At 43.1% G+C, this 72,089-nt stretch overlaps 1 protein-coding gene, 1 pseudogene and 3 gene segments (V, D, J or C); 3 read left to right on the plus strand and 2 right to left on the minus strand.

Annotated features, from left to right (window-relative positions):
• Nucleotides 1-585: 585 nt before the first annotated feature.
• LOC121587420 lies at nt 586-1,225 on the minus strand. The segment is given in 2 exon segments: nt 586-984; nt 1,147-1,225. Coding segments are annotated over 2 exon segments (384 nt in total).
• Nucleotides 1,226-2,282: 1,057 nt separating this feature from the next.
• Nucleotides 2,283-3,198, plus strand: LOC121587164. The segment is given in 2 exon segments: nt 2,283-2,296; nt 2,629-3,198. Coding segments are annotated over 2 exon segments (309 nt in total).
• Nucleotides 3,199-12,280: 9,082 nt separating this feature from the next.
• Nucleotides 12,281-12,909, minus strand: LOC123485813. The segment is given in 2 exon segments: nt 12,281-12,636; nt 12,801-12,909. Coding segments are annotated over 2 exon segments (387 nt in total).
• An 18,834-nt stretch (nt 12,910-31,743) lies between these two features.
• LOC123485809 lies at nt 31,744-41,587 on the plus strand (annotated as a pseudogene).
• A 28,124-nt stretch (nt 41,588-69,711) lies between these two features.
• The window catches only part of LOC123485811 (pollen-specific leucine-rich repeat extensin-like protein 1), a 12,347-nt gene continuing 9,969 nt past the window's right edge, over nt 69,712-72,089 (plus strand). Inside the window, exons 1-2 of the mRNA XM_045216938.1 lie at nt 69,712-69,757; nt 70,117-70,157. Of these exons, the coding sequence (XP_045072873.1) occupies nt 69,712-69,757; nt 70,117-70,157 (87 nt within the window). The remainder of the gene's footprint in view (nt 69,758-70,116; nt 70,158-72,089) is intronic.

Below are 72,089 nucleotides of genomic sequence, written 5' to 3' on the forward strand. Positions count from 1 at the left end.
CTGCCTCTGACCTTTTGACCTTTGAGCTCAACCAGTCTGGCTGACTTCCGGTGCCCAACCCTTTCCACACCACACCACAATACTAGTGAACTGACTGACATCTGACCTCTGACTTTGATCTTTTACCCTCTGCCAGTCTGTCTGATGTCCACTGGCCAACCTCCTCTGGTCTAGTTCTGGTGTTGTGTTCAGGATGGGGGAACATCTGGGGAGTGTACTGCTCTATTCTGGGAGAGGGGCCACGCAAATCTAAGTTTCTGTTTCACAGTGCTCTCTCTCTGTCGCATGCACACACACACACACACACAAACAACACACACAAACAACACACACACACACACACACACACACACACACATACACAAACACACACACTGTACTGCTTCCCTGAAGCTACACACATTATTTTATGTTGACATGATATGGATTATTCATCCTCAATAGGACTATTTCACCTGTATCTTTCTGATAAGGAGGATATTTGTAGCCATGGGAGGTAAGGAGGGTTATGATACTAGTTTGTAACCATTATTTCTGTGAGTTAGTAAAGTGGTTAAACTTGCTGATGTCATATAACAAGACCCTTAGTTCTGTGTTCAGTGGACCAGTGATGTGTGTCATTTCATGCAGGAGGTTTTTGTACGGCTCTAAATCACTGTGTGAACAAATTTTTACTATTGAGATAGTGGAAACTCTGACAGTAGTAAACTGCTGCATCTTCAGCCTGGACTCCACTGATGGTCAGAGTGAAGTCACTCTCAGACCCACTGCCACTGAATCTAGCAGGAATCCCATCTAGCAGTTTCTTTGCATATTTTATCAGGAGTTTGGGAGCTTCTCCAGGTCTCTGTTGATACCAGAACGCAGAATCTCCATCACTGTCTCTGTACACTTTAGGGTTGGTTTTACAGGTCAGAGTGACGGGGTCTCCTGGAGAAAATGTCACTACAGGAGGCTGAGTCACAGTCACCTGACCTCTGGATCCTGAAGAGGAAAAATATTGATCAACGAGTACAAATAAGAGATCATTTATATTTCATCATATTTTATGCAGGGACATTTAGTAATTGATAGCCATTTGAATGATTATACAAGGTACTCAACAATATGTCCTTTTTCCATTGTAAGAGTTAGAAAACAACAGACCTTTGAGGCAGCAGCAGACCAGTGTCCAGATGAAAATGGTGATCAGAGTCATGGTTGTCGTGGTTTCTGTTGTGTTGAAGGAGCGCTCTCAGTCCTGCAGTTTGAAACTCCCAGGGCTATAAACACTCCCAGAGCACTGAAGCATGAGCTGCCAATGCAAAGCACCTTCTCTATGGAAATACCCCACCTCAGGACAGATGATGAATCTGCAAATAATAATCATGTGAATTGCTTTATATTTCTGTTGTTGACAGTAAAATGGCACAATTGCCAATATTGATATTTGCCGTAAATGACAATGTCTCACTCTGCCCATATGCAATATGATAACATATGACATCATTGGATAAAAAAACATTTTGCAGTGAATTTGGGTGAAGAGACATTGAAGAGGCTCAAATCAGTGACTTCATTATTCGGGGTTTGATATAGGTACATAAAGTGCTTAATTATTGTGGTTGTCCCACCTAGCTATCTTAAGATGAATGCACTAAGATGCTCTGGATAAGAGTGTCTGCTAAATGACTCAAATGTAATGTAAATGTAAATGATAAAACATTCTAATTACTTGCTATAATATTTCCTATATTAAGATATTAAAATACTGATACTGTAATTTTGTGTAAAGATGTGTAATGCTTTATGAGTGTAGCAGAAAAAGTTCTGGTCCCTAGCAAACCTTGTTTTCTTGTCTGATATTATGGTAAAGTGGACCGACTTTAAAAGGGCAATCTGCGATTCCTATATCCATTTTGTGACTTTTAAACTAATGATATATATACCCATTGATTCTTGAAAAACAGAAACATTGTTTTATACGCTTCACAAACTTAGTTGAACTACCATACTCTTATCAGAACCCAAAATAGCATCATGCTTTACTCAATCGTTTGTGAACAATATAATTTTAAACAAACACTATTTAGCCTCACAACATGGTTGAAATGATAATTTGTGTCTTATGGATGGTCAGTCCTTGCATCCATAGCTCTGTCTATGAATTTGAGAGAGGTTACATTTCTCAAGCTCCATCCCTCAGCTGTTTACCAAAACAAAAACACTGGTGGGGTTGGCTGCTTTGTTGTTGTTTGAACAGCAGATTGCCTCTTTAAACGGCACAAACGCGTTAGCGGAGTATGGAACACGGAAGGTGCACCACAACGCACAGCAGAGTATAAAGTTACTTCATATCTGCATTTAGCAGTGATATTGGGCAATAAGATTGTTTAATCAATGGGTCCTTGTCCTTTTTACAGCAAAGATATTTCATAGGCTGAGCAAATGCATGGCTAAATAACAAATGAGCAATGGTGATGTACTTTATTGTGCATTTATGTAATTGTTGTTGAGTTGGGTGGTGTTGTGTTCTCTGTGAACCTTAATAAGTTATGTATTTTATAGAGCACTCTATTTCTCTCTCCTCTGGAATGTAACATTAAAACGTTCTCTCCTCTCCAGCTGGTCCTACTGTTAGTCCCACAGTGTCTCTCCTCCCCCCTCCTCTGAGCAGCTCTCTGGGGGCTCTGTCACACTGGCCTGCCTGCTGACTGGCTACTCCCCTCAGGGGGCGCTGGTGAGCTGGGAGGTGGACGGGCTGGAGGTGAGCAAGGGGGTCGTGACCAGTCCAGAAGAAGAGAAGGAAGGCCTTTACAGACGCAGCAGCACCATGACACTGAGCAAGGCAGGCTGGGAGCAGGGAGAGGTCTACACCTGCAGGGTCTCCCACTTCCAACACACCCAGGCCTCCCCCCTTCGCAGGAGCCAGTGTCTGGGCTAGGACCTACTGGAGGAGGCCCACAACAGGAGCTCTGTCTGGGGAAGCAGGAGTAGACGAGGCTCTGGTCTGGGCTGGGGCCTGGTTGGAGCAGTAGTAGTGTGTTGGAGTGGTAGAGTAGTGTCCTGAGTAAACTCTAGTACTGCTGGGGAGACCACAGTCTGGGTAGTAATGTGTATTGTATAGAGTAGAGGAGACTTCTATGTGATCTCTACTCAGACTGTTACTGTGATGTTGCTATCTGCCTCAGTTCTAATAAAGTTTGATTTGGAATATAACATCATGGGTTAGTTGACTCATTTATTTACCGTGACAACAAACGGACATGTAGATACAGCTAGGTCATAGTTTTTGTCATAATTATATTATTCCTCCAAGTGAGAGGAAGCTACAGTATGTCATCTGTCTTGTAGTGACTTTTGTTGTATGTGTGTTCTGCTGCTTCATGCTGTCTCTCTCTCTCTCTCTCTCTCTCTCTCTCTCTCTCTCTCTCTCTCTCTCTCTCTCTCTCTCTCTCTCTCTCTGACCACCTGGGGACAGAGCTGCTCTATTCTAGGAGAAGCAAATTCCATCCCACCCTGACCATGCAAATCAGGGCTGCATTCAGTGAGGTGAAACGTTTAGAACGCTAAAGATAGAAATCCAATGAATAGATCTAACACTCCATGTTTTATTTGAAAGATAATAATGTCTGTTCAACACAAATAATTTATATCTGAACATTCCAGATGTGAAGGTCAATGGTGTGGTAGTAAAGTGGTGGTTTCTATATGGAGGAGAAGTAATGGTTATGGTTGTGTAGAGGAGGTGGTTGGGTGAACTATGCTCCTGTCTTCATGTAACCAGAGTATTGTTGTCCTGGTGTGGGACTGTCTAACGCTGTGTGTTTCATGTCATATCTGTTGCTCCTCAACACCTGCATTAGGTCCCAGCTGCAGAAGTACAGTCTCTGTGCATTGTTACTGAGGGAGGTTTTTGTACGACTCTAAATCACTGTGTGTTCCCATCAGCATTCGCACCCATGCAGTAGAAATTTCCTTCATCCTCAGCCTGGACTACACTGATGGTCAGAGTAAAATCTGGTTCAGACCGCTGCTACTGAAATTACCAGGAGTTTCAGACTGACGTTGACTAATTTTATAGAAGAGGAGTTGAGGGGACTGTCCAGGTTTCTGCAGGTACCAGCTCAGGTCATCATCCACCCCATTGCTGGCTGTGCAGCTCAGATACACAGTCTCTCCCAGATTAACAGACTTGACAGTAGGAGACTGAGTCACAACTCCAGCCCCAGATGATTCTGGAAATGAGAGGTGGAGAATAAATAATAAGAATCCAAATAAAATTACTGCAAACTCTCCCCATGTACAAAGAGTTGCATAGAGGCTTCTCAAACTACTGTTCTCAAAACTTGCTGTCTGAAGACGACAGTTCAGAAAGGTCGGAGAGCAGAATTTCTCACCCTGAGTCAGGAACCCCAGAGTGGTCAGCAGGGGAATCAGTGATATCATCTTCATCATCTGTGGCTCTGAGAAGACTGAACCCAATGCTGATAACACTGCAGTCTTAAAGTGTCAAGACAGATCTCAGTCCTGCAGTCTGAAACTCCCAGGGCTATAAACACTCCCAGAGCACTGAAGCATGAGCTGACAATGCAAAGCACCTTCTCTATGGAAATACCCTACCTCAGGACAGATGATGAAACTGTTAATGCAATGACATAAACACATTAATCTTAAACGTGGAATACAATAGCTTAATACATCTGTGGAAGGCCTGTAATTTCCATAGTATTTAGTTACATGTAAGTGTATTCATTCAATACTAGTGTATTGCTATCCAAATAAAATATAATACAATTGGTCACATGTGCCGAATACAAAGTGAAATGCTTACTTACAAGCATTAACCAACAATAAAGTTATAAGAAAATAGAGTTAAGAAAATATTTGCTAAATTTACTAAAGTAAATAAAATATAAAGTAACACAACAAAATAACAATAGCGAGGCTATATACAGTGGGTACCGGTACCGAATCAATGTACGGGGGTACAGGTTAGTCGAAGTAATTTGTACATGTAGGTAGGAGTAAAGTGACTATGCATAGATAATAAACAGGAAGTAGCTGCAGTGTAAAAACAAGGGGGGCAGGGTGGCCATTTTATTAATTGTTCAGCAGTCTAGCAGTCTTATGGCTTGGGGGTAGAAGCTATTAAGAGCCTTTTGGACATAGACTTGGCGCTCCGGTACCGCTTGCCGTGCGATAGCAGAGAGAACGGTCTATGACTTGGGTGACTGGAGTCTTTGACAATTCTATATTAAACTAAAATATAAACACAGCATGCAACAATTTCAACGATTTTACTGAGTTACAGTTCATATAAGAAAATCAGTCAATTGAAATAAATAAATTAGGCCCTAATCTACAGATTTCACATGACTGGGAAGTGGTGCAGCATGGGTGGGCCTTGTGCTAAAATGGCATCATGCTGAAGTTCAGTTCAGACGATAAAGAATGATTGAGGCCTCAGCTGGATATAACCGTTTTTGCATGGACATTGCCATTGAGGGATTCCACCATTTTGAAGTAGTCAACTGGGTGGAACTTCCTGTGGATTAAGGAAGGATCACATAAATCCATCCGGGTCATCAGGAGGGATCAGCCAATTAATTATACTAATGAGGAAAGATATCATTACTGCAGGTGGCAGTAAATCGCCAGCCTTGGCTTCATACTTGTTCAAACAACACATTCTAGGTGGCAGTATGTACCCATTTAGTTTGTTTACCAGTAGAAGTAGTAGAGGAAGAAAATGGATGACTTCACAATGGAGATGGCCTCAATGGTACTGCCTGTGCTCTCTCAGACGCCATAATGGGACAGATACAATAATGATGTTGTCTATCTAAGTCTATGGTTCAGACAGAAAATAAAGAGTTATTAGTCAAACAGTTTCAGGGTCAGCTGTTGGTTGGATTACAGACTGGGCCAGCAAGCTCTTTTATTGCTTTTGACCTTCATATCTAGACAGGCGTGCAATGACAGAATCAATCAATCAATCAATTTTATTTTATATAGCCCTTCTTACATCAGCTAATATCTCGAAGTGCTGTACAGAAACCCAGCCTAAAACCCCAAACAGCTAGTAATGCAGGTGTAGAAGCACGGTGGCTAGGAAAAACTCCCTAGAAAGGCGAAAACCTAGGAAGAAACCTAGAGAGGAACCAGGCTATGAGGGGTGGCCAGTCCTCTTCTGGCTGTGCCGGGTGAAGATTATAACAGAACCATGCCAAGATGTTCAAAAATGTTCATAAGTGACAAGCATGGTCAAATAATAATCAGGAATAAATCTCAGTTGGCTTTTCATAGCCGATCATTAAGAGTTGAAAACAGCAGGTCTGGGACAGGTAGGGGTTCCATAACCGCAGGCAGAACAGTTGAAACTGGAATAGCAGCAAGGCCAGGCGGACTGGGGACAGCAAGGAGTCACCACGGCCGGTAGTCCCGACGTATGGTCCTAGGTGCTCAGGTCTCTCAGTTGGCTTTTCATAGCCGATCATTAAGAGTTGAAAACAGCAGGTCTGGGACAGGTAGGGGTTTCGGAACCGCAGGCAGAACAGTTGAAACTGGAATAGCAGCAAGGCCAGGCGGACTGGGGACAGCAAGGTGTCATCATGCCCGGTAGTCCTGACGTATGGTCCTAGGGCTCAGGTTCTCAGAGAGAAAGAGAGAACGAGAGAATTAGAGAGAGCATACTTAAATTCACACAGGACACTGGATAAGACAGGAGAAGTACTCCAGGTATAACCAACTAACCCCAGCCCCCGACACATAAACTACTGCAGCATAAATACTGGAGGCTGAGACAGGAGCGGTCCGGAGACACTGTGGCCCCATCCGAAGAAACCCCCGGACAGGGCCAAACAGGAAGGATATAACCCCACCCACTCTGCCAAAGCACAGCCCCCCGCACCACTAGAGGGATATCCTCAACCACCAACTTACAATCCTGAGACAAGGCCGAGTATAGCCCACAGAGGTCTCCACCACAGCACAAACCAAGGGGGGCGCCAACCCAGACAGGAAGATCACGTCAGTAACTCAACCCACTCAAGTGACGCACCCTCCCAGGGACGGCATGAAAGAGCACCAGCAAGCCAGTGACTCAGCCCCTGCAACAGGGTTAGAGGCAGAGAACCCCAGTGGAGAGGGGAACCGGCCCGGCAGAGACAGCAAGGGCTGTTCGTTGCTCCAGAGCCTTCCGTTCACCTTCACACTCCTGGGCCAGACTACACTCAATCATATGACCTACTGAAGAGATAAGTCTTCAGTAAAGACTTAAAGGTTGAGACCGAGTCTGCGTCTCTCACATGGGTAGGCAGACTGTTCCATAAAAATGGAGATCTATAGGAGAAAGCCCTGCCTCCCGCTGTTTGCTTAGAAATTCTAGGGACAATTAGGAGGCCTGCGTCTTGTGACCGTAGCGTACGTATTGGTATGTACGGCAGGACCAACTCGGAAAGATAGGTAGGAGCAAGCCCATGTAACGCTTTATAGGTTAACAGTAAAACCTTGAAATCAGCCCTTGCCTTAACAGGAAGCCAGTGTAGGGAAGCTAGCACTGGAGTAATATGATCAAATTTCTTGGTTCTAGTCAGGATTCTAGCAGCCGTATTTAGCACTAACTGAAGTTTATTTAGTGCTTTATCCGGGTAGCCGGAAAATAGAGCATTGCAGTAGTCTAACCTAGAAGTAACAAATGCATGGATTAATTTTTCTGCATCATTTTTGGACAGAAAATTTCTGATTTTTGCAATGTTACGTAGATGGAAAAAAGCTGTCCTTGAAACAGTCTTGATATGTTCGTCAAAAAGAGAGATCAGGGTCAAGAGTAACGCCGAGGTCCTTCACAGTTTTATTTGAGACGACTTTACAACCATCAAGATGAATTGTCAGATTTAACAGAAGATCTCTTTGTTTCTTGGGACCTAGAACAAGCATCTCTGTTTTGTCCGAGTTTAAAAGTAAAAGTTTTCAGCCATCCACTTCCTTATGTCTGAAACACAGGCTTCTAGCGAGGGCAATTTTGGGGCTTCACCATGTTTCATTGAAATGTACAGCTGTGTGTCATCCGCATAGCAGTGAAAGTTAACATTATGTTTTCGAATAACATCCCCAAGAGGTAAAATATATAGTGAAAACAATAGTGGTCCTAAAACGGAACCTTGAGGAACACCGAAATGTACAGTTGATTTGTCGGAGGACAGACCATTCACAGAGACAAACTGATATCTTTCCGACAGGTAAGATCTAAACCAGGCCAGAACTTGTCCGTGTAGACCAATTTGGGTTTCCAGTCTCTCCAAAAGAATGTGGTGATCGATGGTGTCAAAGGCAGCACTAAGGTCTAGTAGCACGAGGACAGATGCAGAGCCTCGGTCTGACGCCATTAAAAGGTCATTTACCACCTTCACAAGTGCAGTCTCAGTGCTATGATGGGGTCTAAAACCAGACTGAAGCATTTCGTACACATTGTTTGTCTTCAGAAAGGCAGTGAGTTGCTGCGCAACAGCTTTTTCTAAAATTTTTGAGAGGAATGGAAGATTCGATATAGGCCGATAGTTTTTTATATTTTCCGGGTCAAGGTTTGGCTTTTTCAAGAGAGGCTTTATCACTGCCACTTTTAGTGAGTTTGGTACACATCCGGTGGATAGAGAGCTGTTTATTATGTTCAACATAGGAGGGCCAAGCACAGGAAGCAGCTCCTTCAGCAGTTTAGTAGGAATAGGATCCAGTATGCAGCTTGAAGGTTTAGAGGCCATGATTATTTTCATCATTGTGTCAAGAGATATAGTACTAAAACACTTAAGTGTCTCTCCCGATCCCAGGCCCTCGCAGAGCTGTGCAGATCCAGGACAGCTAAGCCCTGGAGGAATACGCAGATTCAAAGAGGAGTCCGTAATTTGCTTTCTAATGGTCATGATCTTTTCCTCAAAGAAGTTCATGAATTTATTACTGCTGAAGTGAAAGCCATCCTCTCTTGGGGAATGCTGCTTTTAGTTAGCTTTGCAACAGTATCAAAAAGAAATTTTGGATTATTCTTATTTTCCTCGATTAAGTTGGAAAAGTAGGATGATCGAGCAGCAGTGAGGGCTCTTCGGTACTGCACGGTACTGTCTTTCCAAGCTAGTCGGAAGACTTCCAGTTTGGTGTGGCGCCATTTCCGTTCCAATTTCCTGGAAGCTTGCTTCAAAGCTCGGGTATTTTCTGTATACCAGGGAGCTAGTTTCTTATGACAAATGTTTTTCGTTTTTAGGGGTGCAACTGCATCTAGGGTATTGCGCAAGGTTAAATTGAGTTCCTCAGTTAAGTGGTTAACTGATTTTTGTCCTCTGACGTCCTTGGGTAGGCAGAAGGAGTCTGGAAGGGCATCAAGGAATTTTTGTGTTGTCTGAGAATTTATAGCACGACTTTTGATGCTCCTTGGTTGGGGGTCTGAGCAGATTATTTGTTGCGATTGCAAACGTAATAAAATGGTGGTCCGATAGTCCAGGATTTTGTGGAAAAACATTAAGATCTACAACATTTATTCCATGGGACAAAACTAGGTCCAGAGTATGACTGTGGCAGTGAGTAGGTCCAGAGACATGTTGGACAAAACCCACTGAGTCGATGATGGCTCCGAAATACTTTTTGGAGTGGGTCTGTGGACTTCTCCATGTGAATATTAAAATCACCAAAAATTAGAATATGATCTGCTATGACTACAAGGTCTGATAGGAATTCAGGAAACTCAGAGAGGAACGCTGTATATGGCCCAGGAGGCCTGTAAACAGTAGCTATAAAAAGTGATTGAGTAGGCTGCATAGATTTCATGACTAGAAGCTCAAAAGATGAAAACGACATTTTTTTTTTGTAAATAGAAATTTGCTATCGTAAATGTTAGCAACACCTCCGCCTTTGCGGGGATGCACGGGGAATATGGTCACTAGTGTAACCAGGAGGTGAGGCCTCATTTAACACAGCAAATTCATCAGGCTTAAGCCATGTTTCAGTCAGGCCAATCACATCAAGATTATGATCAGTGATTAGTTCATTGACTATGACTGCCTTTGAAGTGAGGGATCTAACATTAAGTAACCCTATTTTGAGATGTGAGGTATCACGATCTCTTTCAATAATGGCAGGAATGGAGGAGGTCTTTATCCTAATAAGATTGCTAGGGTGAACACCGCCATGTTTAGTTTTGCCCAACCTAGGTCGAGGCACAGACACAGTCTCAATGGGTATGGCTGAGCTGACTACACTGACTATGCTATTGGCAGACTCCACTAAGCTGGCAGGTTGGCTAACAGCCTGCTGCCTGGCCTGCACCCCTATTTCACTGTGGGGCTAGAGGAGTTAGAGCCCTATCTATGTTGGTAGATAAGAGGAGAGCACCCTCCAGCTAGGATGGAGTCCGTCACTCCTCAGCAGGTCAGGCTTGGTCCTGTTTGTGGGTGAGTCCCAGAAAGAGGGCCAATTATCCACAAATGTTATCTTTTGGGAGGGGCAGAAAACAGTTTTCAACCAGCGATTGAGTGCTGAGACTCTGCTGTAGAGCTCGTCACTTCCCCTAACTGAACAGTATCAAAGTCACCAGATATTAGTAGCATAATAGTTAACTGAATTTTACTGCTGGCAATAAAAAGTGAATGTCATCATCTGTTGCTTCAACTAGGTGGCAACAAAATAGTTTTCTGATTGGTTGTATCTTAATCAAACTCCTCCCACTCGCTCATTCGCTTCTCTTCGCCTGGAACCATATGCCCAGCAGCTTGTAGGCACATCGCGGAAAATACATCAAGCTTTAACCAAACAAAATATTTTTACGTTTTTATTGCTTGTTTACTTGACGATAACATTTTGTTTTGATTTGTGTTTGTGTAGGCTACACAGCCGGAAATTAACAAGTTCAACACGGCGCCACTATAACAATGTTTGCCCAACTTCATAACCATTATGAGGCATTTCTGAATGAAAATAACGTTGTGACAGATCTCCTAGTTGTGATGGAGGAGAAAGCTGGGATACAGAGAACATACACCGCTTCAGACTCCAGTGATGTAAGGAATGGTTATGTTCTGTAATGTCCTAAACGTACTGGCACAGAGGCAAGGTGCAACCTTTCATATCTGACCTATGACCTTGCTAGGTCAGACGTATCAGCTGGAGGTTCCTGTTATCCTCTGACTGATGTCCAGTCTAGTTTACTCAGGATTAGGTCTGGGAGATGCTGCAGTGCGGTACAGGACAGGTCCTGGTGGAGGCATTAGGAGGTTGTGTGTTTGTCTGAGCGTGTGACTTTGGAACTGTTGACCTCTGACCCTTGCTGACCTGTCAGTGACCCTGGAGGTATTCTAGACTGGGATGAAGGACTTCCATCTGTCTGTGTTGATTCCTGATGAATTCATGATGAATCTGTCTGTGCTGATTTTTGATGAATTCATTATGAATCTGTCTCAGTGCTGATTCCTGATGAATTGATGATGAATCTGTCTCAGTGTTGATTCCTGATGAATTCCTGATGAATCTGTCTCAGTGCTGATTCCTGATGAATTCCTGATGAATCTGGCTCAGTGCTGATTCCTGATGAATTCCTGATGAATCTGTCTCAGTGCTGCTTCCTGATGAATTCCTGATGAATCTGTCTCAGTGCTGATTCCTGATGAATTCATGATGAATCTGGCTCAGTGCTGATTCCTGATGAATTCCTGATGAATCTGTCTCAGTGCTGCTTCCTGATGAATTCCTGATTAATCTGGCTCAGGGATGATTCCTGATGAATTCATGATGAGTCTGGCGTATGACGTTGAACTTTTACCCTCTGCCAGTCTGTCGGATGTCCACTGGCCAACCTCCTCTGGTCTAGTTCTGGTGTGGTGTTAAGGATGGGGGAACATCTGGGGAGTGTACTGCTCTATTCTGGGAGAGGGGCCACGCAAATCTAAGTTTCTGTTTCACAGGGCTCTCTCTCTGTCACACACACACATGCACTTACACACACTATACTGCTCCACAGAAGTGTTGGTCAGCTGTGTGTCTGGTTGATCTACCAAGCATTGAGGCATACCAACCTTTTTGCTTCACACATGATTTTATGTGGACATGATATGGATTATTCATCCTCAATAGGACTATTTTACCTGTATCTTTCTGATAAGGAGGATATTTGTAGCCATGGGAGGTAGGGAGGGTTATGAAACTAGTCTGTAACCATTATTTCTGTGAGTTAGTAAAGTGGTTAAACTTGGTGATGTCATATCACAAGACCCTTAGTTCTGTCTTCAGTGGACCAGTGATGTGTGTAATTTCATGCAGGAGGTTTTTGTACGGCTCTAAATCACTGTGTGAACAAACGTTCACTATTGGGATAGTGGAAACTCTTACAGTAGTAAACTGCTGCATCTTCAGCCTGGACTCCACTGATGGTCAGAGTGAAGTCACTCTCAGACCCACTGCCACTGAATCTAGCAGGAATCCCATCTAGCAGGTTCTTTGCGTATTTTATCAGGAGTTTGGGAGCTTCTCCAGGTCTCTGTTGATACCAGAACGCACCCTCACCTCCACTATCCCATTTGAACACTTTAGGGTTGGTTGTACAGGTCAGAGTGACGGGGTCTCCTGGAGAGAATGTCACTACAGGAGGCTGAGTCACAGTCACCTGACCTCTGGATCCTGAAGAAGAAAAATATAAATTGATCAACGAGTATAAATAAGAGATCATTTATATTTCATTATATAATGCCGGGACATTTATTAATTGAGAGCCATTTCAATGATTATACAAGGTACTCAACAATATGTCATTTTTCCATTGTAAGAGTTAGAAAACAACAGACCTTTGAGGCAGCAGCAGACCAGTGTCCAGATGAAGATGGTGATCAGAGTCATGGTTGTCGTGGTTTCTGTTGTGTTGAAGGAGCGCTCTCAGTCCTGCAGTCTGAAACTCCCAGGGCTATAAACACTCCCAGAGCACTGAAGCATGAGCTGCCAATGCAAAGCACCTTCTCTATGGAAATACCCTGCCTCAGGACAGATGATGAATCTGCAAATAATAATCATGTGAATTGCTTTATATTTCTGTTGTTGACAGTAAAATGGCATAATTGTCAATATTGATATTTGCCGCAAATGACAATGTCTCACTCTGCCCATATGCAATATGATAACATATGACATAATTGGATAAAAAAACATTTTGCAGTGAATTTGGGTGAAGAGACATTGAAGAGGCTCAAATCAGTGACTGCATTAATCAGAGTATGCTATAGGTACATAAAGTGCTTAATTATTGTGGTTGTCCCACCTAGCTATCTTAAGATGAATGCATAAAAATTCTCTGGATAAGAGTGTCTGGTAAATGACTCAAATGTAATGTAAATGTAAATGATAAAACATGCTAATTACTTGCTATAATATTTCCTATATTAAGAGATTCAAATACTGATACTGTAATTGTGTGTAAAGATGTGTAATGCTTTATGAGTATAGCAAAGTTCTACAAAGCTGTGTGGAGCTATATGAGTGGTTCTGTTAGTGCAGGGTGTGCTCACTCTTGTGTGAAGCAGGTTTTTGTATGGCATCTTAACTAGACTGTCTCACAGTGGTACACGTTCGGTGGAGGGACCAAACTGCTGCTGAAAAGTAAGTGTTCTTTAATTAACTACTTCTTACAAAACACTACAGAATATAGACATACTGAAGACCAGACATTTTAAGACTCAAACTCTGTAAAGGAAACCCCACTATTAGTATTTATTTTAGAATGGAGGGTTTAGAAAACTAGTAGCTACAGTCAGTGGGAGACTTTCAGTTATGTAGCCACACAACCTGATATTGAACAAATTATACAAAAGAAACAGATTTTTTATTCAAAGTGCTTTAATTAGGTTAAGTTCCCTGCTATGACTAGTGAATTACACAGAGAATCTTATGAATATAACAGAACAAGTTCTGGTCCCTAGCAAACCTTGTTTTCTTGTCTGATATTATGGTAAAGTGGACCGACTTTAAAAGGGCAATCTGCGATTGCTACATCCATTTTGGAACTTGATAGATAATAATAGATATCGATTGATTCTTGAAGAATATAAATACATATGTTTTATATGCTTCATGAGCTTAGTTCAACTGCCATACTCTTATCAGAACCCAAAATAGAATCATGCTTTACTCAATTGTTTGTGAACAATGTAATTTTAAACAAACACTATATAGCCTCAAATCATGGTTGAAGTGATATGTTTTATCTTATGGATGGTCAGTCCTTGCATCCATAGCTCTGTCTATGAATTTGAGAGAGGTTACATTTCTCAAGCTCCATCCCTCAGCTCTTTACCAAAAACACCGGTGGGGTTGGCTGCTTTGTTGTTGTTTGAACAGCAGATTGCCCCTTTAAATGGCAAAAACGCATTAGCGAAGTATGGAACACGGAAGGTGCACCACAACGCACAGCAGAGTATTAAGTTAATTCATATCTGCATTTAGCAGTGATATTGGGCGATAAGATTGCTTAATGAATGGGGTCCATGTACCTTTTACAGCAAAGATATTTCATAGGCTGAGCAAATGCATGACCAAAAAAAAAAGAGCAACTGTGATGTACTTTATTGTGCATTTATGTAATTGTTGTTGAGTTGGTTGGTGTTGTGTTTCTGTGAACCTTAATAAGTTATGTATTTTATAGAGCACTCTATTTCTCTCTCCTATGGAATGTAACATTAAAACGTTCTCTCCTTTCCAGCTGGTCCTACTGTCAGTCCCACAGTGTCTCTGCTCCCCCTCCTCTGAGCAGCTCTCTGGGGCTCTGCCACACTGGCCTGCCTGCTGACTGGCTACTCCCTCAGGGGGCGCTGGTGAGCTGGGAGGTGGACGGGCTGGAGGTGAGCAAGGGGGGTCGTGACCAGTCCAGAAGAAGAGAAGGAAGGCCTTTACAGACGCAGCAGCACCTTGACCCTGAGCAAGGCAGGCTGGGAGCAGGAGAGCTCTACACCTGCAGGGTCTCCCACTTCCAACACACCCAGGCCTCCCCCTTCGCAGGAGCCAGTGTCTGGGCTAGGGTCTACCGGAGGCCCACAACAGGAGCTCTGTCTGGGGAAGCAGGAGTAGACGAGGCTCTGGTCTGTGCTGGGGCCTGGTTGGAGCAGTAGTAGTGTGTTGGAATGTTAGAGTAGTGTCCTGAGTAAACTCTAGTACTGCTGGGGAGACCACATTCTGGGTAGTAATGTGTATTGTATAGAGTAGAGGAGACTTCTATGTGATCTGTACTCAGACTGTTACTGTGATGTTGCTATCTGCCTCAGTTCTAATAAAGTTTGATTTGGAAAATAACACGATGGATTAGTTGACTCATTTATTTACTGTGACAACGAATGGAAATGTAGCTACAGCTAGGTTGTAGTTTCTGTCATAACTATATTTCTCTTCCAAGTGTGAGTAAGATATGTCATCTGTCCTATAGAGACTGTTTGTTGTAGGTGTTCTGCTGGTCATGCTCAGTCTCCCTCTCTCTCTCTCTCTCTCTCTCTCTCTCTCTCTCTCTCTCTCTCTCTCTCTCTCTCTCTCTCTCTCTCTCTCTCTCTCTCTCTCTCTCTCTCTCTCTCTCTCCTCACTCTCTCTCTCTCTCTCTCTCTCTGCTCTCTCTCTCTCTTTCACTCTCTCTCTCTCTCTCTCTCTCTCTCCTCTCTCTCTCTCTCTCTCTCTCTCTCTCTCTCTCTCTCTCTCTCTCTCTTTCTCTGACCCCCTGGGGACAGAGTTTCTCTATTCTAGGAGAAGCAAAACCATCCCACCATGATCATGCAAATCGGGGCTGCATTCAGTGAGGTGAAACGTTTCAAACGTTAATGATAGAAATACAATGAATAGAGCTTGTTCTATTTGACAGATAATGATGTCTGTTCTATACAATTAATATATATCTGAACATTCCAGAGATCATTGGTGTGGTAGTAAAGTGGTGGTTTCTATATGGAGGTGAAGTAATGGTTATGGTTGTGTAGAGGAGGTGGTTGGGTGAACTATGGTCCTGTCATGAGTAACCAGAGTAACTTTGTCCTGGTGTGGGACTGTCTAATGCTGTGTGTTTCATGTCTGAGTCTGTTGCTCCTCAACACCTGCAGTAGATCCCAGCTGCAGCAGTACAGTCACTGTTCAGTCTGACTGATGGAGGTTTTGTACGACTCTAAATCACTGTGTGAAACGCTCCATATACACCCATACCATAGTAATCTCCTGCATCTTCAGCTTGGACACCAGTGATGGTAAGAGTGTACTCAGTACCTGATCTACTGCCACTGAATCTAGATGGTGTTCCAGACTGAAGTGTATTTACTCTATAGATGAGGAGTTTAGGGAGCCTGTCCAGGTTTCAGCAGGTACCAGCTCATGTCATCATCAATACCAGTTGAACCTGCAACAGCACTGATAGACACATTCTCTCCCAGACGAACTGACATTGATTAATTATCTTGATTCAGGATACGTTGTGCAGATGACTCTGAAATGGAAACAGTGGGAAATTAGCTTTGAGTAGTCAAAATAATCAATATAAATGCATTTGAAACATGTTCATGTCCTAATATGTAGAAGCCCATTAAAACCTATTAAAACCAGTAGACCACAGTGAGAGACGCTGAGCGTTTCTCACTTTGAGTCAGAAGAAACCCCGCTGTGATCAGCAGTGGAATCAGTGATATCATCTTCGTCATCATCTTCATCATCTGTGGCTCTGAGAAGACTGAACAGACTGGACCCAACGATGATAACGCTGCAGTCTTAAAGTGTTAGGACCAGTAAGGCAAAACACCACTTTATTGGCAGACACACACCTGCTGTGTATAAGAAACAGAAAGCGGGAAAGAGAGATGAGACAGGGAGAAGTGAGAGAGAGAGAGAGAGAGAGAGAGAGAGAGAGAGAGAGAGAGAGAGAGAGAGAGAGAGAGAGAGAGACAAAGAGAGAGACAAAGAGAGAGAGAGAGAGACAGATAGAGAGAGAGAGGAAAAGAGAGAGAAAGAGCGAGAGAGAGATAGAAAGAGAGAAAGAGAGAGAGAGAGAGAGAGAGAGAGAGAGAGAGAGAGAGAGAGAGAGAGAGAGAGAAAGAGAGAGAGAGAAAGAGAGCGAAAGAGAGCGAGAGAAGAGAGAGAGAGAGAGAGAAAGAGAGAGAAACATAAGGAGAAAGAAAGAATCAGATAGAGAGATACTTATATTACTATTATTTTGCTATTGTGAGTCATTCCAATCTAGGGGTCAACTATAGGAGGACAAATAAATTGTGTATTAAAGGGTAGGTTCACTCCCAAATAAAAAAGTGTGTCAGACATTATATTACATCCAAAGGTGTGTTATGTCAAGCTGAGCCCAAATTTAATTTGATTTCAGGATGAACCTCCCCACTGGTATGCTGTTTCTCTAATGTTAATAGCCGGGATCCAAGACTAGACCAATGGATAAAGGGGATGCTTACTGGAGCATTACTTTCTACAGTAAATTAATGGCTCATATATTTTCAGGGTAATGGCGCCCTCTTGTGCTAAAATTGTGTAATGCTGATGATCAGTTCAGACAGAGAATATATAGTTATTTATTAAACAGTGTCAGGGTCAGGCTGTTGGTGGAATTACAGACTGGGCCTGCAAACTGTTTATTGCATTATTAATAGGTGTGCAATGACAGAAAAGTATCAACGTCACCAGCTATTGGTAGCATACTGGTTAACTGAATTTGACTGCTGGCAATAAAAAGTGAATTTCATCACTTGTTGCTTTAACTAGTGGGGTGTACACATGCTGTCAGAGTTATCAAAAGTTAGGAGTTCTGACTGGGAAGTTTCACTTGAACGGACATGAACCATACAGACAGATAGAGGACTCATCTTTATATTTGTGCCATTGTATCATCTGTGACAGCATGGGCAGTGCCATTCAGGCTACAACCCATAGGAATTGCCACCATGTTGACTACTTTGGCTACTTTAAAATGGCGGAGGGATGGTGGAAACCCTCCATGGCGCTGCCTATGCTAAAATGTTATTTTGGCCACTAGAGACCTCTATCATTCTCTATGACATGAACCTTCTTATGAAGGGATGAAGGTTCACCATTTTGGTCAGGGAGTTGGTCAACCATGGCTTGCCAGTGCTGTGAAAATATTTTGTGTAAAATAATGAATTTGTAGAATTTATCTGCACTGTATTTTTGTTAGCTAGCTAGCTAGCCAGACAGTTTTAAAGGAATGATTGCATTAATTGTTCAAATTAACTGCCAATATGCCCACAGTCCATTTAAACAATCCAGTTAATCCACAGCCATACACCGGCTGAAATCAGTTGATGATAGGACAGACAAGATGTAAATGCAACAAGTACTGATATTGTATTATATAATATCACTCACAGTTTTCCAAGAAAACAACAATTTAGACGTATATTGTATTGTTTACACATATTTTAGAGGCTACTTATACAGAAAATTGGTATAAAACCCAAATAAACTGTATTTATGATTATATGACAATATTTTAGGTTGACAGTAATTCTATTACACAATTTCTGATATATCACATGCCTTACTTTTATTTTCCTGCATAAGTAAAACCAGGATTATTCCTCTACTACCATTCATTCCAATTAGACTGGTTTGGATGTCTCTCTGACCACAATGGCTGCCATTTTCATCCCATTCTGGAACTTGGAGGGTTTTTGACATAGCCCCTCTAGTAATTTAATAGGATCTCCATGGCTAGGTTGAAGATGGGACGTTTAATACAATGAAGTAATTCCATGCGGAAGCGTTAGAAAATAAACAAATTCATGTGACCAGCTCCATTGATAACTACTAGCGCCGTTGCTAACTAGCAATGCTGGTCCCATGAATTACAAACAGCTGTGGGACATTAGTATCCTCTTGTCTTAACCTGTATATTTTGAACTAAGCTCTATGGTGCCCACCCTCCTCAGATAGGATATAAACACATCATAAACCATTGCTAACATGTTTAGAATTAGAGGAAATTAGCTTTAAAAATGCCAAATTTTCTCAGCCTCATTGCAAAATCTGTAGAATAGCAAATTTTCTCTCTGCCCCATGGCAATACAGTGCCTTGCAAAAGTATTCAGAACGTTTGGATTTCTTCACATTTTATTGTACTACAAAGTGGGATTAAAATTGATTTAATTGCTATTTTTTGTCTACAATCTACACAAAATACTCTGTAATGGTAAAGTGCAAGAAAAATGTAATATTTTTAAAGATTAATAGAAATGTAATAACTAAAATATAGTTGTTGTATAAGTATCCAGCTCCCTGAATCAATACATGTTAGGAACACCTTTGGCATCGATTACAGCTGTGAGTCTTCTTGGGTAAGTCTCTAAGAGCTTTCCACACCTGCATTGTGCAATATTTGCCCATTACTCTTTTCAAAATTCTTCAAGTTCTGTCAATATGTTGGGGATCATGGCTATACAGCAATTTTCAAAACTTGCCATAGATTTTCATGCAGATTTAAGTTAAAACTGTAACTTGGCCATTCAGGAACATTCATTGTCTTCTTGGTAAGCAACTCCAGTGTAGATTTGGCCTTGTGTTGTAGGTTATTGTCCTGCTGAAAGGTGAATTCATCTCCCAGTTGCTGGAGCAGGTTTTCCTCTAGCATTTTACCTGTGCTTAGCTCCATTCCTTTTCTTTTTATCCTGAAAAACTGTCACAAGAATTTCTATCTCTAATTAATCAAATTTAATGCTCTGAATAATTCCCAGAGGGCGTAAGGTTTAATCATGAATTAAACAAATGTCCACAACCGGCAAGAATGATCTGTATGTTTAATCATGGAGAGCTCTGTCGCCAAAAAATACATATACAGCTTTTATACCCCTTGACACACAAAGGCACTTTGCTCCGCCCACCTTCAGGAGGCTTTTTAAAACAGTTTCTCAGTCCCCTTCACCCTGGAATGTTTTCTCAGCAGTTTCTAACTCCCCCGCCTCTGTTAGTGGGTTGACACTACATTATAACTCTAACACTGTTCACACATTTATACTGTATTTGGGGTGAAATCCTTTAGTCATTATTCTTAAAATACAAATTAATCTATCAATCCACCCCTTTGACTAAATGTTTTCACACTCAGGATAAATGTATTTACAAGCATGATTAATCTCAGAGATTAGTTCTATTTATCTACTTCCAATCATAGGTCTTCTTTTTAAGACTTTTCCCTATGACCTTCATACGTCAGAACCAATAAACGTTTCATCCAATTACGGTCTTTCAGGGTCAAAGTCCTCGTTATCCCCCAAGCCTGGAGGATCGTATTTCCCACTCTCCTGGTCAGAGTCCGGAGTCGGTCCATCTCTCATCATTTGGTGAGATACTGCATTCACCAACGCCTTACTCACCAATCCTCGGACACAGGGAACAAAACAACAACCACATAATACAAGAATACCCATACAAACGCTGACCGCCCCCTAAGATGGTGGCTCCTATGGTTTTCCATTTACCAAACATTTAATCAAACCACCCTATCCACGATGTATTAACTTCTGAGTTCTCAGCTCATTCTTCACTTAGTGCAGTTAATTCTGAAAGAGCTCTGGTGACTGTCCCATCCGGTGTGGTGTTGTTAGGGGATAAATGTGCAACAATGGTTTATCATTCTATAGACACCGCCCCTTTCTGCCTGATCTAGAGCCAACCTCTTTTACTAAGTCATGAGTGGGATGGCGGATAATTGTTCAGAGATCCCTTTTACTGCATCCCTAGTCTAGCCAATAAATCGTTGTTGGTCGTAATAGATATAATTAATCCAATCCACAATTTTGTTTATTGTCACCCACCAAAAGAACGTGGTAGTAAATCTTTCCCCTAATTCTTTCATAGCTTGGTATCCATCCGGTACCCCCCTTGGAATCCCAATCGCATCCATCTAAATAGGGCTATTCTCCTTCTTGTTAAAACTCCTCCTACGTCTGTTTAACCCTTTCCTTGGTTCCTGGTGACTAATTCTAACTAGCTGAATCAGTAGAACCAGGGCGCACGTATCTAGCCACCCTTTTGGTATTCTCTGCCTTATACTGCCTTTACTGGCACACGCCTACCACACATCGGTTACAGGGGCTGTAAGGTTCAGAATTCTCTCCTGTGCTTCTGAACTGAAGTCAATCACATTACTACCAACTCCAATTGATAATTGGTGATGTCTTTGTTTCTCTTTACCCCCATCTGGATGTTCAGTCCCGCTCGGTCTCATATCCCCGTCCCCAAGTGTTTTTAAACACTTGAGTCTAGGAACAATCCGCCGTGGGGGCCGAACACAAATATAATGGGATTTTATAATCCCAAATTGCTTATTGACATGCACCCCACCCATTGGCTACGTCCCTAACCTTTATTTTGAATCCTACAGTCTGCCCTTCTCTGACTCCCATTTTGTAGGCCACTCGCCTTGACGGTCAGTATGTCGGGTCGCTTCTCTTCTCTTTTACTTCTTAACAATGGTAAGGGCATAGCGTAATTGGTGGTGGATCTTGACATATCAAGACCATTGCCGAGACTATGATGCAGCTCAAGTCACCCCTATTCCCAAAAACCGCCAACCCTCTCCTGTCCTCAGTCTTTCTGCTTGGTACTACCCCATACTCACACCCTGAGAACACACTACAGTGATGATAGGTCGGGGTAGGAGATCTTCGTTAACAGAGGTGATCCCCAGACCCTAGTTCTTCTCTCTAACTCTGCATGTGTTCAGTGGTGCTTGTATGTGTTCTTACCTTTTGCAGTGGGTAACGTGGACCCAGGTTGCTCTTTCTGCTATTCTAATGGCAAAGGCAGTGACCAATATAACCTGATAGGGCCCTTCCCAACAGGCCTGCTTCCAGTCTTTCTTCTTTAGGGACTGGATGCTCACCAGTCACCTGGTTAGATAGAGTGGGTCACAAAACCTCTGACATACCGGTGTGGTTAATAAACTATCTTCCCACGTTTTCTGCTAGGGTGCTCTTAATTTCTATTTCTGCCTGCTCCGGTCCTCCTAACTCGGGCATTCTGTATGGTCTACCAAATCCCTTCTCCAATGGCAATAACCCTTCTTCATCTGGAGTTCTCCTGATCGTCATTAATACTATCGGTAGACCTTGTACCCCATTTCTTCCTGCTCTCCTGTGTGTTTTCCTTAACCCCTCTCTAATCATACCATTCACATCAGTATTCTCTTTCTAGACTGTATCTAGAATATTATTAGTATTTTGTCCTCTCCTTCGTATAGATTTATTATTTAATCCTACCATCTACTATCATCCCCCTTTTGATTTAGGTTTAGATTTTTAGTTATTTAGCAGACGCTCTTATCCAGAGCGACTTACAGGAGCAATTAGGGTTAAGTGCCTTGCTCAAGGGCACATCGACAGATTTTTCACCTAGTCGGCTCGGGGATTAGAACCAGCGACCTTTCGGTTACCGGCACAATGCTCTTACCCACTAAGCTACCTGCCGCCCTACCTGGTTCTGCTCATGTGTCAATATTACCACCTACCTAAACAATCACTTAGGTAATATTGGTAATTTATCATCCAATTGCCATCCCTTATTTATTTTTGAGACTGTCCCTTGCTTCTTTATTGCTCTTCCCACTTCCTTTGTCTTTTATGGCGGCTAAATTCGACTTTCATTCAGTTCAGAATCAATAGTAATCCAATCAATCAATCCCTTATCTTGTAAAAACACGAATGTTTAGTTCAAACTCTGTTCTACCCCGGCTCTCCCGGGCTTGACCTGAAGACTGATGGTTGGACATGACAGGTCCGTACTTAAATCTTTCAAACCTAACACAAACCCCACTTCATGCTGTAATCAATCAAGAAGATAGCAAAGGAGAGACAAAGGTTTTAGCCTGAACTCTGCTCAACCCTGGCAGCTTTTTCCTCTCTGTTTGAGGAGAGAAGCAAAAGGCTCCCCTTCTGCTTTCATTCACTGATAACGTAGGACAGCCTAGGTCACCTTTCACTTCACCCACACACTGAAATAACCCAACTAAGTCTTCCGCCTAGCAACAAATAATTAAAAAACTCTATGTTCGTGATTAACCCAGTTATATCTAATAGTCCACAAAAAAAACCCATCACCATGTTTCTTCTAAATATTTCTGGACTGCTAGTCCCTATCCTAAATTCTCCTATCCAGCTCCTATTATTACTATCTTCCTGATCTCATTACTAAATCAATGATCTAAGTAATAGCTGTTTTGCATTAGATTGTGCCTTCCTCTGATTACTGCAGCTCATTGCATTAATTTAGTTTCAAATACCAACTTGTTGTTTATTAAAGCATAATAAAAATGAAATTTAAATGACAATATTTGATAATATCTCAACTTACTTCTTTCCGTAAAAGTAATCCAAGATTAGTACAATTGACTAGCAACAGGTATCCCTCATTCAGGGAAAGCTCTCTCCCTCTTCTGTTATTTTATGGTTCACATCCTATTATTACCAAATTATAATCTTCTTCACACTTTTCACAGCACTATAAATTACCCTCAACTTGATAAAATCAACCATCCCAAAGTCCTCCTCTCATGCCCCCAGAACCACCAGTGTGGATGACCAATCAACACCAGAAAGTCAAAACAGAGCCCAGAGGCCATTGAAATCACCCAACAAACCGTTCCATCCCACAGCATAGTAAACACCAAGTCCTCATGACATCCACTCCCACCAGAAATCATGCACACTCCAAACTCAGTCAAAAACCGAAAAACTCCATAAAATGCACAGTGTGTGCTCCTTTAAGACCCATCACCTATGAACTGTTGAAACCTAAATTCAACATAACAACCCCCTTTATAAACATCCTACTAGGTGTGTTGTTTTTTATTTGAAAAACCCAATTGAAAAACAACAACCAAAAATAGCCAGGCCCCACTTAATTTGGTAGCTCCCTTTTACGACCTAAATACTGCCTAACTTCACTACTGCTCCCCCTAGCCCTGGGCAACATTCCAATGAGATAAGCTAATCTCTTTCTCCTGGTTATACATTTTGTTGACCTTCAATTACCATCAGTAATCTAAAGATGGTAAGTACACACAAAACATGATACAGATATCCCCAGTCCTAACTCATCAATAATCGTTTGTATCAATCTAATTCCTCATAACTAATCTCACAATGATTATTGAACCCCTAAATCTGCTCCATGTGATCTCATCTCAAATGATCCATTATCAATTATTTGATCAACCCCATAGGAAAATCTGTCTCCTTCTATTGTCCCTGTCGTCCCTGTAAATGTCATATTTCATTCATTAGCCAATACAATCACATACTCTGTGTAAGTAAGACATTATATTTTATCCCAGGCATCCCCTTAACATAATGCTATAGGAGACTTCCATCAATCCTGGAAGACACTATATAATACCACGTTTCATTAAGTTCACTACACCTCTTAATATAAACCTATAACCCCTTTCTATTAATTTAATCCTCTCAACCTGTTGTATTGAGGTTATAAAATATAAACCTATTGTTTAATAACTTCATAACTCAGAAAAACCGTTTATTTAATCCATCATCTTAATAGTAAAAAACGATATCCCATTGTTCACGTAACGAAACCAAATTATCGCTTTTAGAATTCACCACTTATTTTCATACCCCACTGATGTTACCCAACCTATACAATAAAGTAATAACCATTAGACTTTGTCAAAGAAATGCTTTCCATTCAACTATTCAACCTTCTGCTCGATACAGTCAAGCAAGTACAACTCTTTTACCCGGGAACTAGAACCATAAATTATTTTCCTTTGTCCTCAACTTAAATAATTTTCACAGCTGTATCACAATTTCAGTTCGCTATTCAATTTCTTTAACTGTTCCCCCTGATTAGGCCCTAATTAAAACAAATACTTGCTATTGTTGATAAGCATACATTTAATTATATTATTATCATTTGAACTACTTACTGTCTCTCACCCCTTTCCCCCTTCTCCTTCCTACACTACGGGGGAAGCGCGGGGACCTTGTAACATATTTTCATAGACCTTTCTAGAATACTTCTACTTCAGCTATCTAATTCAACCTTTCACATTTCTCAATCCACGTAGTAATCTAGGTCCATAGCCCCAATGCGAAAGCTTTACCCACTGTCCCTACCTGGGTTCGAACCAGGGACCCTCTACATACATTGCCAGTCACTCCACAAAATCCGCGATCCTTTCAAAGCAACTACTTCCAGTTCATAGAGCAAGTGACGTCACCAAATGAAAACCGCACTAGCTCTCACCTCATTCAGCAACACAAAACTCTCTCTCCCTGCACCTATTCCCTATTGAATAAGTAAGTCTTTCTATTTAACCCAAACCACGCTACAAATCTTCCATTCAACATCACCAAACCAAATACTCAGTAGTATCCGGTTACCACCCATACCAGCCGTTGAATTCACTCATACATACAGATTTCACCTTATGCCATTGAAATGCCCAATAAACAATAGTAGTTAAATGGAACCCTCTATTGGCTCTCTACTATATTATACCTTACTTCCATAACTACATTAGTTATGGTCCGATTACCCATTAAACCATATCACATAATCAAACAACGGCACAACCTTAAACCCATATGGGGCGGCAGGTAGCTTAGTGACTAAGAGCGCCATGCCAGCAACCGAGAGGTCGCCAGTTCCAATCCCCGAGCCGACCAGGTGAAAAATCTGTCGATGTGCCCTGAGCAAGGCACCTAACCCCAATTGCTCCTGCAAGTTGCTCTGGACAAGAGCATCTGCTAAATGACCGTAAATGTAAATATTCTCTACTTTCTCACCCATGACGACGCTACGTTTGGGTGAGAAAGTTCATACATATCGTTAGAATTGTATAGGTACCTCTCAAATAATCGCTTCGTGGTGTTTTTAACCAATTCTTAATCGACACAAATCACTTCTTCAAACATTTTACCCGTGGAACCAAAAAATAGACTGTCATTTCCCGGACACTGCCCTTTCCTTTATCTCTGCAGTCGCGATGGTTATGACCTGTTTTGTTACCGTATTTACACGGGGCCTTACACTCTCTGGCAAAATGACCCTCCTTGTTACAGTTAAAGCACTTCCTCTTATTTCCTCCCCTATTCTGCCTCCCTGATTTATTATAGCTATCTAATCTCTTCAACTCTGTGTTTAAATTCTCTAGTCTTTCCTGACTCTCCAAAAGCCATACTCTCGCTGTGTCTAGCCCCTCCTCGCTGTTTCTTCAAATCCGTTCCGCGAATTTTACATGCATCTGCCTAATCATAGCCTCTAATTTCTCTACATCGAGATGCCCAATAAATCCATACCTCTTCTCCCAAATGGATCCATAATACATATTTCTTTGATCCCTTCCTAACATATATATCTTTCATTCCCCCGTTAATTCTCGGACCTCTTTAGAATATTTATTTCCCATGGTAGAAAAATAAGAAATCCCCCGTTTAGTAAGAATTATTTTCTTTGGGACTTATTATTTGGTGCGACTTTTGAGCAAATGTTGTGATCTGCTTTTGTAATAAACCATTTAAATTATTCAACCTGTAACCCAGAGTTTTTTAAGATTCCAGTTTCATGAAACGGATGGGACAACCATTTTTTTCTCACGCGACCTATTTTAGTCCCTTCCTTGAAACAATTATCACGTATTTCGATGGATCATTAGGTCTCACACGTATACAGCCTTATACGATTTTTTGCTAACACTATCTGTAACCCAGAGTTCGTAACTGCTCCAGTTCTATGAAATAGACAGAGTTAGAGCAAATCCCCAGTTGTTTATGACTCTTGACTTGTTTAATGTATCTATCTCACACGATGATAATTATCTCCCTTCCTGTTTATATTGTAAACACTGTACCCCGTACAATCTCAATATTAACTAGTTTATTTTGGTAATGGCCATTTACCTTGAGTCATTTCAGACCCCCTTCCTTCCTTTTAACTATCCTATGAGATTTTGGTAACTATTTTCTGCCCTTCACAATAATTACTATTCTCATACAATTTCAAAAGATTTCACCAAAAATCCATGAATAAATATTACTGACCTTCTCCTTGCAGTTGGGATTTAAATGCTTTTTTCAGATCTCACAACATCTTTATCGTTCATAAGATTCATCACCGGCCTGTTTATAACCTTAACGTCGAAGGCCAGGTCTATTCTATACGGATGCTATCATCCGCCCGTGCATGGTTTTCGGTGTCCTCAGAACGATAAAGACGTATTTTGAGCTCCGCTCGAAGGACCATTAGTCACGAGAATTTCTATCTCTAATTAATCAAACTTAATGCTCTGAATAATTCCAAGAGGACGTAAGGCTCTGGTTTAATCATTAATTAAACAAATGTCCACAACCAGCAAGAATGATCTGTATGTTTAATCATGGAGAGCTCTGCCGCCAAAAAATACATTTACAGCTTTTATACCCCTTGACACACAAAGGCACTTTGCTCCGCCCACCTTTAGGAGGCTTTTTTAAACAGTTTCTCAGTCCCCTTCACCCTGGAATGTTTTCTCAGCAGTTTCTAACTCCCGCCCCCCCTCTGTTAGTGGGTTGACACTACATTATTACTCTAACACCGTTCACACATTTATACTGTATTTGGGGTGAAATCCTTTAGTCATTATTCTTAAAATACAAATTAACCTATCAAAAACTCCCCAGTACTTGCCGATGTCAAGCATAACCATACCATGATGCAGCCACCAGCATGCTTGAAAATAAGGAGGCAGTTACTCAGTGATGTGTTGTGATGGATTTGCCCCAAACAAGGCGTTGCATTTAGGCCAAAAAATTGTATTCCTTTGCTGTGTACAAGATGCATGTTTTGGAATGTTTAAAAAATATATACTGTATATTTATATTATTATTTTCACTCTGTCATTAATGTCCTTATTGTGAGTCACTACAATGTTGTTGATCCATCCTCAGTTTCTCCCATCACAGCCTTTAAACTCTGTAACTGTTGTAGAATCATCAATGTCCTCATGGTAACATCCCTGATCAGTTTCATTCCTGTCCTGCAGCTCAGTTCAGAAGGACGACTGTATATTTGATGTGTCTGGGTGGTTTAATACATAATCCACAGCATAATTATTAACTTGACCATGCTTAAAGAGATATTCAATGTCTGATTTGTTATTGTTACCCGTCTACCAATTACTGCCCTTCTTTATGAGGCTTTAGAAAAGCTCCCTGGTCTTTGTAGTTGAATCAGTGCATGAAATTCAATACTTGACTAAGGGGCCTTACAGATTGGCGGAAGGTAGCCTAGCACTTTAGAGCATTGGGCCAGTAACCAAAAGGTCGCTGGTTTGAATCCCATAGCGGAGTAGGTGAAAAATCTGTCAATGTGTCCTTGTGCAAGGCACTTAATCCTAATTGCTCCTGTAAGTCACTCTGGATAAGAGCTTCTGCTAAATGACTGAAATGTAAATGTATGTATGGGGACAGAGGAAGGGTTAGTAATGAAAAAATCTTGTCAACCCCCTATTATTTCACACAGAGTGAGTCCACGTAACTTATTATGTGATTTGTTAAGGCACATTTTACCCCTGAACTAATTTAGGCTTGACTAAACGAAGGGGCTGAATACTTATGCATCGATTATATTTTAGTTATACATTTTTTATTGATCTTAAAGAAAATAGGATTTGTCTTCCACTGACATTGCAGAGTATTTTGTGTAGATTGTTGACAAAATATGACAATTAAATCCATTTTAATCCCACTTTGTAACACAATAACAAGTGAAGAAATCCAAGGGGTCTGAATACTTTTGCATGGCACTGTATGTGTAGAGTTGCAGGAAATTAGCTTTAAGACAGCACTGACATCTGACCTCTGACTTTGATCTTTGACCTCTACCAGTCTGATGTCCACTGGCCAACCTCCTCTGGTCTAGTTCTGGTGTGGTGTTAAGGATGGGGGAACATCTGGGGAGTGTACTGCTCTATTCTGGGAGAGGAGCCATGCAAATCTAAGTTTGTAACCATTATGCTACCTAGCCAGCTAGTGTTATGCTAACATTAGCAACCAATGCTAACATGAATTACAACGTGGGTGCTGTTTTAATGGCAAATCATTGCTGATTGGTGTTTGTTTATCAATGGGGGTTTTGCAAACCTATCTGATATTCTTTGGTTGCTCATATAATGCATTTAGTTTTACTTTTACTATATAACATAGGCCTAATATATAATGTGTCTGAAAGGATTTGATATTTCAGCCTATTTTTTTTTATCAGAACGCTTCTGGTCAGGTATAATTTGATATTTTATTAATGCACTTTTATGGATAACTGACATACATAAAAAACTAAATTGTAAAAAATGAAAGTAAAAATGCTCTCTCTTATTCAGTTATTGCTGAGTGAGAAAGTTCCTCTTTGATACCTCTTCCTCAAGTCCCCCAAACATACTAATGTTATACAAATGCAGGCGGAGCTTCATTAAATATGCACACTGTAGTACCAAGACCCACCTACAGGGGCCCCTCTGGATACACACTCTCACACAGCAGCTTCTGGGGACTAAACCCAATTGGGATATTCACACTAGGAATATTAGCATTCCATTTTCTATCAGTTCCAATGGTCTGCTTTGTGGGGACCATGATTTTGTCCCTAGTTTGTCAAGACGTCCCCCAGACGGAAGGTGTGCAAACGGGACAATGTCCCAGAAGGTCAACAAAACAAGAACACACACACAGTAGGATGCTTAATCTAGGTGTGGTCAAGTACGAAGGGAAATACTGGTGTGGGAATTCTCTCTACGGCCCATGTGTGTTCATTAATGGGAGCATAGAGGAGGAGAGGGTTGCCTTAGGTTATACTGTATAGCCTAGCTCTTCTTCTGGAGAGAGAAGTCCATAGTCTTACATCAATGTCTGAGAGTGACTCTGTCTGCACTACCACTGACTGTGGAGGGTCTTGGACCAGCCATTTCGTCCACTGGGCAATGTAAGCTGTTGGATGGAGGGATGGAAAGGCTCTGGGTAGTGGGTCCTCACTAGATTGATGTAGACTTATCAGTTAGGCCTATTGTTAATGTCAGGAAAATTCCCAAAGTTGACAGGTCTGCCAACGCAACCCTCTTTACTCTGTGACTTGGCTTTACTCTGCAACTTGGCTTCACTCTGTGACTTGGCTTTACTCTGCGACTTGGCTTTACTCTGCGACTTGGCTTTACTCTGCGACTTGGCTTTACTCTGTGACTTGGCTTTACTCTGCGACTTGGCTATAAGCAGCAGGGGAATAAAGGACGCTTATAGGCAAGTATTTAAACAGTGTCTGTTATGTTTTGCCTGTTATGAGGGAATGGGTTTTTGATTAAGTGTGTAACGTCACTGCGTCCTGGTCCGTACGTAGGAGAATGCCAGCATGTTTGTGGATTGCCAACACTGCACTTCAAATCAGAAATGTAGAAGTACACAGTTTATTAGGTACACCACCCCATTCACAAATGATTCGCTCCTACAGACAGTGAGTAAATGGCTGTGGCTTGCTATATAAAGCAGGCAGACAGGCATTGAGGCATTCAGCTACTGTTAGATTGAACGTTAGAATGGGCAAAACAAGTGACCTATGTGACTGAGCGTGGTATTATCGCCGGTGTCACTCCTATCAGCTAAAAACAAGAAGTGGCTCCAGTGGTTATGCGATCACCAACACTGGACAATTGAGGAGTGGAAAAATATTGCCTGGTCTGACGAATCCCGGTTCCTGTTGCGTCATGCTGATGGCAGAGTCAAGATTTGGAGTAAGCAGAATGAGTCCATGGCCCCATCCTGCCTGGTGTCGAAGGTACAGGCTGGTGGCAGAGGTGTAATATTTTCCTGGCACATGTTAGTTTCCTTGATACTAATTGACCAATGTTTCCATGCCCCGAAGAATTCAGGCTGTTCTGGAGGTGAAATACCTAATAAACTGGCCACTGAATGTATGATTAACCTGCTATCTAGGTGTACAATATCAGGCAGCAGCTGCCTCTCTCCTATCTGTCTGTCTGTCTGTGTCTCTGTCCATCTTGGACAGTCAAAAACGGATTAAGACAGGTTTTTTTGGGAAATCCATTGTACATAGGCTACATTGACTGAAACGTGTGAATAATTGATTTGACGGACAGACAAACGTTCACAGCTGTAGGCTACACTCCCTGACCTGGTTTGCAGAGTAAATGTAGTTTCTAGTCTGTTGGTTTTAGAGGTTAGAGCAGACCAGTATCTGTGGAATCTCTCCCACTCCTGTTCCATGGTTCCATATTTTTCATGGTTACACTAGATATTTCTGTGTCTAATTTGAATGTCAGCATTTGAATTGAGTTTCACGCGACGCCTTGTCATGTTTATTCATCCAGCATCCTGCTCTAACACACACACACACACACACAGAGAAGATGAATCATTATATGAAGATGATTTGACATTTATGCAGCTTGACAGATTGCTGGTAAAAAGTAATCTCTTTCACACACTCACTCACTGTCTCTCTCGCTCTCTGTCTCTAGATGCTCTGATCAGTCTGTATCTGTTTGGCTATGGAGTTCCTCTCATCCCTAACCTGATTGGTTTTGTCTACCCAGCGTACCTCTCGTAAATAGCACCTCAAAACATATCTAAAAAGTGGTGTTGTCATGCTCAGATCATATGCTCCAGGTGAAGGGTTAAAAAATAATGTATCACTTGTCCTGTCATCCAATCAGAATCAAGGGGCCATAGAGAGTAAGGAGAAAGATGATTACACTCATTGGACATGGATTCTTCAGTGTCACCTCTGACATCTTCCCTCTCCTGGTTCCCCCCTCTACTACAGCTGTCAAGGTATGGAACTGTGTGTGTTTGTGTCACAGGAGGCTGCTGATGGGAGGAAGGCTCATAATAATGGCCGGAACGGAGAAAATGGAATGGCATCAAACACCTGGAAACCAGGTGTTTATCCTTCCCGTGTTCCTCAGACACCAGGCCACCCTGGACAGTGTCGTCAACAACCTGAGTGATAAGGCCAAGAACATGGCTGACACTGTCACTAAAGAAGGTGAGACACAGACCCATAAACTAGATTTATATTGTGGAGATGCGGAAACGACAGTCCCAGCTCCCCGACACCTCAGTTTTTCCCCAACACGGCCAACGCAAAATGAATACTGGTGCGAGAAATGGTCACCCATGGCGCACGCAAACGTAAAGTGATAGCATTAGGCAACAAGATCTCTCTGGGAGAATCTGACTGCTTCAGAAAAGGCATCTGAAGCAGTCTGACTGCTGCAAACTCTAATTCAGCATGTACGGTACGATACTTAGTTATCCCGCATCTTCCAATGTAAATCTAGCTTACACACATGGTCACCAGATCTGTGTCGTCAAACTAATAACTTATGTTTTTCTTGTCATGTTTTCCCTCAAGAAAGACAAGAACCAGGCCCTCGGGAAAGACAAGAACCAGGCCCCTCAACAATGACAAAAACCAGGCCCTCAACCATGACAAGAACCAGTGACTGACCGATGTATGACCACTAAGCCTCAAAGACTCCCTCGATCCAATAAACACACAGAACAACACAACAGAGTGTGTGATGTCCCATGATGAAGGATGATAATGGACCCTGTCACGTGATCAGTGGCTGTTGACCACCCCTGCAGCACACAGAATAAGCACTTGTTTATTTTGTCACTCTAAGGCATTTTCTGCTTTATAGTCTGTATTTTTAACAGTCGCATGTATCAATCTTATATGTTAAGATTCCGATATCCTATTAATGTGGTTCCTTAGATGTTAAAGAACACTCATCCAGGCATTGTACATCTGATAACTACGCTAGTGTGACTGTTTTAAAGACGGGTTTGCAATGCAACCAGAAGCTAAGAGCAGCCACTGCACAATCTAACTGACCTCTAAACAATATGAATGTGCCAATGTAATCTGAAGCCTACTGTAAGGAAATCCATGTCTGTAGATATACAGTGAGCTCCAAAGTATTCTGTTTTGGCTCTGTACTCCAGCACTTTGGATTTTAAATTATACAATTATGAAGTGCAGACTGTCAGCTTTAATGTGATGGTATTTTTCATCCAAATCGGGTGAACCTTTACAAATTACAGCACTTGTTGTACATAGTCCCCCATTTTAGGGGGACCAAAGAAGTATTGGGACAAATTCACTTGTGTGTAGTATTTGGTCCAATATCCCTAGCACGTAATGATTGCATCAGCGTTGCAAACTAAGTTGGATGGCACTTTTCCCGGGAAGAATAATGATCACCAGCTAGCTAACGTTAGCTAAAGGCTGTAAACAAATGCCAAAGTTTAGCTAGCTTAGCGAGCCAGTGAATGATAACGACCATGTAATGATAAGAACTAGTAGTGAGTTAGCTAGCAAGCTACTTGGCATGGTTTTGTCATCATGTGAGTGAGGTTGATTGTGAAGTTGGGCATTTCCATGGTAACATTAATGGAATTACACTTTTTGTTTAGGTTGTGTTTCTCATTATAATAGAAATGAATGTTAAATAATGTATTGTGTCATTTTGGAGTCACTTTTTTATTGTACATTTACATTTTTACATTTAGCAGACACTCTTATCCAGAACGACTTAGTTATTGCATTCATCTTAAGATAGCTAGGTGGGACAGGAGTAGTAAGTACACATTTCCTCAATAAAGTAGCTATCAGCAAAGTCAGAGCTAGATCTGCACAAATGACATTATTTTACCATTCATTTCTATTTGGTACAATAATAATATATCTACAAAAAGTGCTGTAATTTCTAAACAGTTCACCCGATGATGGATGAGAATAGCCTCAAATTAAAGCTGAATGTCTGCACTTTAACCTCATAGTCATTGTATAATTTCACTGTCCCAATACATTTGGAGCTCAAGGTATAAACATGCTCTGAAATGAGCGGACTCTCCACTCGAGACTTACTCAATCACAAATCCACCCTTAGCCCCTTCCTTGTTCGACCTACCTTTGTACTAATTCACCAGATTCAACTAATCAAAGATTTAGGTGGGTTAGAGATGGGCTAGAGCAAACATTTCCCCATATGAATGGATTGGGAAACACGGTACTACTGTGCCACCCTGAGTGGCACAGTGGTCTAAGGCACTGTATCGCAGTGCTAACTTTGTGCCACTAGAGATCCTGGTTCGAATCCAGGCTCTGTCGCAGCCGGACGCGACCGGGAGACTAATGGGCGTGCGCGCAATTGGCCCAGCGTCGTCCAGGGTAGGGGGAGGAATGGCTGGCAGGGATGTAGCTCAGTTGATAGAACATGCGTTTGCAACGCCAGGGTTGTGGGTTTGATTCCACGGGGGGCCAGTATAAAAAAAATATGTATTCACTAACTGTAAGTCGCTCTGGATAAGAGCGTGCTAAATGACTAATAAAATGTACCCTAGGGGCTAATGGAAGTGTCTAGGGAGTAGAGGCTAGGGGTATGTTTGGTATAGGGCCATATCTCTGAGCAGGTCATCATTTCTTACAGAGGTAGCCATGTTTTTTTAGTTTCTTGTAATTAGTGCATACAGATAGCATGTCCCCCTAATGTCTGCAGATCTGTGCCAAAAATTGAACTTGATCACCCATCCTGAAAAAATTATTATTTGTGTATGTAAACTGAACTGGAAAGTCTTTGTTTGTTTATTTGTTTGTTTAGTACGGTCTCTCTATTCTCATCTTATTATCTTTTAACAAATCAAACTGGAACTTGGGTAAATAGAAGAGGTTGAATGTGCAGTCTGTACTCAATTGTTTACACTTTTCCACAACTGGAGTCAGTTATACCATGCCTTTTTCAGTTCTTTAAGAAATTAATTTATTTCAGACTATTTAGGAAAGGTAAATAACTCATTGATCCTCACATTTATGGCATACCCCTTTCAGAGGAATCTGGCAATTCAATTATCAATAAATGTAACTACCAGGGGAGAAAGGGAAAAGCAGCAGTACTGCATATATCAAGGCTGGAGTGGAATAGCCCTGCACTAAGACGTTGCTATGCCCTGTAAACCTGTGCTCAGTACATTTGCAGGGGTATACAGGAAGTGTAATCATCCGGGATGTAGTGAGTGTTTTGGTGAACGTTCATGCTCAGGCTAGTCTGAATGGAAGGCCCTTGTGTCCATGCTGGGAGTGTAATGTCTGGAAAAACTGACGGACAGAGATTGAGAATGGCCACACATACTCACTGCCACAGGGACTGTGTGTGGTGTGTGTGTGTGTGTGTTTTGTGTAGTAATGTGTGGGAACCTGACAAAAGTCTATAAATGCACTCCCTTTGCTCAAACCAGAGGCCAGACTGTGGGTATGGGGTGGATAGGCAGAGCCTTGCATGTCTAGCTTATCCCTGTTTCTCCCTCCTCCCTGGGGCTTTTCTCCCCAGCTGTTCCCTTTACTGTCCCCAGCCATTATACACACGTGTGTGTGTGTGTGTGTGGTCTTGAGTTTCCTTGAGGCCTGCAGTGGTAGGCATTGCAGTACTCTAACCTACTGACAGGGGAGTTCAATACTCTTTACAGGCAGTCACAGGCTTTAGTTCCAGCCCTGGTCCTGCAGAGCTAGCACAGATCAAATCACATCAAAACAGAGAAACAGCAGACAGAGGGGAAGGTCAATGGTGTGGTAGTAAAGTGGTGGTTTCTATATGGAGGTGGAAGTAATGGTTATGGTTGTGTAGAGGAGGTGGTTGGGTGAACTATGCTCCTGTGCATGAGTAACCAGAGTAATGTTGTCCTGGTGTGGGACTGTCTAACGCTGTGTGAGGATCTTAATTCTGTGTTCAGTGGACCAGCTTTCCATGTCATAGACTGTTGCCCCTCAGCACCTGCAGTAAGTGCTAGCTGCAGCAGGAAAGTCAGCAGTCTGACTGAGGGAGGTTTTGTATGACTCTAAATCACTGTGTGAAGAGCTCTGTGCCCTCCATAATCACCCATACCATAGTAATCTCCCTGCATCTTCAGCTTGGACACCAGTGATGGTAAGAGTGTACTCAGTACCTGATCTACTGCCACTGAATCTAGATGGTGTTCCAGACTGAGGGGTTTTTACTTTATAGATGAGGAGTTTAGGAGCCTGTCCAGGTTTCAGCAGGTACCAGTTCATGTCATCATCAACACCAGTTGAACTTGGGCAACAGCACTGATAGACACACTCTCTCCCAGATCTAACAGACGTTGATTAATTATCTTCCATTCAGGGACACGTTGTGCAGATGACTCTGAAATGGAGGATAATTATCTTTGATTAGACACAATAATCTAAATAAAGGCATTAATCGTGTTCATGTGCAAACATGTAGAGAGCCCATTAAAACCTTTTAAAACCAGTAGACGACAATGAGAGATGCTGAGAGTTTCTCACCTGAGTCTGGAGGAACCGCAGCATAATCAGGCAGTGGAATCAGGGTATTATCTTCGTAATCTGCATCTAGCATCATCTGTGGCTCTAAGAAGATTGAACAGACTGAACCCAACGTATGATAAGCTGCAGTCTTAGTGTCAGAGCAGTGAGGTTCGAACAGCTATGCAAAAACACCACTCTATAGGCAAACACACACCTGCTGGTGTGAAAGAGAGAGAGAGAGAGGAGACAGAGAAACAAAGCGAGACAGATTCAGAAAGAGAGAGATACTTATAACTTTTATATCTGTTATTTTGCTGTTAGCTATGAGTTATTCCATTCTAGGGGGTCAACTATAGATGATAACTAAATAATGTATTAAAAGGGTAGGTTTCACCACCAAATAAAAAAAAATGTGTCAAGAATTCTATTACATACAAGGGTGTTATGTCAAGCTGAGCCCAAATTGTATCTGTTTTCAGGATGAACCTCCCGCTGGGTAAATTACTCATTACGTCAAATGTTAAGATAGCCAGGATCCAAAAGACGCCGCACAAATGGATAGGCCTAAAGGTGATGCCTAGCCTAACTGGAGCCTTACTCATTACTGTATACTATACAGTGTATAGGGATGACTGGCTGATATTTACAGGTTGATGGCGCCCTCTTGTGCTAAAATGGCGTCACGCTGAAGTTCAATTCAGACAGAGAATAAAAGTTATTTGTCAAACAGTGGCAGGCTCAGCGTCAACTGTTGGTAGAATTACGGGCAATGGAGGCTGCTGAGGGGGATAACAGCTTCAGGATAATGGCTGGAATGGAGTCAATGGAATGGTAACAAACACATAGAAACCACATTTGATGTGTTTGATGCCATTCCATTTATGCCATTCCAGCCCTTACTATGATGCCATTCCAGCCCTTACTATGAGCCGTCCTCCCCCTCAAAGCAGCTCCACAGACTGGGGCCTGCAAGCTCTTGTATTGCTTTTTTGACGTAAATAACTAGATAGATGTGTGCAGGACTAGGGCCCTGTGGATGGACAATCATGTCACATGACCTGGATTTGAACCTGTGTTGTAAAGCTTTTGATTGCAAACTGTCCTCCTTCCGTTTTAATGCTCAGATCTGGCACCATCCACAGACAATCGTTCATTTTTGGTCTAATTCTCATTTCGTAGAAAGGCTTAAAATTAAGGTTAAAATCTAGGTCATGACATGATAGTCCAAAACACATGGCCAGCAATGACAGAAAAGGTATAAACGTCCTCACCTCCGCAGATATTAGCTTGGCATAATGGTTAACTGAACTTTACCAAGTAGCCAATAAACATTGAACTTGGTCACCTGTTGCTTCAACTAGGTAGAAACAAAATAGATTTCGGATTGGTTGTACCTTAATTAAACTCCTCCCTCTCGCTTCGCATGGAACCATATATGCCCGACAGCTTGTACCACGAATATTTTTTTGGTGTAAACCTTTAACCATGAAAATATTAAAAGTTTTTTTGGGCTTGTTAATTGACCGTAACATTTTGGTTTGATTTGTGTTTGTGTAGGCTAACATTCGAAAATCAACAAGTTGGCAACACCGCGCCACTACAACAATGTTTGCCTAACTTCATAACCACAGGAGGCTTTTTTTGAATGAAAAATAACTTTGTGACAGATCTCCTAGCTACGATGTGGAGGAGAAAAGCGGGGTACAGAGAAAGATATCAGCTTCAGGTAACCGCAATAATAAATCCATTTGCACTGTAGAACTTTGCCATTTGCTTGGTTATAATGTTGCACTCTGTCAATGTTGTAACTTAAAACTTTACCCGCTAGTGGATACTTTTCGTTATACAACGTTTATTAGTCGAGTAACCAGCGCATGGCGATAAATTCTTTGGCTGACATGTCACACACTAACTATCACCAACAAAATACCAGTTGTAACTGAGGATAAACTGTAACGGAGACTAGCTCCAGTTAGAACTAACACAAACAAACCACAGAAAAAAACAAACGGTCAACAGACCAAATGTTATTGTTAACGGACTATTAATGACCATATACTAGGCTACTTACAAGATGATTTTACGACACTAATTTGGAAAATAGCAAAGGTCGGATAAACAACAGATTTCGTGCTAGGCCACTATTAGATTTCGATTTACAAGCTTCTAATGTCTAGCGCTTAACTGGTCCCTAGCCAAGGGGGGTATTTATACTCCTACATGAAATACGAACTGCTATGCTGAGGATGGCAGATTCTAGGGTGACCTGCTGTCTAGAAGCTTGAGTGCTACCTTCTGAAGTTCTGCTAAAGTTTGGTCTGTTTTGTGCCATCATGCCTACTCATCTCACTCATTGTTGACATTGACAACAATGGAGTTGACGATTGAAACAAGATCTGGGACCAGTCTAGTTCTTTGCTGTTGTAACATGTTGGCCTTTGAGGGTGCTATTTGACACACGTACACAGTCTGCCAGTACTGGATGTTTATGGAAATTAACTGAGAGCAAAAACCGAATGTTACGTTGGTCTGAGATGACCTTTGTTTACTACTGGGATTAACTGGACCTTAAGATAGAAAAGAAAGATAAGTCTATACCCTAGGGGGTGTGTGTGCGCATTGGTCTGGTCAAGTGACATGAAGTGTAATTGAACGTCTGGTGTGAGAATTCTCTACGGCCAATGTGTGTTCAGAGGAGCCTGTAGGCTATACTGTGTAGTTTAGCTCTTCTTCTGGAGAAAGAACTTTTCGCCGTTTGGTCTTCCATCATTGTCAGAGAGTGACTCCTGTGCCTACCTGCCTGTGAGGGACTCTGATCACATCACCAAGCATTCCAGACATGTTGTCCACTGGGCAGTGGTAAACTGTTGGGTGGAGGAGGGGGAAGGCGTGAGTCAATCCACATTAATGCCAGTGCCTGGAATTGATGCAATGGTCCAAATCTAGGGCTCAGGAAATTCCCAGGTTGACAGTGGTCTGTGACTTCGCTTTCACTCTCGGGCACTTGGCGGCATTTATTGCGACTTGGCTATACTCGGCGACTTGGCTATACTTCATGCGACTTGGCCTATACTCTACACTTGAAGCCTATACTCACTTGGCTATACTCTGCGACTTGATTTACTCTGCTGACTTTGGCTGGCAAGCAGCAGGGGAATGAAGGACACTTATAGTGAAGTATTTAAACAGTCTCTGTTCTTGTTTTGCCTGTTATGGGGAATGGATTGCAGTTAAGTCTGCAGCGTCGGTCTGTATGTGGGGGAGAGTGCCAACACTGGATGCACTCCAAATCGGGAATTTAACAAAACACCATTGACACATTTGAGAATACTTTAGATTTTGCTCAGTGTTGCTTTTAAATCTAGTTTTGTGACCATATATAACCTTCTGACCATAACTGAAACTAGTCATCAGTCTTGAAGATCATGCAGTGTATTGATTTTTGGTTAGATTGATTGATGTGGTCCTCTGTAGCTCAATTGTGGTAGAGCATGGTGCTTGTAACACCAGGGTAGTGGGTTCGTCCCGGACCACCCATACGTAAAAATGTATGCACACACATGACTGTAGAGTAAGCTTTGGATAAAAGTGTCTGCTAAATGGCATATTTGTATTGGACTATAACCGACACTGATGAGACAACCTGCAGAGGAAAAAGCCTGGTGCCATAGGTGTAAATGATTTCCCTATGCAAGCAGAGCTAAACCAAACAGAAGCCGTTTACCTGCTAGCTGGGGTTACAGTAGCAGGCAGCAGCTGTAAGCTTCTCTCTGTCCCAGCTCGAAAACTCACAGATTGAGCAATTTTTTTTTCTCCCATGAGAATCCATTGTACATGTGTTGACTAAAGTGTGTGAAGAGTTAATTGACAGACAGGGACTTTCACGGCTGTAGGTTGAACTCCCTGGACCTGGTTTGCGCTGCAGGGAAATGTAGTTGCTAGTTTGTTGGTTTAGGTTAGAGCGGACCAGTATCTATGTGGAATCTCTCCCACTCCTGTTCCATGGTTCATATTCCACATGGTTATACTAGATGTCTTATGTACATCAACTTTGAATTTGTGAATGTCAGCGTTTTGAATTGAGTTTCACGTGACGCCCTGTTCTGTTTATTCATCCAACATCCTGCTCTATAACACACACACACACACACACACACACACACACACACACACACACACACACACACACACAAGATGTATCATGATGGTTGACCTGTCTGCAGATATCTGGTAGAGAATCTCTCTGTCTTCAGGTGTGGTCTCTCATTTTCAGTCTGTATCTGTTGTTTGGCTATGGAGCCTCTCTCCTCTGTAACCTGATTAGTTTTGTCTACCCGGCGTACCTCTCGTAAGTAGCACCTCAAAACAAATCTAAAAGTGGTGTTGTCATGCTCACATCATATGCTTCCAGGTGAAGGATTAAACCTGATTCATCACCTGTCCTGTCATCCAAAATCCAGAATCAAGGCCATAGAGTAAGAAGAAAGGATGATACTCAGTGGTTGACCCTACTGGGTGGTCTCACGGATTCTTCCAGTGTCGCAGGCTTTCTCTGACATCTTCCTCTCCTGGTTCCCCTTCTACTACGCTGGCAAGGTACGTGTGTGTGAAGCGTTGTGTGTGTGTGTGTAACATTCAATATACAGGAGGCCAAAACATAATAAATCACTCTCCCTCTCTCAATCCCCCTCTGCCTCAGTGTTTGTTCCTGCTGTGGTGTATGGCTCCGGTGACGTGGAGCGGTTCTGCTATTCTCTACTCCCGTGTAGTCCGTCCCGTGTTCCTCAGACACCAGGCCACCCTGGACAGTGTTGGAAGTCAACAACCTGAGTGATAAGGCCAAGAACATGGCTGATACTGTCACTAAAGAAGGTGAGACACAGACCCATAAACTAGATTTATATTGTGGAGATGCGGAAACAACAGTCCCAGCTCCCGACCTCGGTTTTTCCTAACACGGCCAACGTAAAATTAATACTGGTGCGAGTAATGGTCACTTAATGGCGCCGCGCAAACGTAAAGTGATAGCATCCCCCAGGCAACAATATTCTCTGGGAGAATCATGACTGCTTCAGAAAAGGCATCTGAAGCAGTCTGACTAGCTCGAACTCTAATTCACATGTAGGTATGATACCTAGTTATCGCATCTCCATAATGTAAATCTAGCTATAAACACATGGTCACCAGATCTGTGTCCAGTCAAATAACTCATGTTTTTTTCTCTAAAGCTGTCAACCTGGCTCTCCAACCATGACAAGAACCAGTGACCCCGGCCGATGTATGACCACAAGCCTCAAAGAGCGTCCTCGAGCTCCGATAAACACACAGAACAAAACAGTGTGTGATGTCCCGTGAAAGGGGTAATGGACCCTGTCATGTGATCAGTGGCTGGTGACCACCCTGCTGCACACAGAATAAGCACTTGTTTATTTTGTCACTCTAAGGCATTTTCTGCTTTCTAGTCTGTCTTTTAACAATTAGCATGTGTCAATGTTATATGATAAAATTCCGATAATCCAGGCATTGTAGCATCTGATAATCTGCATGACGTGACTGTTTTAAGACGGTTGGAATGCAACCAGAAGCTTAGAGTAGCCACTACACAATCTAACTGACCTCTCAACAATGTGAATGTCTCAATGTTATCTGTAGCCTACTATCAGGAAATCCATGTCTGTGAATCAGCCACGTTGACTTCACAAATCCACCTTAGCCTACTCCCCTTTGAACTAACCCCAGCACTAACACACAGATTCAATAAATCAGACTTTGTGATAAGTTATAATTTCACTGTCCCAATACATTTTACAGGAGCTCACGGTATGTAAATATGCTCTGAAATGGTAGGACTCTCCACTGAGACACGTTGACTTGCCAGTCTAAATCCACCCTTAGCCCCCTTCCTTATTCGACCTACCTCTGTACTAATTCACCGATTCAATGAATCAAAGATTTAGGTGGTTAGAGATGGGCTAGAGCAAACATTTCCCCATATGAATGGATTGAAACACGGTACCAGGGGCTAATGGAAGTGTCTAGGGAGTAGAGCTAGAGGTATGTTTGGTATAGGGCCATATCTCTGAGCCAGGTCATCATTTCCTACAAGGTAGCCATGTTGTTATTTCAGTCTCTTGTATTTAGTGCATACAGTTGTATGTCTAATAATGTCTGCAGATCTGTGCCATTTATTTTAACTCCATCACCTGTCCTGAAAAAATGTTTTGTATGTAAACATGAACTGGAAAGTCTTTGTTTAGTATGGGTCTCTATTCTCATCTTATCTTGAATAAATCAAACTGGAACTTGAGTAATGTGCCGTCTGTACTCCATTGTTTTACTATTCCACAACTAGAGTCCTATTTTGCCATGCCTTTCTCAGTTCTTTAGGAATTGCAAATATGAGTTATTTCAAACTATTTAACTAACTCATTGATCCTACTTTGTGGCATACCCCCTGTGTCAGAAGATCTGGCAATTCATTATCAATCAGAATTCAACTACCACGGAAAGGAAAACCTTTGTTCCATATATCAGAGGCTGGAGTGGAATAGCCCTGCACTAAGACGTTGCTATGCCCTGTTGGCTTTAACATAAGTACATTTGAGTATACAGGAAGTGTAATCATCCGGGATGGTGTGGGTGTTTTGGTGAACATTCACGCTCAGACCAAAGTCTGAATGGGAAGCCTCTTGTGTCCATGCTGGTGTAATGTCTGGCTAAACTGACGGATGGAGAATGGCCACACATTGCCCCAGGGACTGTGTGTGTTTTCTGTGTGTGCGTGTGCTGTGACCTTAGTAATGTGGGAACCTGACAAAAGTCTAAATGCACTCCCTTTGATCGAAAATAGTGGCCAGACTGTGGGGGAGATAGACATGCAATGCTCTGCTAACGTGTCCCCTACTGTCTCTCTCTCTCCCTTCCTACTTCCTGAGAGGCTTTCTCCCTGCTGTTCCCTTACTCTGGAAAGTACCTTTTGTTGTCCATGCATACATACATGTGTGTGTGGTCTTCCAGTTTCCCTTCAGGACTGCAGTGTGGAAAGTGTTGCAGTACTCTCAACTACTGACAGAGGGGAGACAAATACTCTTTACATGCAGTACAGGCTTTAGTTCCAGCCCTGGTCCTGGAGAGATACAGATCAAATCACCATTTATTTCAAAGTGCATTTAAACATGTCTTAATACGCTTTACAAACAAATGATAATATAAAAATAAAACAAACAGCAAAAAGGTAAAAAATAGAGAAACCGCAGACATACAGAGTGTACATTGACACAACATGAAGGGCAAGACCGAGTAGGCTGAGGGAAATACATGGGGTTAAGACACAGAGCAGTTAAACATTAGGGGGAGTCCAGTAGGGCAGGAGTGACAGCCAGGAGGAATGGTGGAGTGATCGCAGGATAGGAGAATGGATCGGTTCTGGAGTATTGTGGCTTGATTGGAGGGGTCTGGTGGGCAGGGTCAGTGGGTGGACTGGTGGTTGGATCCTAGGCCAGGTAGATGTTGGGCTCACAGGCTTGTGGGCTGGTGGTCGTCTAAGCGGGGATGTGAGAGAGGCAGAAAGTTAGGGGGCGCACCTATATATTTTTTTGTTTCTATATGTGTTGTGTGATGACGCGATGCTCCGCAGAAGCTATAGAGGATCGAGGAGACTTGTGTAGATGGAGACATACTGATAGAAGGAAGGAAGACGTCGTGGCACTAGACCTGTAGTGTATGGGAATATCAAGTAGAGAGAGAAAGAATAAATATAGGCACAACAATTAAGAGAGAGAGTGTGAGCACGGGCTGTGAATTCACGCACGGGGGCACCTATCTGTGCGTTTCTATGTGTGTTGTGTGATGACGCGATGCTCCGCAAGCCTATAGAGGGATCGAGGGGAGACTGGTATAGATGGAGACATACTGATAGAGGGAAGGAAGACGTCGTGGCACTAGACCTGTAGTGTATGGGAATAGCATCAAGTAGAGAGAGAAAGAGATAAATATAGCTTCAGCAATTAGAGAGAGAGTTGTGAGCACGGGCTGTGAATTCGCGGACGACATGAGATCTCTACATAAATAGTATAAAATGTTTTAGAACTCAGCGTTTTGCCTTTTACACGTCTTGTCCGAAGACAGTCACTAAAACGGGACTACACATCAAGTTCAGGTATGTAACACGGAACCACAACCAGATCCATCTTTAAGAAAAATCCGTTAGGCAATGTCGGTTAGAGAATGTTGATATTGTGTAGGCGTTCCTCACAGACGGTTTACGCACGCGATTCTTGCCATGGTAAATATGGTAAGAAGAGTTTTTTGATTGCAAACCGTTGGTTCTACCAATGTTAAAATTCATCTGGACATGTATGTTGCAGTTAATGCATCATAAACCGTGTGAATTATCGCCAGGAATGGGAGGAGTGGAGATGATGGTCTATGCAGGGGATCTAACATGTCTCGTTTTGAGGGATGAAAGGAGGATTTGGAGGATGTGATGCCTGAATGATGCCACCGCCACCAAAGCGAGATGGCGTTCCTTCTTCCTGTGGTATTTATGAATGAAAGGGGCAGAGTAGGGCTAGCCTGTGATGTCGTATTCTAGACCCACTGACAACAAACGAGGTCGTTTTTAACTCTTACGGTTTCCTATAGCATGACCCCATGCAAGCCCGCCATGGACATGCATTGGTTGTTGCACATACACACACACACACACACATTAGGCTACATTCCACCAACATACGATGGCGAACGTGACGGCAGCTCTAAATTGCAGGTTGGGCGCTAAACCATTTTAATCCCTCCATATTTTCATGCGGTCCATCTGGACATTGTACGCGCGCTGATTAACATTGATATATGTGCTGTTGAGAGTACTTTCTTCCATGACTATCCTGTAACTGGGAGGGTGTGTGTGTTTGTTCCCGATCCTTGTGTTTGTGTGTGGAGTTCATAGTAGGAGGAGGGAGGAGAGAGAGGAGGGGAGGGAGAGGAGGGAGGGGAGGGGAGGAGGCAGAAAGGGGGGAGGAGAGAGGGGAGGGAGGAGGGAGAGGAGAGGAAGGAGAGGGGAGGGAGAAGAGGGGAGGGAGGAGAGGGGAGGGGGAGGAGGAGGATAGGAGAGGAGAGGAGGGGGAAATGTCTTTATTCTTTTGGAACTTCTGATGTATTTACTGGTTTTAAATATTTATTGTGTTTATTTCACTGTTTACTATCTACTTGACTTGCTTTGGCAATGTTAACATACGTTCCCATGCCAATAAAGCCCTTGAATTGAAAATTGAATTGGGAGAGGAGAGGAGGAGGAGAGTGAGAGGAGAGGAGGGAGAGGGGAGGGAGGAGAGGAGAGGAGGAGAGGGGGAAGGAGAGGCGGAGGGAGAGGAGAGGAGGAGAGGGAGAGGAGAGGAGGGAGAGGAGGAAGAGGGGAGTGGAGAGGGGAGGGATGACAGTAATTCCAGATTGGTTAAGCTGTGTAGCAGAGGGTAGTAAAGAGAGATTGGACCATGGCTCATGGCCATGTGTGTGGAGGTGGGTGTTGGAGGAAATGTGTGTGTGTCATCTTCCATGCCCACGTTATGGTTGCATCAGAGGACACATTCAGAGTTAGGATTAGTAATGGTTAATAGTTTGTAGGTGGTTAGGAAGCATCGATTGACCTTTCTAGCATAGAAAGTCAGATAGTTCGAACCCATATACTGTCTGTTCTAGCATGGTGATAGGTCACCAGCAAGTTTCTGATTCCTTTTTAAGAATGACGCATGAGTGTCCTAGAAAGTATAATAAGCACGTTATGAGTGCCACCTATTTCCTCTGATGTTTCATTTGATTTTTGGCTGCACCTCGGCTCACACTGGTTGAAGTGCTGTCTGTCCGCTCCTCTCCTGAAGGTCTGCTCTGCACGCTTCCTCTCCCTGCTGTCTGTCTGTCTGTCCGCTCCTCTCCTGCTGTCGGTCTGCTCGCTCCTCTCCTGCTGTCTGTCTGTCTGTACGCTCCTCTCCTGCTGTCTGTCTGTACGCTCCTTCTCCTGCTGTCTGTCTGTGACGCTCCTCTCCTGCTGTCTGTCTGTCTGTACGCTCCTCTCCTGCTGTCTGTCTGTCTGTCCTCTCCTCTCCTGCTGTCTGTCTGTTCCTCTCCTTCTGTCTGTCCGCTCCTCTCCTCCAATGTCTGTCGTCCGCTCCTCTCCTGCTGTCTGTCTGTCTGTTCCTCTCTCTTGTCTGTCTGTTCTTCTCCCTGCTGTCTGTCTGTTCCTCTCCTTCTGTCTGGTTCTATCCTCTCTGCTGTATGTATGTCTGTCCTCTCTCTCCTCCTGCTGTCTGTATATCCACTGTGTGTATGTGTGGAAGGGGGTGTGCTACTAAGTTAAGACCTGGGAATTGGGTCCAATGCAGACAGTCCAGAAGAACAGGAGAGGTAGCAGCTCAATGATTAGCTGCTACTAGACCCCCGTGGTGCAATCGTAACACACACACACATAAACACACTGGTAAATACAAACATACGCACGCACACACACACACTCACACACGCACGCACGCAAAGCACACACTCCACACAAAGCCCATCTTAATGTCGGGGCAATCTGTTGAAGTGATGGAATGAAGGGATTGTTGCTCAGGAACTGGGATGAAGAGGTGGTTTTAATGTTCTACAAACAAAGCTTTCTAATGTGAAAATATACATGTGGGACACTGAGATTTTAATGCTTATTTCTCTGTTTTGCATCACTCTCATCACACCCATGCAGGCACATCACGCATGGCTGCTCGCACACACCCAGAGAGAACAGATGAAGATGAAGCAGTGTGGTGATGAGAGGTGAACAGGAGAAACCCCAGTTCAGAGTTTGGTTCCATTCTATACATCTTACATCTGAGTGAGGAGTGAGTGAGTGGGGGAGGTGAGTGGGAGTGAAGTGAGTGGGAGTGAGTGGGAGGGAGTGAGAGAGAATTTGGAAGATGCCTGAACTCATGTGTACACAGAGTATCCAGTATGGTCCCCCTGGTTGCAGACACACACACCTCCTCTAGCTGTGATAAGATCTGCCTGCAGACGTCAGCCAAGGGGGGTGAAACTGGCATTCATTCATAAGCGTACACAGTCAACACATGCACACAATAACACATACACAAAAAGCTGGAGGGTGTGGGTGTGTATGCAGTGATACAGAAGACAGACAGACAGGCAGACAGACAGACAGGTGGCAGGCAGGCAGGCAGACAGGCAGCAGGTGGTGCAGAAGACCAGTGAGACTGACACACACACAGACACACATACATATACACACACAGCCACACACATACACACACACACACACACACACACACACACACAACACACAGGAGAAGTTAGAGAGGAGAGGAGAGATGAGAAGGGAGAGAGAAAGAGAGAAGGACAAAAGCAGAGGAGAGTGAGGCCCGGTCTGTGCCAAAGTGATCCCCTAATGTAGAGTTGGTTGGGCTGGTCCAGATGGATTTATACCATTAACTCATTAAAGCACTTCTTATCCTTCCATCTCCTATTCATCAGAGAAGGCAGGGAAAGAAAGATGGTCAGAGTGGAGACAGTCCTATTTGGGAGGAGTGTCATCAATCTCGACTCTAGCAGTCAAGGACGGAAGAGGGTGTGTGTGTGATTTAGACTGGAGTTCCACATTGTTCATGAATATTAGTATGTCTGGGTATCTAGTGTTTCTGTTCTAGTTTGAAGTGGGTTTAATTGAGTGTTGGTATTTGGTGTTAGAGGTTTAGTAACCAGTGCTTAGCCTCAGAGCTGTTCAATAATAAATACACACACACACGCTTGCAGAGAAAGCAGAACCGTATTTGAGGACTAGATTCAGACACAGCCATGAGCAAGGTGTTAACTGTAGTTAAAGCTTTGCTTATCAGGATAACCTCTAGTAGTAACGTGGTGTTCTACCAAAGTCAGTAATGTGGCTGTCTCAACTGGGGCTGAGGGTACAGGCGTCTTTACCTGGGTCAGTACATGGGGCGTCTCTACTCATAGTACATGTGACTGTCTCCTACCTGGGGTCAGTATATGTGGCTGTCTCTTACCTGGGTCAAAGTACATGTGGCTGTCTCTACCTGGGGTCAGTACATGTGGCTGTGTCTACTCTGGGGTCAGTACACGGCTGTGTCTACCTGGGGTCAGTACATGTGGCTGTCTCTCACTGGGGTCAGTATAGACTGTCTCTACCTGGGGTTAGTACATGTGGGCTGTCTCCACCTGGGGTCAACACATGTGGCTGTCTCTGCCTGGTCAGTACATGTGGCTGTCTCTACCTGGGGTCAGCAGCAATGGCTGTCTCTACCTGGGGGTTAGTACATGTGGCTGTGTCTACCTGGGGTCAGCACAGGCGTCTCACTAGCTCTTCTGCACATGGCTGTGCCCACCTGTGGTCACATACACGTGGCTGTCTCTACATTTACATTTACATTTTAGTATTTAGCAGACGTCTTATCAGAGAGCCGACTTACAGGATAAATTAGGTTAAGTGTTTGCTCAAGGGCACATTTAGCACAGGACGTCTATCAGAGACTCTACAAATTGGTGCATTCACTTTATGAGCCAGTGGGATAACCACTTTACAATAATTTTTTTTTTTTTGGGGGTGGAAGGATTACATATCCATCCCAGGTATTCTTTAAAGAGGTGGGGTTTCAAATGTTCCGGAAGGGTGGTGAGTGACTCCGCTGTCCTGGGCTTGGGAGGGAGCTTGTTCCACCATTGGGGTGCCTGGGAGCAGCGAACACAGCCTTGACTGGGCTGAGCAGGAACCATGCTTCCGCAGGAAGGAGCCAGTATGCAGAGGTGGATGAACGCAATGTCGCTTGGGTGTGTAGGGACGACCAGAGCCCGAAGGCACGGAGGTGCCGTTCATCAGTCCACAGGCAAGCACCATGGTCGTGTAGGACGCGCAGCTTCAACTGTGGCTGTGCGGGAGGGAGGAGGGGGCATTTTGGGAACTTGGGAAGGGGGACATCGAGGCTGCGGATTTGGATGAGTTGTAGGGATTAATGGCACAGGCAGGGAGGCCAGCCAACAGCCAGTTGCAGTAGTCAGACGGGAGATGACAAGTGCCTGGATGAGACCAGCTGGGTCGTGTAAGGCAGGGTCGTGATCAAATGGTGGGGAGTGAAGGAACCTGCAGGATCGGGTCACCGCCTTGATGTTAGCGGAGAACGATGAGGGTGTTGTCCAGGGTCACGCCCAAGGCTCTTCGCACTCTGGGAGGAAAGGACACAACGGAGCTGGGCTGGACCGTGATGGCGAGACTGCTGGAACGGGCAGTCCTCTCTCCCGCAGGAGGAAGAGCAGCTCCGCCTCTTACAGGGTTCAGTTTGAGGTGGTGATCCAACATCCATACTGATATGTCTGCCAGACATGCAGAGATGCGATTCGGCCACCTGGTTACTGGGAAGGGGGAAAGGAGAAGATTAGTTGTGGTATCGTCAGCGTAGCAATGATAGGGAGAGCGCTATGTGGAGATATGACAGAGCCAAGTGACTTGGTGTATAGGAGAATAGGAGAGGGCCTAGAATCGGGAGCTCCTGGGGGACACCAGTGGTGAGAGCACGTAAGCGGAGACAGCTTCACAACGCCCACTGGTAGGAGTGACCAGGTAGGACGAAATCTAGGAGTGAGCTACGATGCCCAGCTCGGAGAGGGTGGAGATAGGAGGATCTGATGGTCTGCCAGCATCAAAGGCAGCAGACAGGTCTAGAAGGACAAGAGCAGAGGAGAGAGAGTTAGCTAGAAAAGTGAAAGCTCGCATGGCAGAGAAGAGCAGTCTTAGTTGAATGACCAGTCCTGAAAACCTGACTGCTTGGATCAAGAAGGTCATTCTGAGAGAGACAGGCAAGAGAGGTTGGCTAAAGACGCACGTCAATAGTTTTGGAAAAAGAAAAGAAAGAAGTGATATGTCTGTGAAGCTAAACGGGGACTTCGAGGTTATTGAGAGCAGCAACTATCTATTTCTGAAGACGAAGGACATGGCCAGCGGTCAAGGATGAAAGACCAGCAGGTGGACAGTAGGGGAGAAGGTCACCGGAGATGGTCTGGAGAAGAGAGGAGGGGATGGGGTCAAGCTGGGCAGGTTGTTGGGTTGCTCTGCAGTCACACCGAGGATTTTATCTGGAGAGAGAGAGGGGAGAAAAGAAGCTCGAGCAGGTGGTGGGAGTGTGGGGAGTAGGACCAGCAGTGTCATTAGACTGGGACAAACGAGAGGGATGGATGTGTAACCTTTCTGTGGTTGATAAGTGAACCATGAGAGAGAGGGGGAGGATCTGCAGAGGAAGAGTTCCTAGGGTTAGAGGCAGATGCTTGAGTTTAGAGGGGTAGAAAGTGGCTTTAGCAGCAGAAACAGATGAAGAAAATGTAGAGATGAGGAGGGAAAAGATTGGTATAGGAGTTTAGTTTATTCGCCCGCTGCCCGGAGCTTCCGGGTTCTGTGAGCTCAGCAATGAGAACCGGCTTACTTGGGAGCTGGAGGGGGAGGACCAGCCGGGCCGGGAGGATAGGGACACAGAGAGTCAAAGGAGGTGAAAGGGAGGAGAGGAGGGTTGAGGAGGCAGAATCAGGAGACTGGAGGGAGAAGGATTGAGCAGAGGGAAGAGATGAGGAGGAAGAGGAGAGAGTAGGGGGAGGAAGGTTATGGCGGGCAGCATTACCATCTGGGGGTAGGGGCAGAGTGAGTAGTGCTGGAGAGAGCGAGAGAGAAAAAGGGAAACAAAAGTAAAGGGTGGAGACATGGAGGGAGTTGCAGTGATTTAGAAGAGCAGCATCTAGTAAAGATGAGGTACTTGCATTGCTCTGCCTTGTGAGTAGGGAGGTGAGAGGGTGAGGCTGAAAAAGAGAGAGGAGGAAAGAAGGAGGCAGAGAGAAATGAGTTAAATGACGTAGGGGAGTTAAAATTCCAAAACTGTGAGGTGAGCCATCTCAGGGGAAAGGAACTTATCAAGGCCGAAGCCCATTGATGAACTCCGCAAGGAACCTGAGGCATGATAGGAATGCTGATATGGTTTAAATGGGCCAGTGACTGTGACAGGCATGGAATTCAAATGAGGAGATATGACAGATGGTTTAGGGGAAAAATTAGAATGCCCACTTGTAGAGATGAGGGATTCCAAAGAACATTCCCTCTGACCAGATGCCTCGGCATGCGAGAACACATGGCCGATGAGGAGAGTATGTGGCAGGAGTAGCAGTGTTTTTAATAATAATCATAAGCACACGCCCAGGAAGTCGAGGGACTGGAGGTTAGGCATATTGGGACAGAAGTGTGTTGGCAGCAGAACGGGCAGTTCCAGAGCTGGAGACCTGAACCTGGTGTGAGGACACCAGGTAGAGAGCAGCAGCCACGCGGGTGTGAGGCTTGTAGAACAGTGCAGAGAGGAGAGAACAGGACAGGAGAGAAGAAATTGGACAGGCTGCAGCAAATGGCTAAGCAGAGGAGATCGGAAATGAATGAACTAAACATCTGGGAGAGGAGGAGAGCAGGCCTCCCTCACCAAAAACTTCCACCTCGGAAACCATAATTGTTTCACTGAACCACCCGAACAAAAAATCCTCCCAATCTCCACCCTTTTTCTAGAAATCAGGAATTGCTGTGAAACTACAGCGGTTCAACAGTTTCAAGAGATCAACCCACATTTATTCAGCCAGCTAACTATGACACCATATAACTAGCATGCTAGGCATCCAATAAAACACAGTGTTTAGCACCAACACTTGGTCACAACAGTAACCACCAGGAAATGTAAACGATAATAGTCAGAGTCTAGTTCTCTAATAACCAGCAATATAAACCTATATAGCTAGCACAAATATATTGTATTTAGCTGCTGTTGGTGGTGGAAAGCATACAATGGCTACTGTAAGGGGATCGTCTGAAAACGGCTACCTAGCTAAACACACAAAGCACCCGCATCACCAAAACAATGCTAACCCACAACAACCACCCACAGTGCCCACTTATGCCTAACTATGACTATAGCTAACCAGCATGCTAGCATCCAATAAAACACAGTTTAGCACCAATACTTGGCTACAACAAACTACATTAGTGTGTTAACACACTAAACAGATAATTCAGTCAGTGTTAGTCTCCTTTCATAACGCAGCAAAAATTAAACATTGGCTAATTCAGCACAATATATTGTATTCAGTTACCACAGTACAGTTAGCCGGGTCGCGGTTGGCTTAGCTAGCAAACGCTACCGTGTTGACTTCTTGTTTGAAAAACGGCTAGTAGCTCAGCTTCGTGACAGGATATGCCAACTTCACAATAACTACCTACAACAGCCCACGATGCCTAACTATGACGCCTACAGCTAATCAGCATGCCAGCATCCAATAAAACACAGTTTAGCACCAATACTTGCCAGACAACAACTACCAATAGTGTATGTTAAATATACTAAACAGATAATTGTTAGTTCTTTTCATAACGCACAAAATTAAAACGTTACATTAAATATGTATTTAATACACAGTACAGTTAGCTGGTCGCTGAAGGAACACACTTGTAAGACTTTGTTTGAAAAACGGCTAAATATTAGCATTTTTCGCAAGCAGCAATGACCTGTTGGCACTTAACTACAATCTAAATACACATAATTGCTTACCCGACAAAGCCGTTTTACATAAAACAAATAATTGACGCCAGCTACAGTTTCTGCATCAGTAGGGGTAATTACAGTAGCTACCAACTACCTAACGTTGATGGCTCAGATAATGAGGCGCTAGAAAAAGGAATGGTCGGCAGCTGGCTTAATTACAGGTAATTTCGGTCGCGGCACAACATTAAAACAACTCTCCACCATATACAGTAGCTACTGGCTAGCTAGTTAGCCCGAGCTTGTCATTCGCCGTAACATACTTACGCCACTACAGGAAACCTACAATAACTACCTAAATAATCACTTCAAATAAACTACCTACAATACCTAACTACAAAACCACTACCTACGATCTAAATACATGGTTTAAGGTTTCACTCAACACCATATAAGGAACCAAGCTTACCTCCTGTTAGAGAAAACACAACCCCTCCCGGCCTCTGGCTGGGCATAAACCCACCTGGGGACAGCACATGTGGCTGTGTTACCTGGGTCAGTAAGGCGTCCCTACCTGGGGTCAATAATGTGGCTGTGTCTACTGTAACAGTATATGTGACTGTCTCTACCTGGGGTCAGCACATGTGGCTGTGTCTACCTGGGGTCAGTACAGGGATGTCTCAGGGTCAGTATTGATGGGATGTCTCCTACCTGGGTAAAGATGTGACTGTCTCTACCTTGGGGTTAGCACATGTGACTGTCTCCTACCAATAAGAAGTCGGGGTAGATAGGCGTTTATGGGGGTTAGTACATGTGGCTGTCCCACTGGGGTAGTACATGTGGCTGTCTCTACCTGGGGTCACATGTGGACGTTCCTTATGGGGCTCAGGTACATGTGGCTGTGTGTTACTCAAGTAATGTGGCTGCCTCTACCTGGGGTCAGTAATAATATATGCCCTACCTGGGGTCCACAGAATCACTGTCTATTCTCAGTGTTAGATCCTATTCTCTCTTCTTTTATTCACCTTTAAATTTAAATCAGGAATAAGACCTAAGACCTCCAATAAATAATATTTCCCAGCCTCCTCCTCTCGCTCTCTAGGTTTATTACGGTGTGTCAGGCAGTGTAAAGTATGGGGTTGAGCAGAGCAATGACTACAGGGTGGCAGGGGGTAAAGCCAGAGCGGGCAGGAAGAGCCCTGAACCCACGCTCAAGTTAAAGGCACCTTCAGGGACACCTCCTATATTTCCACTGTGGAGGACAAAAATTTACTGCAGGTGAGAGGGAGAGGAGAGGAAGGAAGACAGAGGCTGGCGTTTGAATGGCAATCTTAATGTTTAGTGACTCACTTTGACTAACCCTGAACATAGTGTACTTTAGGGAATAGGGTTCATTTCAGACAAAACCAGAGAGAGGTAGGGGGAGAGGTAGAGAGATGAGGGGGAGGTAGAGAGATGGGGGGTGGAGAGGATGAGGGGGGAGAGGAGAGCGAGGGGGGAGGGGAGAGAGATGGGAGGTAGAGATGGGGGGAGGTAGAGGGATGAGGGAGATGTAGAGAGATGAGTGGGGAAGGTAGAGAGATGAGGGAGAGAGATGAGGGGGAGAGAGATGGGGAGAGGAGAGAGAAGGAGGGTGAAGCAGAGAGAGATTGAGGGGAAGGTAGTGAGGGAGAGGAGAGAGATGAGGGGGAGGTGTAGAGGATGATGGGGGGAGAGGAGAGAGATGATGGGGGAGAGGTAGAGAGATGGGGGGAAAGGTAGAGAGATGAGGAGGGAAGGTAGAGGAGATGAGGGGGGTGAGAGATGAGGGGAGGAGGCAGAGATGAGGTGAGAGGTAGAGAGATGAGGGAGGAGAGGCAGAGAGATGATGGGAGAGAGAAGAGATGAGGGGAGAGGTAGAGAGATGACGGGGGAGAGGCAGAGAGACACAAGTAGAGAGATGACAGGGGAGAGAGGTAGAGAGAGCTGGGAAGGGGGAGAGGCAGAGCAAACGGGAGGAGAGAGAAGATCCAACAGCAGGTGATCAGGACAGGCAGTAGGCCAACTGCTTTATCTGATGCATAGACATAATTACCATACATAGTGTGTTAATGATCTGATACACCAAGTCAAATGATGCAACTTAGTGATCAAAAAGAGCATTAATAAATAATGTTTGTAATGAAATGACATGTAATATCCTAATCATACCAGTTAGTGTGTATGTTGTGTGTGGTGAGGATAAGAGTGTGTGTAGTCCAGATAACTGATACAACAGGCAGTACCAGTTCCCTCGCTTAAGAGGCTGTCATACTCCAAAGGACATGCCTTCATACTGGTCTACTCTGCAACCAAGGCAAACAACACTGGAGGAACTTCAAACCATATCTACCAACAGTAGGTGGGTGTGGAGTGTGTGAGTGAGTGAGTGAGTGAGTGTGAGGGTGTGTTTAATCTTCTTCTTCTGTTGTCCAGGTGGAGGAAGACAAGGGAACATAGAGGATCCCCTATCATGTTGGTGGGCAACAAGAGTGATGAGATCTTGGGAGAGAGGTGGAGACTAAAGATGGAGGCAAGCACAGGTCTGAAAATGTTACAATTTTGTAATTTTTCTGACCTGGGTCTACAGGCCATAATGTAAAATTACCGAAAATATTGATTCTAGTTTGAATAGTGTAGTAATGCAAAAACACCAAGACACACAGCTCACCCAAGTATTTGATATGTATATTTTACCCAGGTTGGTATTGTTGAAATGTTGCAAAAGCGACTCCCTCCTTATAAGGACATTCTACTAACTCCGTTAATAACAATAATAACATCCATGTGTGGTTCCCAGGCGACTCACGTGGAAGTGTGTAGCGCCTGCTGGAGACGTTGCCAAGACCAACCACAACGTGACTGAGTTGTCTCCAGGAGCTACTCAACCTGGACAAGAAGAGAAACACGGAGTCTCAACATCGACGGAAATCAGCCCGAAACATCAGAGCCGAGAGACTGAAGGAAAACAGAAAGGCCATGTAGAGAGGAGGAGAGGAGAGAGGAGAGAGATGGAGGTAGAGGAAGAGAGAGGGAGGTAAGGGGAAGGAAGGAGGTCAGCAAGGAAGAAGAAGTGAGGATAGAAGACACACAGAAGAGATGGCACGGGGAGAGGAGAAAGAAGAGAGGGAAAGACAAGAGCGCAAAGAATTCAGGACCACTGTTGTCTTCTATACCTCCCTCAGTACCTCTCTCTTCCCCTGTCTGCCTGACCAGGGTCCCAACCCGCCATACAGTCCCACTGTAGTGGAAAAGATTTGGGGCTTGTTCGAACACGACTCGTAACCCAACCCTGCATCTGTCAGCACCAGTCCAACACCCCAGCCATTACACCGTGAATCCCAACATCTTGGCGCAGGTCACTAGATGTTGAGACTAAGGACACTACAACATAACAGTACATATCCTATAGATAATGATCGTGTGGGCTCCTCCCGATCCCTCTGGAAAGAACAAGGTGATGGAAAATACCTGAACTGCCTCTAACTGTCATCATGTGCAAAATGAGAATCCTCATAACCCATCATTCAAAAATGGACTAAAAATGGCTTCTAAATCATTATTTGAACTGGAGAAATGTTCTGATATCAACAATCACTAAGACTTTAGCCTGTGTCAAACAAGGGGAAGGACAGTGGTTCACGCCTGACCTGGAACCAGGAAAGGATCCAAGAAAGAAAGACGGGAGCTGGGACTGAAATGTTAAGAAGTCTGCCTGGGACACTTGGTAGTTGGACTGAAATGTTAAGAAGTCTGCCCTGGGACATCAGTAGTTGGACTTCTGGATGCAGGATGATGGATTGGAATATTTGGAGTGGACTTGGTGCATGTGAAGCAGGTATTAGATATGTCTTGAGGTGGGATTTGGGAGATTGGAAGAGAAAATCAGATAGATGGGAATACAGATGATGTATGGAATGTTGTGCTGGCTTTGGCCCTTGTTTCATGTGTGGAGGAGCTCGTTGGCCTTGTGTTTCTATGCCGTAAGTGAATCTCCTCTTCATACACAGAGAAGCACAGAGAGATGGAGTGACGACTACTCAACGGTGGGAAAGACACTTGCATTAGTTTAACGCCATGCAAATAACATCATACTGCACATTATATACACACACACAAACACATACACGCTTTTTTTGAGACCAGTGGTAATCACCAAAGTGTGGTTAATAGATAGGAATGAAAAAGGAGGATATTATTATGCAAATGTTTTTTATATTATTTCAGACAATTCTATTGGTTATATGTAAAGCAATAAGGTTGTTTAGTATAGAATATAGACTCAGGTGGGCTCAACGCAGACCTAGGGATCAGCTATAGCCCCCAAATCGTGGCAACTTTAACCATTAGGGTGGAATGCAAAACGGATCTTAGATCAAAACAAAGTGGACAAAGTATCCAACTTCTTACTTACAGAGAGTTAAAAGCACAATCATTTTATCAAGATTTTGTTTTACGTGTTCAAGTATTCATATTTAGAACAGAGGTTGGGAGCAGTGAGGATATCCAGCAGTTCTTATTCCAGGGGTGACTTGTAATGTAAACATATGTATTTAAATGTTATAAAAGGCATCATAAGGCTGGGGTTGTAGAAGACGGTATTGTAATGAAACAGACAGAAGGTTAGTCTTCGTTGCTTCCTAAATGGCACCCTATTCATATAGTGCACTCACTTTTTGACCAGAGCCCAAATAGGGTGCCAGGTTGAGATGTGTGTGTGCATGTACAGGCAGCAGTGTTAGCTTGAATGCAGAAATTCTACCCCATCCTCCTGTCAACCTATGTCTCATTGCATCAAGCAAAGGCCAATATTCACTGTTGTTGGAAACTGTGTATGTGGTGTGTGTGTGTGTGTAGGAGCATGAGGCCAGAGATGATCACACATTCTGCATGAGTCAGACTGCTCGTAGGCTCATGCACACACAAAACACACACACACACACACACACACTACTAGTACACAGCATATAAACTCAACATGAATACACATGCATACTAAGAGACAGAGAGCAGTTGACACAGAAACCTCATTATTCATGCCGACAAAGTGTGTACCTTTGATCATGTGGTTTGGAGGACAATATAGGTGTGAGGTTGTGTTTTTCTGCACTACTTAGGTTACTCAATGTAACGGATGTTTCGTAGTTTATCACTCCCTTCATCTCTACATCTGTAGAATGATTATAATGAGAAAAGAGGAGGTGGATGAGTTATAGATGATTATAGGAAGATAGGGGAACTGAGACATCATGTTTGCCCTCCTTGCAAAGATAGTAGTATTTAACATTTACAACTGGTGATCTCCACAGAACGGTTATTATAATCAGGAGAAGGGATGGGTCTGAGGAAGAATCTTCCCTCCCCGTCATTGGCTGAACACCTTGGGGGATGGGGCATCAAATGGATCCAGAGATGACCCAATGAGAAGGTGTCTTTTTCGGTGGGTGTAGTAAAGAGGGTTGATCTGTCACAAATTTAGATTTTTCTCACAAAGATATCAACAACATGATTTACGGAGAGTCTGACTTTGTGAATGTCAAATTAGGAATGGGTTTAGAGAGCATTCTATAATGACTGTGAAATGGGACAAAGAGGGTTGGTTAAGGCTGAAGATTGGAAACACAGAACAGAGCTGAAATGGGATGATAGAATAGATTATAGAAGCCAGATAGTGAAAGTGTGTTCTACGTAGTTTCTATGACCCAAAGTTCACTGAGTGATAGAAAGTATGATGGAAACAGGGTATGTAAAGAGGAAAAAGGTAGAGTATATTAAGGTAGTAATCAGAACATGTTGAAATAAATGAGGGAATTTATACTCAGATCATATATCAGCTGACTTAGTAAAACCTAAACAGTTAAATATCTGGAAGGGACTGGATAGGGACAGGGTTAAATATTAGGTTTAGGGGAACTTCCGCCATATTGTTGGCAACTGTCTGCTCTGCACAAACACAAAACGTGGGAAGCGCCCTCGAAGTTGCTCGATGGGACTGAGGTGCAATGACTTCTGGGTAGTGTAGTTCATCATCTTGCCCTCTCCTGCATGGCCCAAAGGTGTTCTCAAGCTATGTAGAACCAATAAGGAACAAAAAATTGACATATGTATTTGTTATAATTGCACTAATAATTAGTTTTGGTTGAAAAAGTGTGTATGTTTTAGTCATATTGCTTTTGTAAAATATGGTTTTTTGTTTGAACCTTTTTACATAATGACATAGAATTTATTATTTTTATTGTAATTATTATTTAGTATTATTTGTAGCAAGAAGTTTCCTATTATAATGTAAATTGTGGAATGCATCTGTAACAGAGATGAAAGAACACAAAAGTTTGGATAATCACATTCAAGGTTTTTTTTATTTATATTTTATGTATAAAAATGAAGAATCAAAGTTCTTGAAATGTCGATTGATGACCTCATGTTTTAAGTGAATGATGGAAGTGATTAAGTTAATATAGACTGTTATTTAAAATAGGGACGTATACACATTATTGTGCAACAAAACTGATTGGTCAAACATTAAAGAAGGAATGAAATTCAACAAATAATTTAACAAGGCACACCTGTTAATTGAAATGAATCAGTGACTACCAAGATGCTGAGAGAATGCCAAGGGAAAAAAAAAAGAATAAAATATATTTCATAGTTTTGATGTTCACATTCACACTGTAGAAAAATAGTAAAAGATAAAGAATCCTTGAATGAGAGGGGTAAAGTTTTGATATATTGTATATGAAGAAATGATTAAGTATTGAATCTGCAAAATGATTTTCCTAATAAACATATAAGAATTAAGAATCTGCCTTTTGTGTGTGATATTTTCACAGGTGTGAGAGATGACGTGAGTTTAGATAATCAGGTTCGAGACCTGAAGACTTCAAGATCGTTGGCTTTTAATGAACAATTTCCAAGGATTTTGCTTAGTGGGTTATCATGGTTAATTGTATAGATAGGTTTATATGGAACTTAATATTAGCATTACACAGTTGATTAAATAATCAAAGCTTGAGTGATGAAATTAGAACGAAGTTGTGTAGTGTAGGCAAAACCAAAAAGGAAGGGGAGAAAGTGCCACGGGATGATTGAAACTAGGAACTAGAATGACTGATAAATTCAAGACAACAAACAAAAAATATATCATTAAAAAATATATATATTAAGAAATGGGAAAAATATTTGAAAGTATAATGGAGTTAAAAGGAAATCTGGCATATCTTAGAGCCCCGATTTCTCAGACCTGAAGATCACTGACAGCCAATGCATTGTTCCAACTGAGCTTGATTTTTTTCAGAGATCCCAGCTTGTCTTGAACGAAAGAAAACATTGCAGCAGTTTTGCAGGCAGCTCATATGTGAAGTTCACTCCTGAAGCATGCCTGCAAAGCAAAGCACATCATCGTTTGAGGATTTTCACCCAGTGAGGTTGTATGGCGACTCAGTGAGGGGACGGTTGCCAGGGGCCGGAAGGGTGTGACCCAGGGATGGTGTATGACAGCATATAGATTTCTAGGCAGAGTGTGTGTGTTTGTGTGTGTGTGTGTGTGTGTGTGGGGGGGGTGTGTGTGATGGGGTAGTAAGAATGAGGAGATCTGAGGTAGAGCCCGGGATAATGAGGGTGAACGCACCGATAACACACTAAACTCACACACACACACCCTTCACGCGCCTCCGTTACACAACACACACTCTGATGCCATCCTTGCCGAAAGTGTAAAAGAATTAGCCTTCAAAATCACTGACAGATGCTGTTGACATACAACACACACCCGCTAATATTGTTTTAAAAATACACCATCAAAAAACACAAACACAGTTCACCCTGTTTTAACATAGAGGTATAACACAAACAAGACGTTATAATACCAACCCAGGGTTTAATGAAGTTAAGGATCTCATGGAGAGAGAATGGAGTTTCTACAGCGGATATGAGTCAGGAGAGAGAGGGGGAAGAAAGAACAGGGAGAGAGCGAGAGAGTGCCCCTTCAGTCACCACCAGAGTTATATATTGTATAGAGAGACTATGAAGCCATGTGTGGTTTAACACACATAACCATGATAATGCTTTAGATAAATAATCATCCGAGGCAGCCATTTTAGCACTGCTGGGGGGCTACTGACAGTAAATTCAGGGGATTGGTGAATTTTAAAACAAGCTAATTTAACAGAAATACATCTTAGTTTTGAAAATGGGTTTTAAAACCGGTATCTGGCATCGCCACAAGACTGTGTTCACCCGGTGACTAAAGCCTAGGTTTGGAGCTAATACGAATCATATGAATCCCAGGTTTGGTTAATCTATCACAGGAGGTTCACAAACTATCTCTGTTACATGCCCAACAACTGCTAAACCGAACTAGAACTAGAAATAGTAATGTGAGAATTCAATTAGACTGATCTAGATTCTTAGCATACTGAATGTCTCCGGGTTGGGTGTGTGCTCTCCAGCCACATCTGATGTTGATGCGCACACTTTCAGAGAGGGAGAGAGAGGGAGGGGGTGAGCGAGAGGGGGGAGAGGGGTGAGGAGAGGGAGGGAGGGGAGAGGGGTGGAGCGAGGAGGGAGGGAGAGAGGAGAGACAGAGGGAGGGGAGAAAGAGAGGAACGAGAGATGATGGAAGAAAGATGGAGGGAAAAAGAAAGGAGAGAGAGAGAGACATAAGGAGAGAATGAAAGTAAATGTACATAGCATAATTTCACACCCAGAAGGCAATGCAGTAAATGCTCCCCCCCCTCATTTCCCTCCCCCCTGCCATTTTTAGCCCGGTTAAACACTAAGGGGGAATGATCTATAGACTGCACTGTAGGGGAAACTGGGCCAGAGCTGGGTGTGTGTATGTGGGTGGTGTGTGTGTTTGTGTGAATGTGTGTGTGTGTTTGCGTGATCGACTATAGTGAAAAATAGAGCGATTTCCCGTCTACCGACCAGGCCTAGTATGTAGTTGTATATCAGGTGGGAAATGAAGAGTCTTTCCCTTTGTAAATAACATTGAGTAAGGGGCCCCTGAGTGAATATGTGTTATTGCACCCTGCTGTTTGATCCTGTATCACCATTCTGTGTCCAGATGCGTTTGAAGGAATTGAAAGCAGTCACACTCGGAAAGAGAAAGGAAAATATTAAATGAATGTTGAGATAGATACATAAACGCCACAACAAATGTTTGTGCAAGTTAAATACCGATTGGTATTCGACTTTTGAACAAGGGCCACCTCACTGAACTCCTGCAACCACTGATCTAGGATCTGCTCATCCGCCCCAAACGAACTAACCACTGGTGGGAAAAAAAAATGAACTTAGATCGAGTGAGAGCAAACAGTTGAACCAATTCTGGTTTTTCAAGGGGGAAATAATTAGTGTGTGAGAGCGCTAGATGGTTGTCAGAAGCGGCGGAGGAAGGGAGAGAGAGGGAGAGGGAGGGGGAAGTAGGGTGGACAGACACGCTAGCCAACAGAGGGGGTGGCGTTTGATTGGTAAAACCGAGATTGAACGAACAGACCGTGGAACCAACGAAGTGCCCCTTTAAATCAGGAATACAGAGCACTCGGAGGAGAGTGGGAAATATCAGTATTTTATATGTTATCATCTTACATAACCACGTATTATTTGACGGTTATGTGGTTTGCCTTCCCTGATGTTGGCCATAGAATAGCAGGCTGAGGGAAAGAGAGAGTATGTAGAATCGGGTTTAGGCGAGAGAGGGTGGGGAGGAGAGGAACTGGGGGGAAGGGTTGACGAGAAACGATAAAACGTGGTAGCGCAAGAGATAGATATGAGAGGGAAGCAGAGATGCTCCAAAACAAGCTGGATGTTTTATTGAGGGAAGTGTAAATTTGCTTAATAGGTATTTGCAAGGCATGCATTATTTCCAACAGGCGAATAGCATAATTCTAACGAAGTAACACCATTCTAGAGATTAACTAGACTATGCAGTAGGCCTATTACGTAGTAGGCCTGTAAGCAATGTGTGTGTGTGTGTGTGTGTGTGTGTGTGTGTGGGGTGGATAAGGAAGAGGACACAGGTTCCATCCGTCAAAAATGCCTGCATTTTATTTTCAATCGGCAGAATAGGCCTACTGTGCATGCAGGGGCAATACACACACAGAGAGACCCATGAGTCATTGTTGGGAATTTACGGGTGGGTCAGCTATAGGGTCATATTGGATGCTCAGGCCATATCATTAGTCTACAGTGGAATCAATGACCGATTAATATGTGTATTGCCTAATCGGGTTAGGCTACAAGATGGTCTATAAGAACACTGCACAAGACACGGATAGTTTAACGGGCAACCGGTGGCCTATAGGCCAAGATATAAATTCTGAGGGTCGAGAAATAACTATATAGGTTGTCAAAAATGCTTAGGTACTTACCCTTTGTCTGGGAATGAGAGAATAACGTTAGGAAAGTTTGAAACTATTTGGAAAATCAACAGGGAGAAATAGTGTGGTAAAGGATGGGTAATGGATAATAGTTTGAAAAGTTGAAAGGATATGACAGCATGTATGACCGTTTTTTTGCATGCCTTATATTTTATCATGTGCATTATTTAAATGTAAAAAAATAGTTATAGCATAATAATATACACAAAACAATGCACACAAACAAATACACACACACACGACACACACACACACACACACACACACACACACACACACACACAGCCCAATAGAGACATTAATCTAAGTCTCCATAGTAGAGTAGATTACAGTAGGATTCTGAGAGAGGGAGAGAGAGCGAGAAAGAGAGTGAGAGAGAGGCCATTTTTTCTGGGGAATAGTTTGGTACAGTACTTTATTTTACAGGCCCCAGTGACAACTTGATATTTATAATGTATTGAAATAATGGTAATTTATAGGCGCTTTGATGAAGTATTAATTATATGAAGTTGAAAGGTATATGAAAAAAAAAAAGTCAAATGAATAATACTCCGGACTGCACATGTAATAGGGTATTGGAACTGACCAGTGGTATTACATTGTATGATTATCGCATTGTTGGGTTTTGAGTCTGCAAGAAAGATTTACTGTACTTGTGCATGTGAATTAAAAACTTGAATCTTGAAACTTCTATGCAGAGGTGAATTAAGAATCTGACCTGAGGTACAACACTCCTGTCAGCTGAGGACAACTCACCTGGTCAGCCCTGCCCCTGCACACACACACCTGCCCTACCTGGTACACCTGGTCTACCAACCCAACACACACCTGCCCCACCTGGTACACCTGTCTACCAACCCAACACACACCTGCCCTACCTGGTACACCTGTCTACCAACCCAACACACACCAGCCCTACCTGGTACACCTGTCTACCAACCCAACACACACCTGCCCCACCTGGTAAATCGGCCTACAACCCAACACACACTGCCCTACCTGGTACACCTGTTACCAAAAAAATAGGTAAGGTTACAACCAACACACAGTAGGCCGGCCCTTGGAAGACCCGATCGCACACCATCCGAGGTATGTGTGTGGTGGTGGTGTGGGCGTGGACACGCAAGTGTGTGTGGTGTGTGTGATTTAGACAGTGATGCACAATAAAGCCTGAGGAAAACATGTTGACTGTAGCAGAAAACCACAGGGAGTATAAAGCTTATTTTTAAATATTTCTCTCCTCCTCCCCCCCTCCCCCATCCCCCCTCTCCTCCCCTCCCCTCCCACTCCCCCTCTACCTAGTGGGGGGGTGTGTATTAATGGATCAGGATGTAACCAATAACAACATACGCCCAACAGGAAACTGGTGAAAACTAGGATGAAGGATGAACGATAATGTGTCAGTGAAAGCAAGGTATTCGCATGTAAGGAGCAATCCACTGTACCATAGCATCACAATATCCTCTCCCGCCCTCTCTCCCCTCTTGCTCCCCCTCATCCCCCCTCCCTACCCCCCCCCCCCTCTCTCTCTCTCTCTCCTCTCTCTCCTCCCCCTCCCCTCTCCCAATCATCCCCCCCTCATCTCTCCCCTCCCCCCCCCCCCCCCCCCCTCTCTCTCTCTCCTCTCTCCCCCCCCCCCTCCCTCTCATCCCCCCCTACTCCCCCCCCTTCTCTCTCTACCCCTCCCATCGCGCTCTACCCTATCCCCCCCTTCCCTCCCCCCCCCCTCCCCCCCCCCCCCCCCCAGCCCCCTCTCTCTCCCTCTCTCCAGGTGTCTAAAGCAGCAGCAGACCTGATGAGTTACTGTGAGAGCACGCCCGCAACGACACCACTCCTCGTTGGTGTCCCAACGTCAGAAAACCCTTTTCAAAGAGAAGAAACCTGCATCATCCTATAGGAACCGCCTGCCCATCACACACACACACACACACACACACACACACACACAACACACACACACACACACACACACACACACACACACACACACACACACACACACACACACACATACACCTCCCCATACACACACCCCACCGCCGACCCTGCAACAGCCAACAAGGCCCAGTCTGATATACATAGAGAACACACACACACACACACACACACACACACACACACACACACACACACACACACACACACACACACACACACACACACACACACACACACACACACACACACACACACAGAACAAAATAGCCATCAAAAGCATAAAGCACAGCTAGGGGTAGTGTCGTGTTTGCAGACACATTACACATTAGTGAGATTAGCCCGAGTTGTGTACCGAGGTGCTGAGGCGGTACTTCAACATGTAGCCCTAACTCATACTGGTTATGACTCACCCACAGAGATAGTGACACTCAACTGGAGATGGCAGATTAACTTCAAAAAAGGGGTTAGGACAATTATCTATAGGAATCTGCACAGTGCCTACATGAAGTTAGTATAGGCTGATGTATAAGAGTAATCAATGATTTATTGATTAATTGATTGATCGGTTGATTGAGAACAATTGATTGATAGAGGGGGTTGGGTGATGTGGAGTGGAGGGGTATAAGTACATGAGGGTAAGGAGGAGGTGGGGGGTGTAGGTGTGACCAATCTGGGGTAAAACCTGGGTCGATGGAAGAGTGTGTGAGACCCTCCCAGCTGGAAAGCTAGCCATTATCTGTGGAAGCTAATACAAGTCTTATGTCTCAGGATGGTTACCATCACTAAACCACCGTGTATAATGGTGTTGTTAGATATAGTGATGACTGCCAAGGCTTGCAAATATACAATGGTGATCGACCCTGAAAACCTGGTAATGGCATAATGTAATGTTTCCACGAGACATTGTGTTTTCGTGAACATGGCATTGAAACACTGAGGAGGTTGGTACATGCTGATATGTACCACTGGGTTTAAAACGATCATCTGCAATGCCACAAGACTGTGTTACTCACTGAGCTAAAGCTAGGTAAAACCACTTATAAGGTATATATAACAGTGTTATGCTTTGTGAATTGTAGTGGGTTTTTAATGCAAAATGGGAGTCGACTTGTGGAGTAAGTGTTCTCAGAAGACTATGATCAGTCTCTGTGTTTCCTCTAATGGAAAGGTAGGATTTAGGGAGGGTAATCTGATGCTAGATCTGTGTCTAAAAGGACGCGATTACACAGGCAGCTTAATTCAGAACTTTTTCATAAATCTTTTGATAATCAGATCAGCTCCTTTTCCAATAATTGGGAAAAGATAGAATTGTGAAATGTGGAAAGCACCTGATGAAACCATCTAGAGACGAATACTAGAGGTCATAGTTAAAGTGTCAAGTTTTTAAAAGAATATTTCAATTTTTAAAAATAATGTTTTTTAATTAATTATCGATTTGATATTTGTAATTATTGCCATACACATAGCATATACTGTAGGTTTATTACCCTTAACCTACACTTGAAGCAAAAGGATTAACTAAGATCTAGGATAGATTATCATCCCCAATCCAACCGAACCATAAGGGGTGTGTAGAAATATTGATTGTATCAGTGGTTAGATGCATCACTAGTTTGCCAATGAGAGCCAGCATACATCATGGGCTTTGCTTATTGGATCATCATGTATTCTATTGAGGAACAGGAGCTAATTACAAAGTGGGGTTTGTGTCCCCACCTCCCTCCACAGTCCCCCCCCCTTCTCCCAAACCAAACTGATTGTAAAAAACAAAAAGACACTAGAGAAAATTTTAAATAAAGGTGTATAAACTTTTTAGCATGTGAAGAAGTGATGACATTTTGAGAGTAGCTGTTTGGGTTTGGTTTGAGTTTTAAATGGAAGAGGTAGTAGATTATAAACAACAGGTTGTAAGATAAAACCAACCGAATTGAATAAAGTGCATCACACATTTTCCACCCCAAAAACAAAATGTGTTTTCTTGAATGTAGCCGTCGGAGAATCTTTTTCTGTGGACGACAATTTGCGAAAGTCTTCCGTCAGAATTTACTCTGTTTGTTTCCTCATGCAGCTTGAGGAAGGTGATAAAAAACACACACACACACACACACACACACACACACACACACACACACACACACACACACACACACACAATCCCCAGTGACTAAATGGGGAGCCAACCAAATTACAAAGCAGTGAAGTGGCGACTCGTAGGATAGCCTTATAAATGGACAGCATTTGAGAAAAAACCTGAAATATTAAAACACTGTCACACACACACACACACACACACACACACACAGTTTAATGTTTAAAAGGATATTTTGAGGGTAATCTGTATTTTTAATAATATTACGGAGTTATTTTGAATAGAATCGATTGATTGATTGGTGATTGATATTGATTGATGGTTCGTTGTGGTGTATTGTGTTGTACTGCTGGTTAGGACAGGAGTTTTACTGGTAGGTAGCATGGTCAGGAACAACATTCTAGCCCTAGACTTGAGAATAGTTGAGAGTATTTGAGGGAATAGTTTTAAAGAGGATAGAAAGCCTGAGAATGGAACTTTGTGGTGTTCCATTCCAATATAGTATAGGATAAGTCGTTAACTTTTTAAAGATTATGCAGGATTTGAGGAAGGAATGATCCCAATCTTACAGAGCAGAACGCTAGACCCCTAAAACTAATTTCTGGCCAGACACTGATCTCAGGTCAGTTTTACCTGGACTCATCATTGTTTTTTTCTTGTGTATGCATATAAAGAGGATGTTTACAGTCCCTTTAACTTGGTATTTGCTTAGAAATAACAGGTAAAAACATCTGCTTTCAAGGTTAAAAAGCACGGAATTACCAGGTTGAAAGTCCCAGTGTTACCACAATGTATTCAGCTGGGAAGGATGAAATAAAAGAATTTGGCTTGATAATTGAATGATCAGTTATTGATTATGAAGGAAAAATATATAATTTTTGTATCTGGTCGCTCTGAGTGTGCCATAACTCATGTTTTTTGCACACTGTTAATATTTTACAGTTAAATACCTTTACGTTAAGACTTTACTGTTAATATTTTTTGTGGATATTGCTGTTAAAAAATATAGTATTGAAAAGTAGAAACATTAATAAAAATATGATAATAACCTGCTGGCCTGCTCCTTGTCTTCTTTGCACACACACACACACACACACACACACACACACACACACACACACACACACATCCATCCACACCTGAGAATTTTACAGGTCATTTGAAAGTGACATAGAAGCTTTCAGCCAGATAGAATTAAACTCATTGTTAATTAAAAATATGTTTTATTTCAAAGAACAGCTTCTATCCTAGAGAAGCCCCGATTTCCTTACATGACTTGAGGAGGGAAGGCTACAGGCGGTGCAAGACGCACCCCTCCTCCGGGCTGCACAGCGAGGTATGCTACTAAAAAAATGCTAACCCCGCCCACCTGGCGCGCCAGCAGAGCTTATCAAGCGCACTTCTAGCGGTCTTTCCTGTATTTTAAACAAAAAGAAAGGCAAGTTGAGTGACCCAACGCAGCTTAGTTGATTTAAAAAAGGAAAGTTGAAACGCTGTTTTATATGATGGCGACGGATTTGTGGTTGATTATACCTGGATTTTGTGGTTGATTATACTTGTTGGGATTGAGCGACATGTGGCTGATTATAATTGTGATTGATTGAAGCCAGCAGCCCACTGCATTAGAAGAGTTATATTTTAACAGATCATCAGTTACAAACAGTAAGAACTTCTACCCATATTCATCATCATTACAAAAAGAAAGTGTTAAAAGAAGCAATTCTAACAGATATCTGTGTGGTAGATCTATGAAAATATGACAGGTTGTGTCACCTCTTTAATGCCTTTCGCACTCCCTCAGTGTGTGTGTTATACAGTGAGGTGAGGTTAATCAGTATGACCATGTTTATGTAATATATCTGGTTTTACTCAGTTTGGTGAATATGAGTGTGTGAGGTCAGTTGTCAGCAGAGCAGGAGAAGAAATGTGTTCGTTTGGCCATGTCAGACTCCACCGTCTACAAAGGTTTGTGGAACAATGGACTGAATTTAAATTAAATCTTTATTTGTATGACATTTTATGGGATTATTTTATTTCAGGCCAGAACTCCGTGCAGCCAGAACAAAGGATTGGTTTAGTAAAAGGTATATTCTTCTATCAAAGCCAGTGTCAGGATAAATTATCTTCACCACCACTGCAACCAACAGGGACCACTGTTCTGCTACAACAAGAGGATTGTTTTCGAGGTTAATAGTAAGGACTAGCCCAGACTAACCAGGAGATCAACGATGATAAGGTTTCTCAAGCATCTCTGACCAGAGAGAAAAGCCACTGGGTGTCAGAACCAAGGCGAGTACGGTTTCACAGATGGAAACCATGGTCTTAATGTTGGTGTCTTGTGGTTTCTTATAATAAACGCACACAGTTGTTGCAGGGAACAGCTACACCTTTGAAGCAGAAGAGATGCATGGCAATGAGGCAGCTGACAGAGTGTGAGGTGTACAGAGTGGAAGGTGAGTGGTTTTTATAGCCCTACTCCTTAGGGCACTACGATTGGATACATGTAACCAATATGGCAAAATATTTAACAGTCAGAAGGGCAAGGTGAAGCAATTAGTATTGATTAAATCTGATTGTTTTGTTGTTTGTCTCAACTTTGGCAGACTGTGGAGGCTTTCTGAGACTCCTTGGAGGAAAATTGACTGGGAAGGATATGGGTATGTTAAATCTCAAAAGTGGTACAAAAATCATAAACTTGAACTACTGATGCATCTAGTACTACTTTGCTGTTCATCAACATACTTCAATTAATTAATCAATCAAGTTATCACCCATCTCTCTTCCTTTCTCCATCCCCTCCATCCATCTCTAGCACCAAGGAGGATGGACTATATCAAGAACTATAAGCCTGAGGTAAAGTGGTAGGCAGAGTGGGGGTCGGGGTGGCAAGCCAGCTTCTTCAACTCATCAACTCTGTTCAAGACATGTTACCGGGCAGGTAACACCGGAGCGAGGTAACAGCCTCACCACACAGGTACTGGTGTGGTGCATGAGTGTGTGTGTGGTTGTGGCTTAAAGATGCAGTCCGGGATTTAAAGGGCAATTACCCACTTTACCTCAAAAATCTCCACTCCATATCAGTGTCTACGTATGGGAAAATGGGTGTTTTGTGATCTGTGGTTAGAAAGATTAAATAAATGTTAAAAAAATACTTCTCTGTGACATCACAGAGTAGATATAAGTTAAAAAACACAGTGATTTTAAAATGCAATGAGTTTATAGCCAGAGGGAGGGATTTTCTTGCTCTTCACGTCACCACAAATCTCAAGTGTTTGATAATCACTATATATTTTTGTACTTTTGATGAAATATTATATATATATATATATAATATATATATATATATATATAAAAAGGGGAGAAAAGTATTTGATACACTGCCATTTGAGGTTTTCCTACTTACAAAGATGTAGAGGTCTGTAAATATAGGTACATTAAACTGTGAGAGACGAATCTAAAACAAATCAGAAAATCACATGTATGATTTTTAAGTAATTATTGCAATGATGAATAAGTATGATAATAGAAAAGCAGAACTTGAATATTTGGTACAGAAACCTTTGTTTGCAATTACAGAATATGGTTTTCTAGGTTTGACAGGTTGCACACACTGCAGCAGGGATGCCACTCCCATAAGACTCTAGATCCCAGTCTCGGGGCTGTCTGGGAATACAGACTTTCAGCCCCTCCAAAGATTTTCTATTGGGCTCAGGTCTGGAGATCTGGCTAGGCCACTCAGGACCTTGAGATGCACGGAGCCACTCAGCTGCCCTGGCTGTGGGTTTTGGGTGTGTCATGCGGGAAGATCCAGCCACGACTCATCTCAATGTTTACTGAGGGAAGGAGGTTGTTGGCCACACATGGCCCCATCCATCCTCCCCTCAATACGGGCAGGCGGCCCTGTCCCCCTTTGCAGAAAAGCATCCCCCAAAGTAATGATGTTTCACCTCCATGCTTCACATTTGGGATGGTGTTTTGGGGTTGTAATCCTCTTCTTCCTCCAAACACGGCAGAGTGGAGTTTAGGACCAAAAAGCTCTAATTTTTGTCTATCAGACCACATGACCTTCTCCCATTCCTCCTCTGGATCATCAGATGGCTCATTGGCAAACTTCAGACGGGCCTGGAGCATGCGCGGCTTGAGCAGGGGGGACCTTGGGGGCTGCAGGATTTAATCATGACGGGTAGGGTGTTACTAATGGTTTTCCTTGAGACTGTGGTCCCAGCTCTCTTCAGGTCATTGACCAGGTCTGCGGTAGTTTGGGTGATCCTCACCTTCCTCATGACATTTTACATTTAATTTATCATTTAGGAGACGCCCTTATCCAGAGCGACTTACAAATTGGTGCATTCACCTTATAGCCAGTGGGTAACCACTTTAAATGTTTTTTTGTTTTTTGTGTGTATTTTTTTTTTGGGGGTGGGGGGGTAGAAGGATTAATTATTATCCCAGGTATTCCCTAAAGAGGTGGGGTTTTAAATGTCTCCGGAAGGTGAGTGAGTGACCGCTGTCTGGCGCGGGAGGGAGCTTGTCTCCACCATTGGGGTGCCAGAGCAGCGAACAGTTTTGACTGGGCTGAGCGGGAACTGTGCTTCAGCAGAGGTAGGGAGCCAGCAGGCCAGAGGTGGATGAACGCAATGCCCCGCTTGGGTGTAGGGATGATCAGAGCCTGAAGGTACGGAGGTGCCGCCTCACAGCCCCGTAGGCAAGCACCATGGGCTTGTAGCAGATGGGAGCTTCAACTGAAGCCAGAGGAGGTGGAAGAGCGGGTGAGGAGAGAACTTG

The sequence above is a fragment of the Coregonus clupeaformis genome, unplaced genomic scaffold (genome assembly GCF_020615455.1).
Source record: "Coregonus clupeaformis isolate EN_2021a unplaced genomic scaffold, ASM2061545v1 scaf0866, whole genome shotgun sequence".
NCBI lineage: Eukaryota > Metazoa > Chordata > Actinopteri > Salmoniformes > Salmonidae > Coregonus > Coregonus clupeaformis.